Source organism: Mesocricetus auratus, unplaced genomic scaffold (genome assembly GCF_017639785.1).
Source record: "Mesocricetus auratus isolate SY011 unplaced genomic scaffold, BCM_Maur_2.0 Super-Scaffold_100025, whole genome shotgun sequence".
Taxonomy (NCBI): Eukaryota; Metazoa; Chordata; class Mammalia; order Rodentia; family Cricetidae; genus Mesocricetus; species Mesocricetus auratus.
In genome coordinates this window covers 533,960-605,470 of record NW_024429206.1, presented here as the reverse complement: position 1 = coordinate 605,470, position 71,511 = coordinate 533,960, and the positions used below count along the sequence as shown (strand labels likewise).

The window sequence follows — 71,511 nt, the reverse complement described above, 5'->3', positions numbered from 1 at the left end:
CTTTGTTTCCTAGCTTCTCTGGGCCTGTGGATTGTAGGCTACTCCTGAAAATCAGTGGTAGACAGGGAGAAGTATTGAGCAAAGGGGTCAAGACCATGCTGGGGAAACCCACAGAAACTCACAGACCCCAATATGACACCTAGGGAACCAGCATAGGACTGAACCAGGTCCCCGGAATGTGGGTGTCAATTCGGGGGCTTGGGCAGGCTATGGGGCCTCTGGCAGTGGAACCAATATTTATTGCTAGTGCACAAATGAACTTTAGGAGCCCATTCCCTATGGAGGGTTACTCTCTCAGCCTAGATACATAGGGGAGGGTCTAGGTCCTGTCCCAAATGACGAACTTTGATGATTCCCCCATGGGAGGCCTCACCCTGAAGAGTGTATGGGGGTGGGATGGGGGTTGTGGGGATAATGGGACAACAGGAGGGAGAGGGAACTGGAATCAGTATGTAAAATAACATTGCTTTTAATTTAAATAAAAATAATTAAAAAAGAATAATTTGATCATGACAGTCCTTCATTGAGACTCTTCCTATGGAATTCTAGAATGGGTCAATTTGACTATTAAAACTATCCTTTGCAGTCCTAAGTGCAGCACAGTGCTCAAGTGGGGGGAATTATGAGGTTTTTACCTTCATTAGGTTCATCCACTGATGTGATCATACTGGAATATATTATTTGGGACTTAAACCCATTTGAGGAAGTAGGTCATTGGGGACATACATGGATTTTGGTTCTCTCTCTCTCTCCTTCCCTCCAAATCATGGTAGGTAAAAGGACATGGAAGAAGGAAATTCCTTCCTCCCCCCTTTATTCTCGATTGGCATTTACAACCCTGTTGCTGCTTCTGTTGACTCCTTTACTGAACCATCTTTTTCAGTCTTCAAAGTGAACTAAAAACCAGTGACTTTCCAAGGATCTTCCAGGCCTTTGGTACCAGGCACGGACAGATGAGACACCCAGGCTTACCAACTGAGTATCTCTGGGGTTGTCGGTCACTCCCTTGTGAGATGGCCAGTGTTTGACTACCCATGCCCACCGTGTAAGCCAATCTAAGAAATCATTCTGTTGCTTCTGGTCCTCTAGAGAGGCCCAAATAATACTTCTCCATTCTGGTTCCTGTGAGGGCATCAGCAAACTCTCTGCCATGGCCTTAAATGTATAGACATATTTTATGTCACTTAATATGGCCAATCTTGCTGAATGATGCATATCCTCTTAAGAAGACTGTGTTGTGTGTTCAATAGTAGAGAGGAAATTGTGTTTCTTTCTGCACATATGTGTATAAAGCAGACAACCCATGTCAGCCATTCCTCTCTTCCCTCCCTTCTTCAGAACTGACTCCTACCACATCACAAAAGCTGTTCCCCCTCTCTTTCTCTCCATTTCGCCATCATATAATAGCTTCAGCCAGCCTAGACTGTGTCATTTCTACTTTTTCTATTTCTCCGCTATTATGCAATGATCTCTTTAACATGATGATATCCACCTCCAACTTAAATTTCTGAAAAGTACATAATTTCAATCCTCTTTGTGATGAAGTGATACACACACACACACACATACACACACACGCATGCATACATAAACATACATGTGCTCCCACATGAGAACCTATTTTTAAATCTTTTAATCTCTTGATAGATGTAATCAGACTCTGGTTATGAGTGCTTCATGAAGTGTGTGCAGATCTCTGGCATGCGCTCAGGTCTATCCCTGGCTGGTTGCCTTTCTTGAGCAATTTTTATCGCATCAGTAGAAATAAACTAGGGAGTCACTGCTGTTGTCAGACATTGGGGGTTTTGCTATACATATATACTCTTGTTTATTTAGTCTCCATAAGCATGGTAGATGATCTGCTATCCGCACAGGAATCGATTCCTGGATGTTCTATGATGGCATTCTCGGAGGATAACAACTGCTATCTTTATCAAACAGGTGTGACTACTTAAAGAGACCCTCAGGTTCAAGTCCATTGGCTCGCTCACACCTGGGATTCATGAGCTTCTAACACACATCTGGGGCAAGTGCAAGTTCTGCTGTCCTATCTGCATGCGGTCTCGAGGCGTCAGCAGATGCTAGACAGTAGACGATTAGCTGAAGAGAGAAGTCTGTCTATGCAGCGGTGGGGAAGCCATCAGCCATGATGGGGTGAGACTTCCCAGTGGTTCAGCTGCTTTTAAGATGGCCCACACTTCTGTGGACAACCCTTTACCCACGCTAAGACCAAGCAACTTACTGATTCCCAATTACACTTTTGTGGAGCTGTCTCCTTCAGCTTGTCATTGGTGTCCCATGAGGATCAGTGGACATTTTTTATACTGTACAACAGGAATTCTGGGGACACTGGTCCCCAGGTAGAGCCTCTTACCAGGGGCAGTGGGATTTCTGAACACAGAGAACCACAGGAGACTGTGAACCAAGGGGAGTCAAGTCATCTGAAAGAGAAACCAAAAGGCTCCTGGGCATTTTATTCCTAATGTGACATTAACTCAAGGCCTAAGTGGTTAAGAGGCTCACTACTAAATAATCCCTCTCCAGACCTTCAGAGCCTAAAACATCCGGAGGCTTCCTCCCACCTCCCTTCCTATTCATGTGTAAGCATGTGTGCCAACTTGAATTTATGAGCACCACAAGCACACAGATGCCTGCAGCCATCAGAGGAGGTGTTAAATCTCCTGCCACTGGAGTCACAGGTTACTTGGGGCCACCCAATATGAGTGCTTGCAACAGATCCTAGGCCCCCTTCAAGAGGAATGAGAGCTCTTAACCACTTAACCACTTAACTCTTAACCACTGAGTCATCTCTCAAGTCCCTGGTGGTTTTCTTTTGCAACTGTTAATTAAATTTGCTCTCAAGCAATCCCCCACATGTATAAAGTGCATACTGTCCCCTCTCATTCTCAGTCTCTTCTATGTCCCTACCACCTCTGTCTACTCCCTACCCTCCCACAAATCTCATTCATGCCCATATCTGTTTGTGTTTGTGACCTCCTGAATTTAGTCAGGATCATGTGTGTGACACTGGGTCTGGTGTTCTCCATGGTACCTGGTGGGCTCAGCAGTGGGAACACAACCAGAGACAATGATTTTTCTCTATCAGAATCTATAATGGCTGTTCTGAGATAATGGATAGTTCCCTATTAGCACCTGGCCATTAATTGACTGATAGGGCAAGTCTTGCATGGGTCCAGTGTAGGAACTGCTGTTGTGAGTTAATGATTACAATAGTTGTATGGATTCTAGAGAATGACACTGTGTAGCCATTTGCCACACCCACTGTCTCTTACATATTTTCTGTACCCTCTTCTGAAATGTTCCCTGAGCCTTAGAGAGTGATGGCCATATATATTCTTAGGGATGAGCCCACAGCTATCACTTATTCCTAACATCTTGGGCAGTCATCAGCTTCTGAATTCTCTGCTATTCATTGTAAGAATACCTTCCTAATGCCCTCCCTAGTCTATTCCTAGATATCACCTATGAGAAGCTTATAAGTACCTGCCAGGTTCAACTTTCTGAGAAGTTATGAGACAACTAAAGCAACTTGGTACATAGGTCAGGGTAATCTTCAACGCTCCGGTTAGGATGGTAATGGAGACATATGCTGTAGATAAGAAAGGTTCACTCATCAGATAGCCTTACTGCTTATGCTCTCCCTGTACTTCTTTCCTCTCCCAATGAAATACATTAGCATACTTGGGCTCCCCAAGATGAACCTCAGGTGGTGATAGCGCTTCCTGTTCCACGATGGCAAATGTTCAAAACACCTGACTTCTTGGTACCAATTCTCGTCTCTTAACCATTGGATCTGATTGACATTCTTTTTGTTGCTATGATAAAATACCCAGACAGAAAACTATATAGGGATGGAAGGGTTTATTTTGTCTTATGGTTCCAAAAGAGATAGGGTTCACAGTGTTTGCAGAGGCATAATAAGAGGCAGGGAAAGGGAAATCATGTCACAGGAACAGGAAGCTGGCTGAACATACTATCATCTGCACACAGGACACAGTGAGAACAGCAAGTGAGGTGAGAATATAAACTCCAAAACCCATCCCTACTGATGGTCTCTCTAGCAAGGGTCCAGCTGCTAAAGATTCCATAGACTCGTCAAACAGCACCACCTACTGGAGAACAAGGGTTTGACTCTCAAACCTCTGGGGAACAGGCTCAGTCAAACTACCACAAAGGGTGATCCATGCAGTACTTTATCCAGGAAGAAAGTTGAAAATATGGTTCCAAACAACAACCTCAAGCAAAGCAAACTGCAGGCACAGGAGCGGGCGGACAGTGGTCCAAGCCTTTGGGGACAAGGTGTTTGCAAAGTGGAGCCAGGGCTGTTGTTGGAAGCCCAATGCCTACAGAAAGGCAGAAGGAACGGAAATGAATGCACTTGAGCTTTGACTAAGTGATAAATATGTTCAACAAACAATGGCCACGAGGAGGACAGATTTCACCTAGGGCAAGGAGATGCAGGCTTCTTGCAGATCCAGAATTGCTCTAAGGAACATAAGTTATCATTCCATCCATTATCTGAAAAGCCTGTGCAGTCTTCGTTACCCAGGTTATTTGGCTCCCTCGGAGACCAATATTTCCTGAAATTGAAAACCCCCAAATAACATGAGCTTCTGTCCCAGCCCTATGCTGTCAATATTTCTAACTGCTGGCACTAGGATGCTTTCCCATCTACCCCATGTGCATGAGGCAGCCATACCTCACCCAGAACCTGGTGGCATGCCTAAGTTATTTCTGTGAGACTCCTTATTCTACAATTTGGAATTCGAGAGACTTCAAATTGTGAAAGGGAGGCAGTTTTATTTTTGATTTTGCAGAATCAGGTGGCAGCCTGGAAAAGAGACAAAAAATGGCTGCCATGCAGATTTGATGCAGAGCAGTGGTTTTTACATTCCTTGCTGAATTTTTCTGTCCCCCTTTATTCCTCATTGGCTAAGTTGTTCAGCAAGGAACAATTTAGCTTAGCCTCCTTTCCAAATTTCCATCCTATTGAGCCAGGACTCAAAGCCTGGTCTAGAGATTCCAACCCCACCACCCCTGATACATGGGCTCTTCACATAGCAGCTTCTCTGTAACCTTCTAACCCTAATGTAAACTGAGATATCCTGACAAGCCAGCACCAGCTGGGGAAATCAGGGGCCCAGAGCCTCCTGCTTATCTATGATTGTCTGATGATCTCTAAGCAGGCCTCATACTGGAAATGCAACATTGTGACATCTTGCTGCACACCGACATTCCAGAGTAGCCTGGTTTACAACTGTCCCTGTTTCTTCCATGGACATCAAAAGAAAGGCTTGGACCTTCGTCCTTTCAACTGTTTCTTTTTCATGTTTGCCATGGTATGGACAATTAATTCCTTTGTATCTGCCACAGTATCTTGTGTCTTTAAGTGTGACCAGCTGTGTTTTGAAGGCAACCATACCCCCGCCTTTCAGGTTCTCTAAGTACTCTGCGTTGCATCATTGGTTGCCTCAGAACTGAACCTTTTAAGCAAAAACAATCTCCATTTCATGGGATGGGGTGTCTCTGCTTGTAAAACCCATCTCGACTGGCCTTGTGGACAGTTTGCATTTCCTATTAGGAGGTGTTGGGAGGGTCATTGACTCCTCACCGTAGGGAAAAACGCCTCCAATATCAACCACGCTGCTAACTCCTCCTGCAGATCAGGTGGTGGAACTGCTAACTCACATCTGAACTCAACTCAACATGTATCCCAACAAGCAGACTGTCTGCCTAGCAGACCAAGGAGCAGGTAGCAGCCACAAGTGTGTCTTGGGAAATAGTTTCACCCCCAGAATGCTGTATTACCCCCATTTTAGCGGTGAACCATCCACCCACAGCCATGTGCCTTCCTGTTTTAAGTCCGACAGCCCCATCCAGGTATTGCCTTTCTTCTTAGAAGTCTGCTGCAGGAAGCTCTGGAGGAGAAAGGAGAAGCCATGACGGGGCTCTGCTGTCATTCTCTATGTCTGTCCTCCCAGTATCTAGGCCCATAGTTCCGCTTGCAGTCAGACCCTCAGCTCTCTAGTGCTACAGCAAACCCACACGTGTGCTAAGACACCCCACACACGCTTTACACACATGCATTCAGGAGCACAGATATGAAGATCAGGCCAGACCTCACAAAGCTCTCTCTGAGACAGATAATTTAGAAACAGTGGGTGTTGTGACTTGACAGATAATAATTTTTGGCCTCTGGCTCCTTTTTGTCTCATATGTTTGTTAAATTAAATAATGTGATGTGAAATTTGCTAGCAAATTCCTAAACTTATAAAAGTCTGGTGTTTTCTAGGCTGTAAACATTTCTCTAGGGATTGCCTCTTCAGAGTAATAAACTTCATATCTCTCTCTCTCTCCCCCCCCCCACCTCCCGTGTGTGTGTGTGTGTGTGTGTGTGTGTGTGTGTGTGTGTGTGTGTGTGTGTGCATGCGCACATGTTAAGGTATGTAGGTAGGTTAGGGGATAACTTGTAGGAGTTGGTTCTGTTTCTATCATGTAGGTCTCAGAGATTCAATTCAGATCCCTGTGCTTGGTAAAATGCATTTTTGCTCACTGAGTCACCTCACAGGCCCCAGATCGGGACTTTGAACACCAATGAAAGTACTTGTTAAACTGGCCAGCATGTGCCCCCTTCATATTAGGCGTTCCCTAGAGTGTGCGTCCAAGGTACCACTTTGTATTTATCGGGTGCACACTCTGGAACCAGCCCCTCCCTATCCAGAGCTGTGCTCTCTCCACTTTTCATGTGTACTAAAGAATACTGATCTGGAAAAATTTAATCCAGCCAGGTCCATGCCCTCACAAGTGCAAAGCCCCAACTCAGCATACCTGCTCCTCATCACTCTTGATGACAACGAGTTGGGCACCTACTTCCTTGCAGGCAGTGACAGAGTCCTTCCAGGTCTGTTGGAATGTGGAGAAGAAGTAACAGTTTCCTTGGAAGAGGGTCCAGTCCCAGGGGCAGGGGCGGCACAGGCGGTCTGTTGGGGGAATGGGGTTCAAGTTGGACACATAAAGGTATACATGTATCAGCCTTCAGGTCCCAGAGAGCTGGCAACCTCAATTGAAACTGCATATAGGGGTCCATGTTCCTCTATCTTTTGTTATGTGTGTTGTATTCAAGCATGTGCACGTGTGTGAGTGCATTGTTCTGTGTATGTGAAAGTGGAGGCCGGAGTGGATGTTGGAAATCTTTCATTGCTCTATTTTTTAAAAGACCATATATATATATATATATATATATATATATATATATGAAAGAAAAAGACCATCAGTTTCAGAAAGAAGGATGGATGGGAGGGGTTACAAACAAGGGATAGAAATTATGTAACTGTAGCTTAGCTAAAAATTTCAATAAAAACACATATTATATATTTATTTTTGCACGTGTAATACATACAGACATTATCTTTTCTGTATTGCTTTTTAAATTATATAATTCAATTAGAATATTTCTCCCTTCTGTTTCATCCCTCCAAACCTTCCAATGAGTCACTCTCCACTCTTCTTGGAATTTATGACCTTAAAAACTGTTATTGCATGCCTATCTATATGCAGTCAAAATCTTTTCATCAAGCCCACCCATTCCCTCCCTTCAGCCTCCTATCAGAATCACCCAGCCACATATCCCTGCTGACTTCATGCACTGTTGTTTTAGTTCACTGAGTCCAACTAGCTGCCAGCCAGCGTCTCTCCTTCCTTCCTCCGTCTTTCCCTCTTCTTTTTTCCTTCCTTTCTTTTTTCTTTCTTTCTCCCTTCTTTCCTTCCTTTCCCTCTCTCTTACTTTCTTGCTTTCTTTCTATATTTCTGCCTTTCTGTCTCTTTCTCTCTTTCTTTCTTTCCTGTCATACCTTTGAGACCAGTTCTCTTACTGAACATGGAGCTCCCTGTTTTGGTCAGATATCAAGAGAGCCCTGGAATCTTCCTGCCTGCCCAATATCCCTGAGTCACAGGCATGTGTGGCCATGCACAGCTTCTATGTGGGTGTGAGGGACCCGAACTTGGGTCCACATGCTTGTCTAGTGAGTGCCAACGTCAATGTTACCCTGTGTTCCCACTCCACAGGTAGAGAAACCTTTTCACGTTATGGAGATCCATCCTGTGGTCACTTACCTAGTCCAGCCTTCAGCTGGTCCAGGTCCTGGTGGATACGTTGTTTTTCCTTCTCCTGCTCCTGGGAACTGGGAACCTTAGAGCCTAAGTCAAGAAAGTGAAGACAGAAACATTAAGTGTTGATACATGTAGGAAGAAAGGAAGCCATTGGTTCAGGAGAGCAGTTGACACAAAGTCCCCTTCAGGTATTACCTCTGTTGGAAGGACTTCAAGCCTGTAACCAGGCCTCTAGGTTGGAGAGCATTAGAAAAAAACACATCACTAAATGACAAACATTGTAACAGTTCCTTGAAGCAAAAGAGAGGCTTCCCTTTAACACCTGGAAAGAGCTTCAAGTAAGAGTGAGAGAGACTCAAGTAAGAGTGAGACAGACTTCACCGCAGGATGACGGGGAAAGAGGGAAAGATCACAGCAGCCTTCAGAGAAATTTCCCAAGCACTGGAAACACCTGACTTTTCAGGGAGTCACAGGAAGTTTCACCACGTGATTTGTTCAGCCTGGCATAGGTGACAGAGCACAGAGCAGCCGGGTACCAGACCCTGGAAGCTATAAGCCACACACACATGCTTTTCATCTTTTTGACCTGGAGAAGGAGAGCTGCTGGGAGTTAGGTCTGATTGCTCCAGGCTGTGGGATCCAGCCTTTAGAGCAACCAGAAGTTTTCAACACTTGCCAGGGGAGCTCCTGCCAGTAATTGTGATCCACATAGAGACTCCATGGCTCAGTGTGAAAGAATAAGATCCTATGGAGATCGCATCGCACACAGGACATCTCTAACACAAACCCTCCCCAGAAGCTCGGGAATCATCATGGGAGGAAGCAGGAAGCCTGTAATAGGCAGGGGGAGTAGAGGACTGCTGCAAACTGTGTTCTCTGGACCTGACAGGCATGCTGCTCACATGGACAAAGAGTGCTGTGCCTGCAGCTCCAACCTACACATGCTAAACCAGAAACCATCCACAAATAGATGGAGATGAATCCCCAACTCTAGGTGAGTAACTGTCAGCAACTGATGGCTGCTGTGGGAAGGACAGTCAGTTCTCTTCAGCCATGAGACTACTCATAATACAGAGGTTGATCTCGCACCCATGTGTATGGATAGCAGGAAGTGGGTTCAGTGAATTATAAAAATGAAGGAGCACAGGAAGTTGGGAGGGAAAAGTGATGGGGGACAAGGGAGGACCTGGAGTGCAGGCAGGGAGGAGGTAGTGGACTTGATCGAAATATTATATTCATGTGTGAAATTCTCAAATAACATTTAATGGCAGAGCAGAGCAGACCATGGTCTAACTACCATGTGTTGGGCCCACAGGAGCATCATATCCAAGTCCCAGCATCTTATTTGAATTTGTCTCCTTTGAAGATGAGGAATCCTGGTACTCAGGAAGCTCTAACCACAGGAAAAATGGAGTCAGACCATGCCCCTGAAACTACTTCCTTCCTGCCGCACAGGAGTCTTGAGAAGACCGTGACTAGTTCCCAGAAGGCATGGAAGATCACCGTCACAACTTCAGTGTCACCTCCACACCCAAGCTGAAAGGTTAGAGCAAGAAGCCCCAACCTTGAAGTTTCTGACCTTTGACGAGGACAGCCACGAGGAGAGCAGCCAAGAGCACAAGGGAGAGGAGCCGCAGTGCAGTGATGAAGCCATCATGGTCCTGACACCCTGGGGAGAGAAGGTGGAGTGCCCAGCAGGCCACTGTCCCTACCACACCCGGAAGCCAGGACGGCCCAGCCCCACTGTCCCTCTCCGAACACAAATGATGGACTCTCAGTCATCATCCTCCCGCTGCCTGCGTCTTTCTGTCCCTCGTCTGCCGCATGAGCATCAGCAGTCTGTTGCCCGTCTCAGCTATCCCAGGGCCCTGCAGTTCAACCCTCCAGGTTCGAACTCTCAGGCAATAATAGCGAAGATCCTCAGTCCCTACCACTCCATGAACCAGGAGATCAGTTTCCAGGTGCCACTTCCACACAGTCAGGGCTCCAGACCCCAGCTGTGCGTCTTATGATTGGGCCATTTAGTACTCTTGCTTGCCCCACAGGATTGAGAATTCCTGTTTCCCAGCATGCACCTCACCTACACGGTGATCCACCTCCTAGACTCCACTTCCCCAGGACACAGGAGGTCAGACTTGCCCTTCACCTCTCTAAGACCCAGGAATGAAGTATTCCCCCTCCTCTTAAGAAATTAGCAGTGCGGCCTCCAGCCCTCACTTCTTCAGGACATAAGAGTCTAGACCATCAGCTCTACCTTCACAGGTCCCAGGATTCCAGGTTTACAGAATCAGTGTTCTTAGGACTCAGGACTCTAGACCCCAGCCTCCACCTCTGCAGAGTCCAGGACTCAAGCCCTCAAGTGTTCATCTCCTCAAGACCCAGCTTTCCAACTTCACACCCTCTGTTCCCCAGACATGAGAATATAGACCTGCTTCCCAATCATCCCAGGACCCAGGAATCCACAAACCCAGTCTCCCTGCCCCCAGGACTGAAGACTGCATGTTCTGTCCTCTCCTCAGCACCTCCTAAAGCCTTGTCTACTTCACAAACTCTTGAAGCCATGGGGAGGCTGTGGTCCAAAGCTTCTTAGGAATAGCTGGTGCTCCTGGTCACAAGCCCCATCACTGAACGTTGTATCATCTGTCAGAGCCTGGGCAGGCTGAGACCTGAGTTGCCCCTCTCCACTCTCCCCTGAGCTCCCTGAATCCTGCTCAGCCTCACCCAAGGGGCACAGATGTTTCTCCCTCTCTTCCTTGGAGTCGCCCATGGTCACTGCTGTCCACCGTGTGGAAATTCTCGGGAGCACGGTTTCTCTTTGCCACTCCCTTTCCTCACCCCTCTGACCCATTCTCAACCAGGAAGAGAAAAAGAGAAGTGGTGACTGTCACCAGATGAGCGACAGGAAGGAGGCTGAGAATTAAACATAGGATGAAATGGACCAGTTCCAGGGTTTTCAGGGAGATGAGGCACTTTAGAAGCACAGAGTAGAAAGAATTGGTCCATTCTCAGCATGACCAATCTGTTTGATGCCTTTAACAAAAATATCACCATCCGGCTATGGTACTGCTGAGATCTACACAAAGGTCTCTATATCGTACTACAGAGGTATCTAACCACTCATGTCCATTGCTGATGTCTACTCACAATAGCCAGGAAACAGAAGCAGCCAAGATGCTATTGACTAATGGTAATGGTTTTACATGTCCCCATACATGTAGTTATTCCCGTTGAACTTCGTGTTTATTTTAATGTGAGCATAGATGCCTGTGTGTAATTATGTGACTGGAAAATAGAGACAGGAGATCCCTAGAGAAAGCTGCCTAGAAATGCTGGCCATCGTGGTGAGTTTTGGTTTTGATTGAAAGAGCCTCCCTCAGGGAATACAGTGCAAGAGCAGTCAAGGATGATCCCCGACACCAACCTCAGGTGTCCACATGTACCCGGTCCTCACATACCACCACTCAGACGCATGCAAACATCATACACATTCATGCACACCCTCCTTGCCAGCACATACTAAAATGAAAAGAAAAAGTTTAAACTTACATAATCAGGCTGCTTTGCTTTGTTTCCGGAACTGTAGTGATGATTAGCAAGCACTTACCCCAGTGTCTATGTATTTCTACATGGCTTTATCTTATCAGAGAACACCTGGCATATCTTATCCTCCCAGTCTCTACATGGCGTCCCTTCCGGTGCCTCTCTGCCTACCTTTCCCAGAATTCTCCTTGTCTCCTAGCCCTGCCTATCTTTCTGCTTCTATTGGCCAAACAGTGTTTTATTCATCAATCAACAAGAGAAACTTATATGCAGAAGGACATCCCTCATCACTTCTGTATGCTGTGACTATATGATGAATAAAGCTGTTTCAGCCAATGACCAGGCAGGATTTAGCCAGGCAGGAAATCAAAACAGGGATAGAGAAAGGTGGTAGGTGGAGTCAGGGAGATGGCATGTAGCTGCCAAGGAAGCAAGAGACCCGGGCATCACTGGTAAGCCAAGACCATGTGGAGATACATAGATTAATAGAAATAGGTTATTAAGAGAGAGATAGCCAATAAGAAACCTGAGCAATAGATCCAACAGTTCATAATTAGTATAAGCCTTTGAGTGTTTATTTGAATCTGAATGGCTGCAGGACTTGTTGGGACAGAAACTTCTGTCAACAGTCAAGAACTGAAAGAGAATGAGCACATGTGTGATTACTCAGGCACATAGGGAATGGTGTCACTCACAGTGGACTGGGTCTTCCCTCATTGGTTAATGCCTCTAATCAAGACAATCCGCATGAATATAGACAGGCTAATCTGACCAAGATATCGTTAAGACTCTCTCCTAAGGTGATTGTAGATTGGCTCAAGTTGAAAATTAAAAGTAGCCATTCCTATGTCATTGCTTACTGGGAGACAGAGTTCATGTATAAAGAACTATAAACTTCTTTAATGTTTTATGGCAACAAGAATCATGTTAGTAAATAGACTTTCACATCTCTCAGAATTTTACCAGATAATCAAAGATATAAGAGAGGATGCTTATATATTTGGGAAGATTACAAATGGGTGACTCCTACAGTAGGACAATAACTGTAGTCAAATAGCTGTTCTTTGTTGGAAACCAAGAAATCATTCCTTTATTGATTGTAGAAATTTCATTTAAGCTAGGAAGATAGCTCAGTATATAAGAGTGCTTGATATCCAAGCATAGGGACCTAATTAAGGATCCCTAGCACCCACTTACAAAGCCAGGAATGACTATATGTGCCTGTGACCACAACATTCTAGAGGGAGGAAGAGACAGAAAAATCTTGAAAGCATGATGGCCACACAGACCAGTTCAAATGCTGAGCTTGTAGTTCAGTGAGAGACCCTGCCTCAGGACAAAAAAGCAGGAAGCAATAGCAGAGGAGACATGAGGTCTTCTTCTGACCCCTGCATATGTGCATGTAGTGCACACACTTGCACACTCATGTGCATGTATCACACAATCAAATAAAAGTACCTTAATTAATGATTAGATGCTAATCATTCCCCATGATCCAATTCTCCCCATTATGAAACCTACTTGATCATGGTGGATGACTTTTCTGATGTGTTTTTGGATCTGACTTGCCATTATTTTATTGAGTATTTTTGCATATGTTCTTGATTTAATTTTAGCAAGTGATATCTACCCAGAAAATTGTCTATTTCCTTTAAATTTTCAGATTTTGTGGAGTACAGGTTTTCAAAGTATGGCTTGATAGTTCTCTGGATTTACTCAGTGTCCGTCGTTATGTTCCTGTTGTCCCCCTTTTCATTTCTAATTTTGTTAGTTTGCATGCTCACACTCTGCTGTTTGGCAAGTTTGGATAAAGATTTGTCTATCTTGTTGATTTTCTCAAAGAACCAACTCTTTGTTACATTGATTCTTTGTATTTTTTTCTGGTTTCTACTTTATTGATTTCAGCCCTCAATATGATAATTTCCTGGTATCTACTCCTCCCGGGTGTGTTTTCTTCTTTTTGTTCTAGAGCTTCAGTTGTGCTGCTAATTCTCTAGTGTGACTATTCTCTAGTTTCTTCATGTGGACCCTTAGTGCTATGAATTTTCCTTTTAGCACTGCTTTCAAAGTGTTCTATAAGTTTGGGTATGTGTGTCTTCATTCTCATTGAATTCTAGGAAGCCTGTAATTTCTTTATTTATTCCTTCCTTGACCCAGGAATGGTACAATTGCACATTATTAGATTTCCATGAGTTCGTAGAGTTTTTGCAATTTGTGTTATTGTTGAATTCTAAGTTAAAAGCTTGGTGGTCTGATAAGATTCATGGAATTATTCCAAGTTTTTTTGTACCTGTTAATGTTTGCTATGTTGTCAAGTATGTGGTTGATTTTTAAGAATGTTCCATGTGGCGCTGAGAAGAAGGTATATTTTTTTGTGTTTGGATGCAATGTTCTATAGATGTCTGTTCAATCCAGTTGGGTCATAACTTCTATTAGTTCCTTTGTTTCTTTGTTAGGTTTCTGTCTGGTAGTCCTGTCTAGTGGTGAGAGTGGGGTACAGAAGTCTCCCACTATAAGTGTGTGAGGTTTGATGTATGATTTTAGTTTTAGTAATGTTTCTTTTATGAACATGGATACCTTTGTATTTGGGGCATAGAAGTTCAGAATTACGACTTCATCTTAGTGAATTTCTCCTATTATGAGTATGAGATGACCCTTTTCATCTCTTTTGATTAAAGTCTAATTTGTTAGATATTAGGATTGCTATACCAGCTTTTGGGTTCATTTGAATGGAAAATCTTTTCCCAATCATTAACTCTGAGGCAATGTCTGTGTTTGAAGCTGAGGTGTGTTTCTTGTATGCAGCAAAAGGATGGATTCTATCTTTGAATCCATGCTGCTAGCCTGTGTCTTTTTATGGGCGAGTTAAGATCTTTAATATTGAGGGATATTAATGACCATTGATTGCTCGTTCTTGTTTGTTTTGGAATGGCTGTTGTTGGTGGAATTGTGTGTCGATTCCCACACCTTTTTTTTCCTTTGGCTGTTGGTAACCCAGTCACAAAAAGACAAACATGGTATGTACCCACTCATTTATGTATTTTAGACATGGATCAGGGGAGTGCCAGACTACAATCCCTCTGCCAGACAGTCTGGGAAACAGGAAAGATCCTAAGAGAGATATGCATGGTATCCCAGAGAAAGGGAATGGGGTAAGATCTCCTGAGCAGATTTGGAGCATGCTGGGAGGGGAGAGGGAATCTGGAAAAAAATAGATGGGGAGAGGAGGACATGGGGGAGCAGGAAGGTTGAGTCGGGGGAAGAATAGAGGAGAGCAGGATGAGAGATACCACAATAGAGGGAGTCATTATAGGTTTGAGGAGAGATCTGGCACTAGTGAGATTTCCAGAGATCTACAAGGATGACACCAACTGTCAATTTTAGCAATAGTGGGGAGGGTACCATAAATGCCCTTCCCTGATAGTGAGCTTGACCACTATCTTATATGCCATCCTAGAATCTCCATCCAGTAGCTAATGGAAGCAGAGGCAGACACTCACAGCTAAACACTGAACTGAACTCCTGGAACCCAATGGCAGAGAGGGAGGAGTGATGAGAAAAGGGCTCAAGACTGGGTTGGTGAAACCCCCTGAACACGGGGGAGCTCTTGGACCCCTGACTGATGGCTGAGAGACCAGCATGGGACTGATCCAGACCTCCTGAATGTGGGTGTCAGTGAGGAGGCCTAGGCAATCTATGGGGCCTTGAGTAGTAAATCAGTATTTATTCCTGGCACACAAATGGACTCTGGGTGCCCATCCCACAATGAGGGATGCTCTCTCAGCCTGGACTCTTGGGGGAGGACCTAGGCCGTGCCCTGAATGAAATGACAGTCTCCAGACATTCCCCATGTAGGGCCTCTTGCCCCTGGGTTGTGGAATGGGGATTGGAGTGACTGGGGTGATTAGTGAGGAGGTGGGGGAGGAGGGGAGGGATAGGGAGCTGGGATTGACATGTGAAGCAAGCATGTTTCTAATTTAAATAAAGAAATGAAAAAACTGATTTTTGACATACACTATATTCTGGTTATAAGTTTCTGCTCCCTCTGCTCCTCCCATTTCCTCTTCACTATCCCTCCATATGGATCCACACCCTTTCTGTCTCTCATTAGAAAACAAACACAATTCTAGGGTATAATAATAAGATAAAACATAAAATAAGGCGAAAAAACAAAACCTAACACACCAGAGCTGCACAATTAACTTGTGTCTGTCACCTGTATAATGCCACCATGCATTACACTACCTTACTTTAGATCCTTCCTACTTTGCAAATTGACCTTTGAAAATTATTCTTTGTCCTTCCCTTTCAACAAGATTGTAAATTCTAAAGAAACTTGCCTGTGAGTGACAGACATTCTAACTTCTGGTGTGCAGTATTACAGGAAAGGGAAGTAGATAAGCTCTGGTCATAGGACTGCATAGTCACACATGGTTCTTGAGATTTTCAGATCTCAGGACCTGTGATGGTGTTCAGATCACATCAGAAAAACAGGTCAGGGACCTGCTATCTTGATCCTTCCAAGCCCTGTTATAGGGGTTGGGGAGTTGCTCCAGTAGGTAAGGGTGGATCTGAGTTTCCATGAAGGGTGGGACCACATCTATAATCCAGGCACTGTGTGTGTGTGTGTGTGTGTGTGTGTGTGTAATGACAGGAGGATGGACTGGAGCTTATTCAATGCCAAAACACCTTTAAGTTTAGTTAGAGACCCAGTCTCTAGGGAATCAGTGAAAAGTGACAGGACGTGATACCTGACATCCTCTGTTTGCCACCCTGAGCAAGCACTGGTACATGTGTGCATATATTGAACTGCACACACATAGAGTAGAACAATGAAGAACTGTAGGTAATGACCAAGGAAATAAAGGTCAGTTTTGTTAGTCTTAATCGTCAACTTGGCACAATCAGAATCATCAGGGGAGAGTCTCAATGAGGGAGAGTTTAGATCAGGCTGACTTGTGTCTGTGTCTTGACTGTCCCAGTTGCTTTACTTGATGTGGGAAGACCCACCCACTGTGAGTGACACCATTCCCTAAGCAGAGGATTCTGAACTGTGAAAGTAGAAAAACAAGCTGACTATTACCATCCATGTGTTCACTATCCTGTTCCTGATTATGGAACAGATGTGATGAGACCAACCTCTGACAGCTCATGCACTGTAACTTCCCTGCTCTGATGGAATGTGACATGGAACTGTGATCCAAAAGGACCCCTTCTCCCAGGAAGTAGCTTTTGGAGGGTATTTTCCCCCAGGAAGCCAAACTAGGATAAGTTGTTCCAAGAATATTAAAGTAGAAGGGAAAACTAACATAGGAAATGGTGGTAAAGGCATTGAGCAGCGGGTGGGCATCCTACCCACTGTCCCCAGAAGCTCCATTTCTTCCTCCATCTGCCCACCTTAGTTCCCTTAGAAAACCTTTGTCTGAGCATTTATTTTTCAGATAAACAACATCCTCCAAAGAAGCCTATATTGAAGGCTGGTACTCGATGCAGCTGCAGTGATAAGAGGTGCTTCTTAAATTGGTGATTAAATAATAGGGGCTTCAATTTGATAAATACATTGATGCATTGGTTCATTTCTCGATGGATGTTTTGTTATGAGGTGGGACTGACTTGGAGAAAGTGGAACATTGGACACATACGTAGAAGTTATTTGTCACTCCCTTTTCTCTTAATTTGTCTCTTTCTCTTTCTTCTTTTCATCTTCCTCTGTTTCTACTCTACTCCTCCTCTTGCTCATCCTTTAGGTAAACACATGCATGTACTGTGTTTTAATCAAGTCCGTCATTCCTTCCCCTCTAATTCCCCTCTTTCCCTCCCACCGCTTTTCCCTTCCTGCTTCATTTGCTCTCTTTACCTTTTAAAACAAATAGACTCCATTGAGTGCTTGGCTGTATATGCACGGGTTTAGAACCATCTATCAGAACCTAGGTAGCTTCTCAGGGACTACATGAAGAAAAAAGACTCTCCTGCTGTGGGAATTCTTTCAGCCAATAGTCTTTGAGGGACCCGCCTCTCTAGGGCGGGGCTCGGAGGCTGCATGTGGGCCGGGAGCATGTACTGGGTCTCTTTGGTTGTGGTGAGAAGGCATCTAGATGGCAGCATCTGGTAGCTAAGGGCAGAAGACCTTGCTTTGTCATTTGTGAGTGATTCCCCAATAAATGCCTGACTTCCCTTTATTCTGGACTCCTGTGGACTCCCTAAATACATCCTCACTCTTCTTCCCTGGCAGCCATCAATTGCACACACATTCTCAGGTAGCTTTGGGACTTCATGATACACGCCTCGGTCCAAGATGGGGTTTTGGCTGATTCAGTCCTTGCATGCAGTCACAGTTGTTCGAGTTCATATGTGGAACAGTTTTCTCATGTTGAGCAAATGATGTTTGGCTGCAGACATTCGCCGCCTTTCTGCTCCTTCCTTGCTGATGATCCCTGAGCCTTCGGTGGGGGGATGATATAGATGCTCCATTTAGATCTGAGAACAACAGACTCTCACTCTCTGCATGTTTACCTGTTGTGTTTCTCTGTATTAACACAATCTATATGCCATCAAACCTGTTCCCTAGACATGAAGCTTCCAGGGAGTATAAGCTTGATTTCTCCAAGTTGTATGTCTCATAAATGTGGTATCTTCAATAATAGGGTCTTATTTTGGCTGGCTGCTGGTGGTAACTGTAGGCATTACAGCTCAGATGGAAAGGGATCTTGGCAGCTGGGAGCCAAGGAATACCACCAAGTCACACTGTACAAGAAACTTCACACAGAGATTTATATTGGGAGGGAAAAAACCAGAAGGGTGACTGCCTCTGCCCAGGCAAGAAACAGCAGAGAACTGAACAGGATAGAGGGCTTATATAAAGTTTCTTGGGAAGAGGGTGGAACTTTTCAGGGTGGAGTTTTCCCAGGTGGAGATTGGTGAGATTTCACATCCAGAGATTGGGCTTTCTATTCTGTAGAGTAGGGGACCGATCTAGCAGTTAGGGTGGTTATAGTATTTTGTGGGAGAAACCTGGCAGTTAGTTAGAGGTCCTCAAGGGAGGGGCCTGGTCACTGGTGTGGCTCAAGGGGCTTACAGTAACCAAGAACATTGCAAATAGCCTGTGATATTTAGGGACTCTATGAGATTGTGCAGGCCAACAACTCCAACAAAGTTAGTCCATTACTAGAAGGGCTTGTTGCCCCATTATAGAGTAACTCAATTTAAACTTGTTTTGTATGTTCATATGTATGTATTTTAGAATGTCTCTACAGTAGTAGATTCCATTCTAAGAAGAATTGCAACAGAATTTTGGTGGGGATTACACTGAATTTATCCTACCAATCCAGGAGCATCAGAGGTCTTTCCCTCTTTTGGTATCTTCTTCAATTTCTTTCTACAGTGTTAAAGTTTTCATTGTACATGTAGTTTGCTTTTTTGGTTAGATTTATTCTAAGATTTTTTCAAAGTGGTTGTAAATGAAGTTGACTTCTTGATTTGTTTTTCTGTAAGCTTGAATATAAGAAGGTACTGATTTTTGTGCCATGTTTGTATATTGCTGTGTACATAAATGTGTTTAGCAGTTTTGGGGTGTTTTCTATGGAGTCTTTAGGGTTCTTATGTATAGAATCATATCATCTCAAGTATGGGTACTACTACTCTTTCCTTTTTATTTGCATCCAATTTTTCTCCTCTTGTCTTCGTACTCTAGCTGAGAGATGAAACACTATCTGAAACAGGAGTATAGAAAGTGGCATCCTTGTCCTGTTATCTGATTTTAGTGGAAATGCTTTTAAGTTTTTATCCATTATAGGGTTCTATTTACTGTGGGTTTGTTGCATACTGACTATATTATGTTGAGATATATTGCCTCCATTCCTAATCTCTTCAGGGTTTTTATCATGGATGCTGAATTTTGTCAAAGACTTTTTCTGCATCTAACGAGGTGATTGTATGGTATCTATCCTTGAGTATATCTATGTGGTGGATTATGTTTAATGATTTTTTTCATTCCTTTGTTCTTTATTATTCTTTAAATTAAAAAGTTTGTTACATTTCGTTGCTTTAAAAATTATTATACAACATACTGTGATTGTATTCTTTCTCCTTCCTCAAATCACCCAACTTCATAGTCTTTCTATTTCTTTTTTTCTTTATTCTGGAAGAGCAAATCAAGTTCATATTTATATAAACATGAGATTACAAAGTACAGCAACAAGGGGAAGAGAACAACACTATATAAACCTACTACCACTGTCTCCCTAAACACAACAACATGTCCTGTATTCAGTTACTTACACAACAATCTACTCTGGATGATACACTGATACTTTTTGATGGCAGAGAAAAGACCAGCACTTGGCATAGGAGGCTTTATTATTTTGGGAGATCCTCTCAGTCATTATAGATATTTCTTCACTGTTAATATAAATTATAAGTTCCTCTGCAAGGCATTTTTTAAAGTCCAAGGATGGGTTAGTTGAGGACTTAGCTCGAGTATCTCCAAATATACTTCATCCCTCCAAGAGTGGAATGGGTTCCCAAAGTCCATTTGTATGCCAGGGATAAATACTGATCTACTACCCGAGGCCCCATAGATTACCAAGGCCTCCTCACTGACACCCAAATTTAGGAGTCTGTATCTGTCCCTTGCTGGCCTCTCAGCCATCAGTCTGAGGTCCTTGAATTCCCCCTTGTTTAGGTCAGCTGTTTCTGTGGGTTTCACCAGTCCAGTCTTGACCCCTTTGCTCATTACTCGTTCCTCTCTGTCACTGGGTTCCAGCAGTTCAGTTCAGTGCTTAGCTGTGGGTTCTGTCTCTGCTTACATCAGTCACTGGATGAAGGCTCTAGGATGGCATATAAGGTAGTGGTCAAGCTCACTATCAGGGAAGGGCATTTAAGGTACCCTCTCCACTATTTCTTAGATTGCCAGTTGGTATCATCTTTGCAGATCTCTGGAAATCTCACTAGTGCCAGGTCTCTCCTCAAGCCTATAATGACCCCCTCTATTATGGTATCTCTAATCCTGCTCTCCTCTATTCTTCCCCCGACTCAACCTTCCTGCTCCCCCATATCCTCCTCTCCCCTCCTCTTCTCTCCCTCCCTGTCTTTCCCCCAGCTTCCTCTCCCCTCTTCCTATGCTCCCAATCTGCTCAGGAGATCCTGTCTCATTCCCCTTCTCTGGAGTACCATGCATATCTCTCTTAGGGTACTCCTTGTTTCACAGACTCTCTGGCAGTGGGACTGTAGGCTGGTACTCCCTTGATCCATGTCTAAAATCCATAAATGAGTGAGTATATACCATGTTTGTATTTTTGTGACTGGGTTACCACACTCAGGATGGTTTCTTCTAGCGCCATCCATTTGCCTGAAAATTTTGGGATCCCATTGTTTTTTTTTTTTCTGCTGAATAGTATTCCATTGTGTAAATGTACCACATTTTCTCTATCTACTCTTCAGTTGAGGGGCATCTAGGTTGCTTCCAGGTTCTGGCTATTACAATTAATGCTGCTATGAACATGGTAGAACAGACGTCCTTATTGTATGAATATGCATCTTTTTGGTATATGCCTAAGAGAGGAATTGCTGTATCTTTTGGTAGACCGATTCCCATTTTCCTGAGAAATGTCCATACTAATTTCCAAAGTTGCTATATGAGTTGGCACTCCCACCAGCAGTGGAGAAGTATTCCCCTTTCTCCACATCCTCTCCAGTGTAAATTGTCATTGCTGTTTTTGATTTTAGCCATTCTGATAGGAGTAAGATGGTGTCTCAGAGTTGTTTTTATTTGCATTTCCCTAATGGCTAAGGGTGTTGAGCACTTTTTTTTGGTTTTTATGAGACAGGGTTTCTCTGTATTGTTTTGGAGGCTGTCCTGGAACTTCCTCTGTAGACCAGGCTGGCCTCGAACTCACAGAGATCCGCCTGCCTCTCTACCTCCCAAGTGCTGGGATTAAAGGTGTGTACCACCAATGCCTGGTTTGTTGAGCGCTTTCTTAAGTGTCTGTCAGCCATTTTAGACTCCTCTACTGAGAATTCTCTATTTAGTTCTGTACACCACTTTTTAATTGGATTTTTTGGTGTCTTGAAGAGATCAGAAATAACAGGAACATACCTAAACATCATAAAAGCAATATACAGCAAGCCATCAGTCAACATCAAACTAAATGGACAGAAACTCAATGCAATTCCTCTAAAATCAGGAACAAGACAAGGCTGCTCACTCTCTCCTTATCTCTTCGATATTGTATTTGAAGTTTTAGCTAGAGCAATAAGACAACGAAAGGAGATCAAGGGGATACAAATTGGAAAGGAAGAGGTCAAACTTTCACTATTTGCAGATGATATGATAGTTTACATAAGTGACCTGAAAAAGTCTACCAGGGAACTCCTTCAGCTTATAAACACCTTCAACAAAGTGGCAGGATACAAGATTAACTAAAAAAAATCAGTAGCCCTAATATACAGATGATAAATGGGCTGAGAAAGAAACCAAGAATTTGTATTCTTGTGTTGGGTAATTTTATAACAAATTGACATAAGCTAGAGTTATCTGAAAGGAGGGACCATCAACTGAGAAAATGCCTCACTAAGAAGGTAGGCATTTTCATAATTAGTGATTGATGGGGAGAGCCCAGCCCATTGTGGATGCTGCCATCCCTGGACTGATGGTCCTAGGCAAAATGGAAAGATCTCCCATACTCTTGGATTGGTAGGATCAACATAATAAAAATGGCAATCTTGCCAAAAGCAGTCTACAGATTCAATGCAATCCCTATCAAAATTCCATCACAATTCTTCAAGGACCTGGAAAGAACATTAATCAACTTTATATGGAAAAACAAAAGGCCCAGGATAGCTAAAACAACCCTATACAATAAAGGAACTTCAGGAGGCATCACCATACCTGACTTCAAGCTCTATTATAGAGCTATAGTCCTGAAAACAGCTTGGTATTGGCACAAAAATAGGCAGGTAGACCAATGGAACCGAATCAAAAGCTCTAATTTTAACCCACACACCTATGAACACTTGATTTTTGACAAAGAAGCTAAAACTGTACAATGGAAAAAAGAAAGCATCTTCAACAAATGGTGCTGGCATAACTGGGTACTGGTATGCAGAAGACTGCAGATAGGTCCATGTTTATTGCCTTGTACAAAACTTAAGTCCAAATGGATCAAAGATCTCAACATAAATCCAGCCACACTGAAACTTTTAGAAGAGAAAGTGGGAGATACTCTTCAACGAGTTGGTACGGGAGACCACTTCCTAAACATAACAACAGTGGCACAGGCACTGAGATCGACAATTAACAAATGGGACCTTCTGAAACTAAAAAGCTCTGTAAGGCAAAGGACACAGTCAAAAAGACAAAAAGGCAGGCCACAGAATGGGAAAAGATATTCACTAACCCTACATCTGACAGAGGGCTAATCTCCAAAATTTACAAAGAACTCAAGAAACAAGTCTCCAAAACACCAAAGGATCCAATTAAAAGGTGGGGTACAGAGCTAAATAGAGAATTCTCAGTAGAGGAGGCTAAAATGGCCAAGAGACACTTAAGAAAGTGCTCAACATCCTTAGCCATCAGGGAAATGCAAATCAAAACAACTCTGAGATACCATCTTACTCCTGTCAGAATGGCTAAAATCAAAAACACCGAAGACAATTTATGCTGGAGAGGATGTGGAGAGAGAGGAACACTCCTCCACTGCTGGTGGGAGTGCCGATTCATACAGCCTCTTTGGAAATCAGTATGGAGATTCCTCAGGAAAATGGGAATTAATATACCACTAGACCCAGCAATTCCACTCTTAGGCATATATCCAAATGAGGCAAGTTCATACAACAAGGGCATCTGCTCCACTATGTTCATAGCAGCATTATTTGCAATAGCCAGAACCTGGAAGCAACCTAGATGCCCCTCAACTGAAGAGTGGATAGAGAAAATGTGGTACATTTACACAATGGAGTATTACTCAGCAGAAAAAAAACAATGGAATCTTGAAATTCGCAGGGAAATGGATAGCACTGGAAGAAATCATCCTGAGTGAGGTAACCCAGTCGCAAAAAGACAAACATGGTATGTACTCACTCATATATGGATTTTAGACATGGATAGTGCCAGTTTGCACTTCCACTGATAGAGAGTCTGGGAAACAGGAAAGAACCTAAAAGATATGCATATATGCATAGTACCCAAGAGAAGAGGATGGAGACAAGATCCCCTGAATGGATGGGGAACACGGTGAGGGGTGGGGAGGAGTGGGACCTGGGAAGAAGAGAGGGGGTGAAGAGGAAGAGAGTTGGTCATGGGGGAACAGGAAGTTGAGGGGGTGGGGGTAGGATAGGGGGAAGAGGGAATCATAGGATCGAAGACAGATCAGGCACCAGAGTGACCTCGAGTGATCTAAAGGGATAACACCAATTGGCAAGCTAAGCAATAGTGGAGAGACCACCTCGAATGCCCATTCCTGATAATGAACTTGATGTCTATAACCATCCGGGAGCCTTCATCCTGTGACTGATGGGAGCAGAGGCAAACACACAATTAATCACTGAACTGAACCCAAGGAACCCAGTGACAGAGAGAGAGGAGTGATGAGCAAATTGGCAAAGAATGGGCTGGCAAAACCAGCAGAGACAGCTGATCTGAACAGGGGAGAGCTCTTGGACTCCAGACTGACAGTGGGGAGGCCAGCATGGGACTGATCTGGACCCCCCAAATGTGAGTGTCAGCGAGAAGGCCTGGGCAACCTATGGGGCCCTGAGCTGTGGATCAGTGTCTATCCCTGATATACAAACAGTCTTCGTGTGCCTATAGCACAAAGAGGGATGCTCTCTCAGCCTGGACTCTTAGGGGAGTGCCTGGACCCTACCCAGAGTAAAATGACAGACTCTGAAATCCCCTATGTGGAAGGATTTGGCAATAGGGTGGGAGGGTGGGGGGGGAAGGGGAGTGCGGGAGGAGGGGAGGGAGAGGGAACTGGGATTGACATGTAAAACAAGCTATTTAAAATTAAAAAATGATAAAATAAAATAAAAAAGTGAAAAAAAAGAAAGCAGGGTGAGCAAGTCATGATGAACAAACCAGTAATCAGTATTCCTCCATGGCCTCTGCATCAGCTCCTGCCTCCAGGTTCCTGTACTACATGTATTCCCACCTTCACTGCTTCTCATGATGAACTGTGATAAAATAAACCCTTTCCTCTCCAAGTTTCTTTTGGTCATGGTATTTTATTACAGCAATAGTAACCATACCTAAGACTGTTTTTGGTGTTTGGGTAGAATGCTATGCAGATATCAATTATGTCCATTTGATTTATGATTGTTGTGCCAGCTTGGATTTCACTCCATGGTGGGGAAATGAGATCCCAACCAGCCAAAAAGAAAAGCTTTTAAAGGGGCAGACCATAAGGTTGAAGGTCACAAATTTCAGAGCTTCCATGGTTACTTATGGTTATACAAAGTACAGAGTAACTATATATCTTAAGCAAGATATATTTGAGTAAGTTAAGACAGGGCACCGGGTTGCAGGGTTACAGGGACACAGGGTCTGTCAATTATCCTCTGGGCCAAGGGATCTTTCCAACCTTAGGACCAGCAATTAGCAGACATAGGAATGCTGACACGAGTGGTGGACAGTTAATTCCCTTTCTCTGAGAATGGGATGGGGCTCAGGCACCAGCCATGACATTCCCAGTCATTAGAAGTTCCCTTTTCAGGACCCAAATTTTAAAACTTTTATTAATTTTTGATCCTTCAATGATATCATGGAATTCTGTTTCTGTTACATTTAAGCTCTATCTTGAATGTTCCTATTAGATATCGTCCTATGTCAGCTTGTGCCTCCTTCCTTGGTCACAGCTTTTTCTATGTGCTGTGAAACACCCAGCCACCTCCCCCCCACACTGGAGGACCTCACTCATGGTGAGATCCTGTTCCCACCACATGTCTACAGCTTAGGTTGAGGATGCTACAGAATGTGGAATTTCCTACACACCTGTTGGACTAACCCAAAGTCAGATCTGACCCTCCCCTGGGTCCACAGCTTTTAGTGAAGCCTCAGGAAGATTTAAAATTTCTTATGTTCTTGAGAATTTAACTTGGAATCAAATTGGGCCCTCATCTGGGACTGCATCATCCCCCAAAGCTGTTGAGACAGGTGGCACTTCCTGAGTGCCTTGGTCCTATCTTGAGGTAAAATCCAGTCTTCACCTTGTGTCTAGCTCCTCCTCTTCTTCCTCCTCCTCCTCCTCATTATCAGTGTTGTGGTCATCATCATCATCATCATCATCATCATCATCATCATCAGGCACAGCAGCAGCACCACCACCATCACCACCACCACCTCCACCACCACCAGCAGCATTTTCCTTGTAGGCTGACATGAGTTGAGCATCTGTGCTCCACCACATGTTCCTAGTCATAAGGTTTTCCCTCACCACAAGCCAAAAACCATAGCATCACTGGACCATGGACTGAAACTTCTCAAACAACAAGCCAAAATAAAATGTTTCCTCTGCAAGTTGATTTTCTCAGACAGTCAGTCCCATTATCAAAAAGCTAACAAACGTAGAGAACAAACACTTCTCAGATGATTGTTCATTGAACAATTTTTGACTGTTCTACCTAATTTTTTTATTTTACCATGTTTGAGTGAACAATAGCTACATTTCTTTCTTTCTTGTTTCTGAGTCTTTAAATTAGAAATTGTCTTATTTTACACATCAATCCCAGTTCCCTCTCCCTTCCATCCTCCCATGGCCCCCACCCATCCGCCCCACCCTATCCCACCTCCATCCACTCCCCAGGAGGGTGAGGCCTTCTATGAGTGATCATCAAAGTCTGTCATATCATTTGGGACAGGGCCTAGGTCCTCCCCCATGTATCTAGACTGAGAGAGTATCCCTCCATGGGGGAATGGGCCCTCAAAGTCCATTTGTGCACTAGGGATACATCCTGGTTCCACTGCCAGAGGCCCCATAGGCTACCCAGGCCTCCTAATTGTCACCCATGTTCAGGGGGCCTGGTTTGGTACTATGTTGGCTCCCCAGCTGTCTGACTGGGGTCTATGAGCTCCCACTTACTCAGGTCAGCTGTTTCTGTGGGTTTCCCTAATGTGGTCTCGACCCCTTTGCTCATTACTCCTCCCTCTCTACAACTGGATTTCAGGAGTTCAGTTCAGTGCTTAGCTGTGGATCTCTGCTTCTGCTTCCATCAGCTACTGGATGAAGGCTCTAGGATAGCATTTAAGGTAGTCATCAATCTCTTTGTAGGGGAAGGGTTTTTAAGGTAACCTCTCCACTATTGCTTAGATTCTTAGTTGGGGGTCATCCTTGAGAATCTCTGGACATTTCTCTAGTGCCAGATTTCTCTTTAAACCTATAATGGCTCCCTCTATTAAGGTATCTCTTTTCTTGCTCTCCTCATATTCTTCCCCGACTCAATCTTCCTGAACCTTCATGTTCTCCTTCCTCCTCCTTTTTTCCGCTCCTCTTTCTCCTACCTTCCTCCCCCCTCTCCTGTGCTCCCAATTTGTTCAGGATCTCTTATCCCTTTCCCCTTCTCTGGGGACTATGCGTGTCTTTCTTAGGGTCCTCCTTGTTTCCTAGTTTCTCTGGGAGTGTTGATTGTAGATGATAATTCTTTTTCTCTATGTCTAATAGCCATATGTGAATGAGTACACACCATGTTTGTCTTTCTGTGACTGCGTTACTCAGGATGATTTATTCTAGTTCCATCATTTACCGTTGAATTTCAGGATTTCATTGTTTCTTCCCAGTGATGAATTTTTAACCAATTCTCATCTTCCAAGTATTGTTTTAGGAGGAGAGCGCAGCAAACAGACTTGGATGTAATAGTATCATCGTTAAAATTGGGAAATTTCGTTTTCATTTTATAGGCTCACAGTTGGACATTGGGGCTTTTGAGTTGGGGCTGGAACAGCAAGTCCTTGTGTATCCTTGGAATAGAATAATTGCACTTGTGGGAAAGACATGAATTTGAGGGGGTGAATTATAAAAGTGCTGTGGTTTGAATATGGCTTGTGTGCCTCCCTGAAATTCATATTGAAATTTGATCTCCACTTTGGCAGCATTGAAGATAGGTCTTTTAAGGAAAATGCTATACATACTGCTCTTGTCTCTTGGCATTAATTACATTATCCATGTACACCACAATATTCATGATATTTTGTCACTAGTGCATTAGTGTCAGGAAGCTTGCAGGAATAATCAACTGCTTTCTGGCTGGGTCTGAGGCCATCTCTATAGTAGACAATTCACCCATGGCATTGTAAACTTGGTCAAAAGCCCATGTCCCAGGAGGTCATATTCCCAAGCAGGGGAACCTACTACGGTTGATTTGCTAAGGCACCTTTTAAATATCCATGTTTATATACATGGGTCTGTGCTGTTCTCATCCTTGGACAAAAATCCTCTTTGTGTGGTGGGTAGCAATGGCAAAACTCATAACTGGTCAATTTGCTGGGAATAAACTCCTGAGAGTTCAGTTCTAAATGGACCATCTATATCAACTATCCCACAGCCCAGGGAATGTCATATGAGGAAGAGGGGGAGGAGCAGATGTAAGAGCCAGAGTCTGTAGAGGGGCTGTGAATGCTGTCTTCTGGACACAGCATGGCCATGGCACTCAGGAACTCATACAGCATCTGTAGCTTTGTACGTAAGTTGTCGGGGCCCATAGAAATGGCTCCAATTCATCTTGACTTAAAGTCAGAGAATTCAAACCCACTATTGCTCTCTCAAGGTTAAATAACAAGAAGTAACTAACAGATGTCTTACTTTAACAACAGGATGTTTAACATAAGGTATGACTATTGTCTATCTTTTTATTTTTTTAGTATAGAAATAATCTTATTTTAAATATCAATCCTCCATTCCCTCATCCTCCCATCCTCCCATGCTCCCACTGATCCCCCAACCTACCCCACACCCACACCCCAAAGATAGTGAGGCCTTCCACAAAAGATCATCAAAGTCTGTCACATCATTTTGGGGAGGGCCCAGGCCCTCTTGCATGTATCTGGGCTGCAATAGTATCCCTCTCTAGGGAATGGGTTCCCAAAATCCATTTGTGCACTAGGGATGAACACTGCTTCCACTGTTAGAGGTTCCATAGACTGCCCAGACCTCCTAGCTAGCACTCACATTCAGAGGGCTTGGTTCAGTCCATTGCTTTATGACTAGGGTATCTGTGCTCTCACTAGGTCAGGTTAGCTATTTCTGTGGGTTTCTCCAACATAGTCTTGTCTCCTTTGCTCATCCCTCCTAAAATAAGGAACAAGAAAAGGCTGTCCACTCTCTCCATATCTCTTCAATATTGTACTTGAAGTTCTATCTAGAGCAATAAGACAACAAAAGGAGATCAAGGGAATACAAATTGGAAATGAAGAAGTCAAATGTTCACTATTTGCAGATGATATATTAGTTTACATAAATGACCCAAAAAACTCTACCAGGGAACTCCTACAGCTGATAAAAACCTTCAGCAAAGTGGCAGGATACAAGATTAACTCAAAAAATCAGTAGTCCTAATATATAAACAATAAATAATAAATGGGCTGAGAAGGAAATCAGAGAGGCATCACTCTTTGCAGTAAATAAAAACAACATAAAATAGTTTGGAGTAACTCTATCCAAACAAGTGAAAGACCTATATGACAAGAACTTTAACTCTTTAAAGAAAGAAATCTTTAAAGAAGATATCCGAAAATGGAGAGATCTCCCATGCACTTAGATAGGTATGATCAACATAGTAAGCTTACCGAAAGCCTGCAGATTCAATGCAATCCCCTCAAAATCCCAGTAAAACTCTTCACAGACCCCAAAAGGACAATTCTAAATTTCATATGGAAAAATAAAAACCCCAGGATAGCCAAAACAATCCTGTACAATGCAGGAACTTTCCAAGGCATCACCATCCCTGATTTCAGACTCTACTGTAGAGCTATAGTAATGAAAACAGCTTGGTATTGACATAAAAACAGACAGGTGGACCAATGGAATCAAACTGAACACCCTGATATTAATCTACACACCTATGAACACCTGATTTTTGACAAAGAAACTAGAGTTATACAGTGGAAAAAAGAAAGCATCTTCAACAAATGTGCTGGCATAACTGGGTGCTGACATGTAGAAGATTGCAGATAGATCCATATCTATCACCATGCACAAAACTTACGTCCAAATGGATCAAAGACCTCAACATACATCCAAACATACTGAATTCTTAGAAGAGAAAGTGGGAGATACCCTTGGACTATTGTCTATCTTGCCTTGACAACAGGACACTTGTTTTAAGCTGTGGTTACTTCATGTTTTGTGTATTGAGAAGGTAGTTTATGCTTGCATGTTCTTTGCAGCTTGGTAATGCTTTCTTCCACTGTTGATTGGGGTACACGAAGACTGTGGGTAATAAACTTGGGGCTTCCCCCACCCAGTACTCACTGGAGTGCCCTCCCTGCATTCTATCCTGTATCTCTGTCTTTTCTTTCATATCTGTAATTTTTTACCTGCCATTTCTTAATCCACACTCCCCCTCTCAGTCACAACCCCTGGCAGTGATAATAAGTCCCCGACAAGTTCACGCCAGCAGCATCAGTGTTTTCAACAGGTGGAAGCACTAGCTGGAATCAATATGTCATGAGAAAGGAAGAGAAGAACACATGAAAGTTGGAGGGAGGTGTGTTGGGGTGTATCCTGGGGAAGTAAAGAGGGAAGTCAGAGGTGGATATGATAAAGACACATTGTATACATGTATGGAATTGTCAAAGAATGAATAAAAGTTTTCTTTTTCAAAGGGGAGAAACCAAATAAATTCTGAATTTCCCATGAAGGAGCTGTAGACTTGAGAGCCTGAATTCTAACCTACCCTGCTTTGGTTTTCCTTACATGCTAAATAGACAGTGGATTAACTCTCGGTGTGGGGAAATTAAATGAATGAGCAGAGGAAATTGGAATAGCTGGCATTTATGGAAGACTTGGAGAATTGCTTGACCCCCTGCAACAAAGGCTCTTATTTCAGAAGTCATTGAAAATATTATAGGCAACTCACAGTTTGATCATACCATAAGTGCAGTTGTTCTTTCTGTTAGAGATGTCAAATTATCTCAAATAATTTTTCTAGAATATTCAGTAAGGGCCATGCCACGTGAGAAGCTCCCCCTCCACTCTGTCTCTCTCAGTGGAGAGCCCACTTCCTTATCCGTCTTCCTGAGAGCAGATCTGGGGACTCAGCAACAGGGTGTGACAATTGAAAGCTGCTGTCCTGAGTTCTGAACACTATGGGTGAGGGTGGGGTGAAGTGATGGGAACTCCACGGGGCCAGTTAAGATCTCATTCTGGCTCTTACTGACGCTTCTTCCCAATCAAAGCAGGGGCGGAAGACCAGAGGCATCAGACCTTCCTCTAAAGGCTCTGAGCTCCAGCCAGCGTCTGGACTATATAGCTTTCCAGGTACAGAAGGGATAAGAGGCTGAAAAATGGGCAGTTTCTCCCATACGCTTGTTTTCTGTAGGAGTTTTTATAGAGGTTGTTCCTCTAAACCCCTGGGTCTAGGGAGGTAGCATTTGGGACTATGGGCTTCTAATTCCTGGATGGTGAAAGCTTACCCCACCTGACTGAAATTGACTCTGGGTGGAAACAGATGGGTGGGAGGCTGTCTTTGAATTTTATGCACTTAGAAGTGTGTGTGTGTGTGTGTGTGTGTGTGTGTGTGTGTGTGTGTGTGTGTACATGTGAGCATGCACGTGTGTGCTGCACATGGGTGCTATGGTGTATTTGTGCAAACACAGGTACAAACAGGCTGTAGTGCGACTGTGGAAGTCACGGGATAATGTTGTTTGTCAGTGCTCGCCTTCCACCTTGAGACAGGATCTCACTCATTGCTGCATACGACAGGCTAACATACGACAGGCTAGCATATGACAGGATAGCATATGACAGGATAGCATATGACAGGATAGCTGGCCCCGAGCTTTGGAGGATTCTCACGTCTCTACTTCCTCTCTCTTTCATGGAACACTTGCACTGCAGATGTGCATTAGTGTTTCAGGACTGACAGGGGTTCTGGGGATCTAAACCCAATCCCCAATGCTTTCTCAGCAAATGCTTTACCTACTGAAGCTTGTCAGCATCCTATGCATCCATGGGGAGAATGGATGACAGGTCACCCATGAGCTACGTAGAGGCTGTGACTCGGGTGAACCAGAGTGCCGAATCCTTCTCTCCTGAAGGTTAAGTGTTCTGCGGCTGCTCTCCTTTGCCACTTGCTGTATTTATGTTGGACTTCCTTCTTTGAGGTTGGAGTTGACCCACCACAGGGCTGGCTTCTAATCTGTGGCATCTAGTTCAGAAGGAAGGTGGATCTGAAACTAGAATTCAGTCTTAAAGTAGATGTTGGGGGTTAATCATGGCTGATGTAGAAGGCCAGAGGAAGAAGAAACAATACGGAGTGAGAGCTTGATTTAGCCCGTGTTAAAGCCTTTTGTAAAATCAGGCTTTCTCCTGTTTAAAAGGTATTAAACAAGATGTTATCTCAGAAGTCAGGTTCCAGGCACTCAGTGCAGATATGGCTACACACTAGTTGTTTCATAATAGTAATTTCTTTAAAATTAACGTACAAGGCACTGGATATCATTGTGGCATTTTCTGAACAAACGGTATGCTCTTGCTTAATTTCTGTGGCTGTGATAACTACCCAGACAAAAAGCACCGGAAGCAGGAAAGGTTTGATTCAGGTTACAGCCCACTGCTGCATTTAAGTCACAGCGGCAGAACATGAGCCGGCTTACCGAGAGCAGAGAGAAATGGACGCTCCCTCTCTGTGGTCCGGCTTATGCTCCCAGAGCTTTCTTTACTCTTAAAGCCCAGAGCCCAGCTGTGGAGTGGTGCAGCCCACCATAGGCAGGGCCCTCCCTGGTCATTTAACAATCACATTGATTCCCTGTAGGCATGGTCATAGGCCAACCCAATCTGGACAACCCCTCACTGAGACTCTTTTCCCAGGCAGTTGGAGTTGTGTCAAACTGTCAGTTAAAAACTAACATTGCACCATCGTCTCCCTGGCCCGCTCTCCCTGGTTCCCATTCCCTCCTGTAGCCTCCCCTCTCCGTCTTTTTTTCTTCTTTTCTATCATTGCCATCTTGTTATAGGCTAGGGTCCTCTTATGCAGGCTTTGTCTTCCGAGTCTAGATTACCTTATTAAGTATATTTTCCAGATTCATTCATTTCTTACAAATTTCATCCTTCTGTTTTGTTTTCTATTTATTTTTATAATTTTCCAAACAATCGTATTTTATATACCAATCCCAGTTCCCTCTCCCTCTCTTCCTCCCACTTCCCCCCACTATCTCCCCACCCCAGCCCTATCCGCTCCTCAGAGAGGGTGAGGCCTCCCAAGGGGAATCTTCAAAGTGTGTCACAAAACTTGAAGCATGTCCAAGGCTCTCCCCACTGTATCTAGACTGAGAAAGGCGTCCCTCCATAGTGAATGGACTCTAAAAAGCTAGTTTATGCACTAGGGATAAATACTGATTCTACTGCCAGTGGCCCCATGAACTGCCCAAGGACCCCAACTGTCATCCACATTCAGGGACCTAGTTTGTTTTTTTGCAGGTTCCCCAGCTGTCAGTCTGGAATCCGTTGAGTTCCCACTTGCTAGGGTCAGATGTTTCTGTGGGTTTCCCCAACAAGGTCTTGACCCCTCTGCTCATTACTCCTCCCTCCCTCTTTACAATTAGATTCCAGGAGTTTGGCCCAGTGCTTAGCTGTGAATCTTTTTTTTTTTTTACGAGACAGGGTTTCTCTGTATTGTTTGGGAGGCTGTCGGTCCAGCCTGGCCTCGAACTCACAGAGATCCACCTGCCTCTGCCTCCCAAGTGCTGGGATTAAAGGCATGCACCACCACCTCCCGGCTAGCAGTGAATCTTTTCATCTGCTTCCATCAGTTACTGGATGAAGGATCTATGGCAATTAAGGTAGTCATCAATCTGATTATTGGGGAAGGGCAGTTAAGGTACCCTCTCCACTATTGCTTAGATTCTTAACTGGGGTCATCTTTGTGGATCTCTGGACATTTCCCTGGTGCCAGATTTTTCCATAACCACATAATGGCTCCCCCTATCAGGGTATCTCTTTCTTTGTTCTCCTCTCGGTCCTATCCTCTACTCGACTATATATATACAATTTAACTTTTTACACATATTGCTGTAAGTTCCCTTTCCCTCCCCTCTTGCTCTGGCTCCTCCTTTCCTCCCAAGCCCCCATCCCACTCCATCTCCCTTCTGCTCCCCAGGGAGGGTAAGGCCTTCCATGAGGGATTTTTGGGGTCTGTCATATAATCCCGGGCAGGGCCTAGGTCCTCCCTCATGTGTCCAGGCTGAGAGAGCATCCCTCCATGTGGAATGGGCTCCCAAAAGTCTATTTGTGTGCCAGGAATAAATACTGCTCTACTCTCCAAGGTCCCATAAATTGCAGAGGCCTCTTCTCTGACACCCAGGTTTTTGGGGTGTGTGTGTGCCTGGATCAGTCCCATGCTGGCCTTTCAGTCATCAGTCTGGGGTCCATGCATTCCCCCCTGTTTAGGTCAGCTGCCTCTGTGGGTTTTGCCAGCCTGATCTTGATTCCCTTGCTCATCACTCCTCTTTGCAACTTGTTTCCAGCAGTTCAATTTGGTTTTTAGCTGTGGGTGTCCGCCTCTGCTTCTGTCAGCCACTGGATGAGGCTTCTAGGATGGCATATGAGGTAGTCATCAATCTCATTATCATGGGAGGGCATTTAAGGTAGCCTTAATGCCAGTTGGTGTCATTCTTGTAGATCTGTGAAGATCTCACTAGTGCCAGATCTCTCCTCCAACTTATAATGGCTCCCTCTATTATGACATCTCTCATCCTTCTCTCCTCTATTCTTGCACTGGCTCAACCTTCCTGCTCCCCTGTGTCCTCCTCTCCCCTCCTCTTCTCCCCCTCTCTTTCTCCCATCTCCCTCTCCCCTCCACTCCCACCCTGCTCCCAATCCAATTAGGAGATCTCCTCACATAACCCTTCTCCAGTTACCATGCATATCTCTCTTAGAGTCCTCCCTGTTTCCCAGACTCTCTAGCGGTGGGATTGTAGGCTGGCAATTCCCTGCTCCATGTCTAAAATCCATATATGAGTGAGTACATACCATGTTTGTCTTTTGTGACTGGGTTACCTCACTCAGGATGGTTTCTTCTAATGCCATCCATTTGCCTGCAAATTTCAAGATTCTTTTTTTTTCTGCTGAGTAATACTCCATTGTGTAGATGTACCACATTTTCTCTATCCACTTTTCAGTTGAGGGGCATCTAGGTTGCTTCCAGATTCTGGCTATTACAAATAATGCTGCTATGAACATAGCTGAACAAATGTCCTTGTGGTATGAATGTGCATCCTTTGAGTTTATGCACAAGAGTGGTATTGCTGGATCTTGAGGTATTGATTCCCGATTTTCTGAGAAACCACCATACTGATATCCAAAGCAGCTGTACAAGTTTGTACTCCCACCAGCAATGGAGGAGTGTTCCCTTTTCTCCACATCCTTTCCAACATAAGCTTTCATTAGTGTTTTTAATCTTAGACATTCTGACAGGTGTAAGATGGTATCTCAGAGTTGTTTTGATTTGCATTTCCCTGATGGCTAATATGTTAAGCAATTCCATTAAGTGCCTTTCAACCATTTGAGATTCCTTTGTTGAGAATTCTGTTTAGACCTGTACATCATTTTTTAATTGGATCATTTGGTATTTTGGTATCTAGTTTCTTGGGTTCTTTATATATTATGGAGATCAGCCCTCTGTCAGATAAGGGATTGGTGAAGATCTGTTCCCATTCTGTAGGCTGCCATTTTGTTTATTGACTGTGTCCTTTCCATTACAGAAGCTTCTCAGTTTCGGGAGATCCCATTTATTGTCGACCTCAGTGTCTGTGCTACTGGTGTTATGTTCAGGAAGCAGGCTCTTGTGCTAATGCATTCAAGGGTACCTCCCACTTTCTCTTCTAAGAATTCAGTGTGGCTGGGTTTATGTTGAGGTCTTTGATCCATTTGGACTTAAGTTTTGTGCATGGTGATAGATATAGATCTATTTGCATTCTTCTACATGTCAGCATCCAGTTATGCCAGTATCATTAGCTGAAGATGTTTCCTTTTTTCATTGTATAATTTTAGCTTCTTTTTCAAAAATCAGGTGTTCATAGGTGTATGGATTAATAGCAGGGTCTTCAATTTGATTCCATTTGTCCACCCGTCTGTTTTTATGTCAATACCAAGATGTTTTTATTGTTATAGCTCTATAGTAGAGTTTGAAATCAGGGATGGTGATGCCTTGGGAAGTTCCTTTAATGTACAGGATTATTTTGGCTATCCTATTTTTTTATTTTTCCATATGAAATTGAGAATTGTCCTTTTGAGGTTTGTGAAAAGTTTTACTTGGATTTTGAGGGGATTGCATTGAATCTGTAGATTGCTTTTGGTAAGATTACTATGTTGATCCTACCTATCCAAGAGCATGGGGGATCTTTCCATTTTCAGATATCTTCTTTAAATATTTCTTTCTTTAAAGACTTAAAGTTCTTGTCATACAGGTCTTTAAGTTGTTTGGGTAGAGTTACCCTGAGCTATTTTATGTTGTCTGTGGCTATTGTAAAGGGTGATGCTTCTCTGATTTCTTTCTCAGCCCATTATTTATTTATACACAGAAGGACTACTGAATTTTTTGATTTAATCTTGTATCCTGCCACATTACTGAAGGTGTTCATCAGTTGTATGAGTTCCCTGATAGAATTTTTTGGGTCACTTATATATACTATCATATCTGCAAATAGTGAAGGTTTGACTTCTTTTCCAATTTGTATCCCCTTGATTTCCTTTTGTTGTCTTATTGCTCTAGCTAGAACTTCAAGTACTATATTGAATAGTTATGGAGAGGATGAACATCCTTGTCTTGTTTCTGATTTTAGTGGAATTGCTTTGAGTTTCTCTCTATTTAGTTTGATGCTGGCTGTTGGCTTGCTGTGTATTGCCTTTATTATATTTAGGTATGTTCCTTGAATCCCTGCTCTTTCCAAGACCTTTATCTTGAAGGGGAGTTGGATTTTTCAAAGGCTTTTTCAGCATCTAATGAGATGATCATGCGTTTTTTTCAGTTTGTTTTTATGGTGGATTACACTGACAGATTTTCATATGTTGAACCATCCTTGCATGTCTGGGATGAAGCCTACTTGATCATGGTGGTTGATTTTCCTAATATGTTCTTGGGATTCTGTTTGCCAGCATTTTATTGAATATTTTTGCATCAATGTTCATGAGGGAGATTGAACTGTAATTCTCTTTCTTACTTGCGTCTTTGTGTGGTTTGGGTACCAAGGTAATTGTAGTCTCATAAAAAGAATTTGGCAATGTCCCTTCTGTTTCTATTGTGGGGAACAATTTGAGGGTTATTGGTATTAACCCTTCTTTGAGTTTTATTATTCTGTCAAGTTTCTCTCTGGCAGTCGTATCCAGTGGTGAGAGTGGGGTGTTGAAGTTTCCCACTATTATTTTGTCTGGTTTGATGTGTGATTTAAACTTTACTAATGTTTCTTTTACAAATGAGGGTGCCTCAGGAGACCACTTTCTGAACATAACACCAGTAACACAGACACTTAGATTGACAATTAATAAATGGGACCTCCTGAAACTGAGAAGCTTCTGTAAGGCAAAAAGACATAGTCAACAAGACAAAATGGGAAAAGATCTTCACCAACCCCACATCAGACAGAGGGCTGATTTCCAAAATATACAAAGAACTCAAGAAACTAGTCACAAAATCACCAAATAATTCAATTAAAAAGTGGGGAACAGAGCTAAATATAGAATTCTTAATAGGGAAATCTAAAATGGCTGAAAGACACTTAAGAAATTCCTCAACATCCATAGCCATCAGGGAAATGCAAACCAAAACAACTCTGAGAGATCATCTTATACCCATCAGAATGGTTAAAATCAAAAGCACCAATGACAGTTTTTGCTGGAGAAGGTGTAGAGAAAGGGGATCGCTTCTCCATTGCTTGTAGGAGAGCAAACTTGTACAGCCACTTTGAAAATCAATATGGTGGTTTCTCTGGAAAACGGGAACCAGTGTACCTCAAGATCCAGCAATTCCACTCTTAGGCACATACCCAAAGGATGCACATTCATACAACAAGGACATCTGTTCAACTATGTTCATAGCAGCATTATTTGTAATAGCCAGAATCTGGAAGCAACCTAGATGCCCCTCAACTGAAAAATGGATACAGACAATGTGGTACATTTACACAATGGAGTACTAGTCGCGGAAAAAAACAATAGAATCTTGAAATTTGCAGGCAAATGGATGGAACTAAAGGAAACCATCCTAAATGAAGTAACCCAGTCATAGAAAGAGAAACATGGTATGTACTCTCTCATATATGGGTATTAGACATGGAACAAAGGATTACCAGCTTACAATCCACAGCTCCAGATAAACTAGAAAACAAGGAGGACCCTAAGAGAGACACATGCGTTCCCCAGGGAAGCAGAAAGGGACAAGAGCCCCTAAACAAATTTGGAGCATGGGGGAGGAAGGAGGGGAGGGAAGTAGGAGAAAGAGGGGGGGAGAAGAGGGGATGAGAAGAACATGAGGGATCAGGAAGATTGAGTGGGGAGAGTAATAGAGGAGAGCAAGAAAAGACACACATCAGTGGAGGGAGCCACTGTAGGTTTAAAGAGAAATCTGGTACTAGGGAATTCTACAGAGATCCACAAGGATGACTCCAACTAGGAACCTAAGCAATAGTGGAGAGGTTACCTTAAATGCCCTTCCCCTATAGTGAGAATGATGACTACCTTAAATGCTATCCTAGAACCTTCATCCAGTAGCTGATGGAAGCAGAAGCAGAGATCCACAGCTAAGCACTGAGCCAACCTCCTGGAATCCAGTTTCAGAGAGGGAGGAGTGACAAACAAAGGAGTCAAACCCACAGAAACAACTGAACTGAGAAAGTGGGAGCTCATGCACCCCAGTCTGACAGCTGGGAAGCCAACATGGGACCAAACCAGGCCCCCTGAATGTGGGTGTCAGAACACTAGGCTCTGGTAGTGAAACCAGGATGTATCCCTAGTGCACAAACAGACTTTGGGAGCCCATTTCCCAAGGAGAGATACTCTCTTAACTTAGATACATGGGGGGGGGACAGGGGGCTAGGCCCTTCCCCAAACAACTTGACAGATTTTGATGATCCTTCATGCTGGGGAGTGGATAGGGGATGGGATGGGAGGTCGGTGGGGGACATGGGAGGATGGGAGGGAGAGGGACCTGGGATTGATATGTAAAATAAAATTGTTTCTAATTTAAATAAAATTTATAAAAACCAAAAAATGAGAATGCCCTTGTATTTGGGGTGTAGATGTCTAGAATTGGGAATTCCTCTTGATGGAATTTTCCTGTGACAAATATGAAATATCCTTTATCTTTTAGTGTGAAGTCTATTTTGTTAGATACTAGGATAGCTACACCAGCTTGTTTCTTAGGTCCATTTGTGTGGAAAATCTTTTCCCAACCCTTTCCTCTGAAATAATGTCTGTCTTTGAAGTTAAGGTGTATTTCTTTTATTCAGCAGAAGGATGGCTTCTGTCTTTGTATCCATTTTGTTAGCCTCTGTCTTTTTATAGTTGAGTTGAGACCATTAATATTAAGAGATATTAATGACCAGCAATTATTTATTCCTGTTGTTTTGGTTTTGTTGGTGGTGGTGGTATTGTGTATGTGTTTCCCCTTTTTCGGGTTTTGTTAGTGTGGAATTATCTATTGCCTATGTTTTTGTGGGTGTAGTTAACTTCTTGGGACAGAGTTTTCCTTCCTACTTTCTTTCCAGTACTTTCTGGATTTGTAGACATTTATTGCTTAAATCTGGTTTTGCCATGGAATATCTTGTTTTCTCCATCTATAGTGATTGAAAACTTTGCTGGATATAGTAGTCTGGGCTGGCATCTGTGGTCCATTAGTGTCTGTAGAAGTTCTATCCAGGACCAGAGTCTCCATTGAGAAGTCAGGTATAATTCTGATAGGTCTGCCTCAACATGTTACTTGGCCTTTTTCCTTTGCTGCTCTTAATATTCTTTCTTTATTCTCTATATTTAGTGTTTTGATTTTTATGTGACAAGGGAACTTTTTTTGGTCCAGTCTATTTGGTGTTCTGTAAGTTTCTTATACTTTCATAGGCATGTCCTTCTTTAGGTTGGGAAAGTTTTCTTCTATGATTTTGTTTAATTTTTTATTTTTATTTGTTTTATTTTATTTATTTATTTTTCAGTTTAAATTTAGATAAGAAGCAAGGTTGCTTCACAAGTCAGTTCCAGGTCCCTCTCCCTTTCCCTCCCCTCCTCCCGTGCCCTCCCCCCAACCCCCCCAATTATCCCCTCATTTCCCCAGGGAGGGTGAGGCCCTCCATGCGGGTGTCCATAGTCTGTCATTTCATATAGGGCAGGGCCTAGACCCTTCCCCAAGAGTTCAGGGTGAGAGTGCACCTCACATTGTTCTATGGGAGTCCAAAGTCCATGTGTATACTCGGGATGGGTACTGATCTGCTGCCCAAGGCTCAATAGATTACCTAGGCCTCCTCACTGACACTCACATTCAGGGGGGTCTTGATCAGTCCCATGCTGGATTCCCAGGCTGATGCCTGGGATTCAAGAGTTAACCTTTGTCAGGTCAGCTGTTTCTGGGGGTTAAACCAGCCCAGTCTTAATCCCTTTGGTCATCAGTCCTCCCTCTCTGTTACTGGCTATATGGTTTCTGTGACTTAGAGCTGGGCTTCTTCACCTTCTTCTATGCCTAGTTTTCTTAGGTTTGGTATTTTCATTGTGTCCCTGATTTCCTGGATATTTTGTGTTAAGAATGTATTGAATTTACTATTTTCTTTGATCAATGACTCTATTTCCTCTATTGTATCTTCAACACCGGAGATTCTCTCTTCTATGTCTTTTATTCTGTTGGTTATGCTTGCATCTGTAGTTTCTGATCATTTACCCAGATTTTCCATTTCAAGTATTTCCTCCGTTTGTGCTTTCTTTATTGCCTCTATTTCAGTTTTCAAGTCTTGAAATGTGTGAACTGTTTCCTTTACCTGTTTGATTGTTTGTTCTTGGGCTTCCTTGCTTTCTTTAAGGGATTTGTTGACATCTGGTTTTTTATTTGTTTGTTTGTCTTTTCCTCCATTTCTTTAAGGGTGTTTATCATTTCTTCTTTAAGGGCCTCAATCTTCTTAATAAAGTTATTTTAAGGTTGTTTTCTTCTGCTTCATCTGCATTGGGATGTTCAGGACTTGCTCGTGTGGAACCCCTAGTCTCTGGTAATGTTATGTTGCTCTTTGAGTTGTTGAATGTATTCTTACACTGTTGTCTACCCATCTCTTCCTCTAGTGAGTGCTGGTCAGTCTGTGATTCGAGGGTCCCTCTTCCTCCAATTAGTGTAGGTAGGGCATGTGACTTACATGATCACTTTTCCTACAGGTTCAAACGCAGTTCAGTGCCTCTGCTGGATGATGATACAGCTCTGAGGCTCTTCCAGGTGTGGGCAATGCCAAGACTCCAGTGGTCACAGATACCATGGAGATACTTCTAGCTTCTTTGGGTGGAGATATGTCTCTGGGAGTTAGGGCCTTCAGTGGGCAGGGGTGGGACATGGGATGTGCCCCATGTGATTATGGCCTGGAGAGCTGGGTCCTCCAGCTGGATACCCAGACACTCACCTCTTCAAGTGGGTGTGGGACCGAGGCCCTAATGGTCGCAGATGCCATGGGGGATGGTATGGGGTATCAGGAGGCTGCTTCCATGCCTCTGGGGCTTCATCTGGGTATGTGGGAGATGCAGGATGCGTCTCTAGGAGCTAGGGCCTAAATAGTAGGGTCTTCCAGCTGGGGACCCAGACACTCACCTCTACATATGGGGGTGGAGCCAAGGTCATAGATGCCCTGGGGCATGGCCTGGGGTGTGGAAGGCTGCTCCTGGGTCTCTGGGGACATTGGAGGGTGGGTGTGGGGTATGTTCCATGGCCCAAATGATTAGAAAGCAAAGTCCTCTAGCTGGGGACCCTAACATTCACCTCAACTTCATCTTTCTTTACAACTGAATAAAATTCTACTGTGTATTCATTGTATTTTCATTGCCAGTTCTCCAGAGATAAGCATAACTTCTTCATTTCTTGGCATAGTTGTTGATATGTCCTGTTCCCAAGATAACCAGCACATCTATAATGAAATAACAGAAGTGAAAGCTGAAATTGGTAAGTGACTGAAAACCAATTCAGTGCCTGTTGATGTCTCTGTGGTGTGGTCACTTGTGTCCCTGGCCTCCAGTGCAGACAACTCTGTGGTGTGGTCACTTTCACCTCTGGCCTCCAATGTGCTTTACTTGTTTCAACTGTGAGATAGAGACACTGGGTAACATTGAGGATGACGCATGTTCACAGGCATCCATACACAGGGAAAATCTTCTGGATTTCTTCAGAGTTATAAAGCCTTTGCTTTCCCCATTTGTAATAGATGGAACCAAGATTCTTGTATTCTCCTTGAGGTGGGGAGTGGCTGGTAGTAGTGCAGTTTTCTATGGGTTCCCTGTCAAGGGAGGGTCTTAACTCTGAAGTTCTTTTCACTTTTTATAAATTGTTTTATAAAATGTATAATATAGGGAATTTCTTTATGGCTTTTTCTATAGGTATGGTATTGGATTTTTTCTAATATTTGCCATCTTGTCACTCTCTCTGTTTCCCTACATACTAAAGAATATATGCCTCCACAATAGCTTCATTTCTGTTTTATATTATGTACATTTATATATTCCATGTAGAAGAACATACCGTGCGAAATTTTCCTTTCTTGTGTTCTTTGTCGTTGTTTCCATCATCCTTTCTTGTCATCCTCTTCCTCCAATATTTTTTTTTGTTTTTTGAGACCAGGCTAGCCTTGAACTCAGAGATCTACCTGCTTCTGCCTCCTGAATACTGGGACTAAAGGCATATAATTTCCCCTCCTACTATCAGATTTTCAGATAGATAGATAATATACAGGCAGGTAACAGAACATATAGACAGATAGATTGACTAACAGACAGATGGACAGATAGATAAATAGGTAGACAGATAGCACACAGATGGATAGATATATGAGAGAAAATCTAAAATTCTTATTTCTCTCAGTCTGCCTTATTTTGCTTAAAATGATAATTTCCAATTATTCCCATTTCCCTGAAAATCTGCATGGTTGAATAAAACATATATATTCTTTATCCCTTCATGTAAATACAAATCAAAACTATATTTAAATATTTCAAAATGTCTCACTAGAAATCCCCAAACATCTAGTACATGGTTTTCTAAAGCATACTTGAGTCTCTTTTGTAACATTGGTCCAGTATTTGTGTTACCTATTGCCTAGACTGATTTTTTTCCTTTTTTGTTTTGTTTTGGTTTGGTTTGATTTTCAAGACAGAGTTTCTTTGTATGGTCCTGGCTGTCCTGGAACTCACTCTGTAGACCAGGCTAGCCTTGAACTCACAGAGACCCACTGCCTCTGCCTCCTGAGTTCTGGGATTAAAGGTGCATGCCACCACCACTGGACTTAGACTGGATCTAACCTAGGTCCTAGGCATCTTGTTGAAAGTATTGAAGAATTGCATGCAAAAAGCAGTAAAAAAAAAACTATTCGGAAAGGGAAGTACAAGGAAAATACAGTACAAAAGATTGGTGAGCTTCAGGGAGATTACTCAAAACCCCTGGGTTACATCTCTGGGTTTCCATTTATGCATCCTGGCTGAGAAGGAGATAGATCCCAAGGTGTTGTGAGAACTCCTTCCCTGGGATACAAAAACTCCATCCTCATAAGGTCATAACTAAAACCCAAAGAACAGTTCCACTAAAACTTACTCTTGGAATCCAGAGTTTGTTGGTCTTACTTACAGAGCATGCGTGACCCCAGCCAAATACATTGATAGTCTTCCTATAGCCTGGTTGGCAGCTTTTCCATAGCAGCATAGATGGAGCCCTCCTCAATCAACCTCACTCAGTCTAGACACCCAAGAAAGTCCTGAGCCCCCAAGGCTGTGTGAAATTGGGTTAGAATTTCATGGCTGGCTGGGAGGAGCTGCTGGAATCTTGGGTGAGAGTCCAATGACCTGTCTTATCTCCCATGAGAGAATGTCAGTGGTCAACAACCCCCATCTTGATAGAATCTTATAATAGGTACAACTGATTTGATGAAGATGGTGACAGTGGTTTGTTGTGGGTGTGTTTTGTTTGCTTTGTTTTTTTTTTAAACAAGGTCTCTCTATGTTGCCCTGGTTATCCTGGAACTCACTATACAGACCAGACTGGTCTTGCAGTCACAGAGCTTTACCTGCCTCTGCCTCCCGAGGGGACTTACTAGCATGGTTGCTGTTTTGCTCAGTGAACTGCGTTCTACAATATAGGGACAGGGTTTGAATTTGTTCCTGATTTGTTAAACTCCCAATTGGCCAATGGAAATGGGCCTTTTGCACAAGCATGGGTCATATATAAAATGACTGTAGATTCATAGATGCTATGGTCTAAGCCCTCTCATGCCTAGGAATAAAGTGAAAAATAGAATTTTCTCCTAAAAGTGTGCTCAGAGGGCAGAGGTTGCCTTACTGTACATGCATCTAAAAGGGGCTCAGGCTGAATTGTCTTACTTCTTGCTAGTTCCAATGTGTATTCTAGAATGTGTTTAACCACAAGCCAACCATAAGTGGGCAGCTGCTAAAGCAGAGAAAAGTGCTGCTTTGTCTGACAATGGGTGTGTGTAGCTCAAACCACGCAGGGTCCAGGACGGTTAAACTAGCCCTACACTTGCCCACCCCAGCCATGCCGCTTCCCCCTTACCCTTTCTGAGTGGGAGTGAATTCAGGAAGTGAGGGATACAGGGAGGAAAATAAACACATGGCTCTAACAGGAATTGGGATCATGATGTCACAACGAGGGCTCCAAGGAAGTGAGGCTGAAGCAGTTTAGGTCCCTAGGTGAAGCTTCACTGGAACTTTCAAAGCTCAAGAGGGAATTATCTCTGTTTTAGCATGCCAAGGCTCTTTTTAAAAAAACATATTTTTATCAGTTCTTTGATAATTTCATACATGTGCAGAATTTTGATCGTATCCATCCCTCCATCCCCCTCCACTTCTTCTGGATCCTCTAATAACCCCTCCACTTTCATGTCCCTTTTAAAAAACACCCACAGGGAACAATTAGTGGTAGTTTGAGGCCATATACTGGACCCTGAAGAAAACTAACTCTCCATGCCCCAGCAGCCATCAACTGTCCATAGCTCCTCAGCTAAGGGTGTAGGCTCCTGAGTGCCTCCCCTATTCATGCTGGAATGTTGACTGGCTTGATCTTGTGTCCATCTTGTGAAGGAGACCTCAGCTTCTGTGAGTTCATGAGTTCGGGTCCTGTCACATCCAGAAGATTCTATCTCACCCAGTCCCCTGATCTCTCTCTGCCTTGTGGGGAGGATTGTGATATAGACGCCCCATTTATAGCTGAGCACTCCATAGACTCGCATTTTCTGCACTTTAACTAGTTATGAGTCTGTCACCCAAAGAAATCCCTCTGATGAGGACTGGTAGATACACTAATCTATTGAGTACAGAGTATTTAGAAGACAGTTTGATACTATGTCCATTTGGTCACCCCTAGGGCCTCAGATTACTGAGGTACACAGTCTTGGCTAGATTTGCATGGCCAGTCATAAATTCCATTTTGTGGCATAGGCCTTAAATTTAACTAGAAAGTGATTGGTTACCTGTAAAATATTCCTGTCACTTTTGCAGCAGTGGCCATATCCTGCCACATTGGTCATCACTGTACTTCTCAGGGTTCATAGCTGAATGAGACTGTTGGTGACTTTTCTACCCCAGAAGTCTATACAGCACCTTCCAGGACTATAGAAACTAGTCAGCAGGGAAGAGCTTTCCAGACCACTGTCAATTTGATTTTTCCATGTCCTGTGACTAAACTGTGTGGTCTCTTCAGTCATTGGTCTTACCATCAATTTCTAGTGAGCAATCAAAAGCAACCTGACAAGGCTGTTATTTTTTCTCCATGATTTGAGCAGATGAGAAGCTAATGATTATAGCATGAGCCCAGTGTCATGCTCTGGGTTCCAAGTTGCTTCTGGGTCAAATAGTTCTGTAGTCACTGCACAGAGAGGGCCTGAGGAGCCATGGATGCTTCCTAGATATTTGTTCCTGTGAAATGGAAGATGGAATTCTGTACTCATGGGTCCTGGAAAGTTGAGGCCTAGACTTGTGGCTATGGAAACCCAGAAGCTTGAGCCCTAACGTGTGTCTGGGCAGGAGTATGCTGGTGGCTTGTGTGTCCCTGGGCCCAGCTGATGCAGGGCACCTGTGTGCTGAAACCCCATCCTTATCTTCCACAGGGTGTTCAAGACATGGCCTGGTCCCCCTGGTGCTGCAGCTGCTTTTCCTCATCCTCTTCTCTGCGGTCTTTGTGGCATTTCTTCTCCAAGGTCAGATGACTCTGAGTACTTGGGATCTTATTGCTGGTCTCTTGGCCAGTGCAACCAGATCTAGGAGGGAGATAAGACCAAAGCTAGAACCTGATCATTCTGTGACTTCTAAGCATAACTCAGGACTCCTCTAACCTACACAGCAGGGAAAATTGGAGGAGGAATAGGAGAGGGTCTTCACTCTACTTGACCTTGCAATTCAGTCTTTTCTGAGTGGTGAGACACTCTCCCTCTCTCTGGTGTGTGTGTGTGTGTGTGTGTGTGTGTGTGTTTGTGGTGTATTGTGTTTGTCTGTGATGTGTGTGTATGTTTACATGTACATGTATCTCCCTGGATGAACATACACATGTATATGCATGTATGTAGTTGCTGAGGGACAACCTCAGTGGCCATTCCTCAGACTCTGCTCACCTTGTTTTATGAGAAACAGCCTATTATTGGTTCTAAGGTCATCAAATAAGCTGGTCTGTCTGGCCAGTGAACCCAAGGCATCTGCCTGTTCTTGAATCTCCAGAACTGTGACTACCAATGCATACCAACAAATATGCCTGGATTTTAGAATGTGGGTTCTGAACAACTGGGGAGGCTGCATGGGACTGACCTAGGCCCTCTCGACATGTGTGACAGTTGTGTAGCTTGGTCTCCCAGAATCGAGATCAGGACCTGTTCCTGGCACTTAGCTGACTTTTGGGAACCTGTTTCCCATGCTGGCTCAGCGTTTATGCAGTGGGAGGAGTTCAGTCCTACCTAAACTTGATGAGTCATGCTTTGTTCAAGCCCATGGGAGGCCTGCCCCTATCTGAATGGAGATGAAAGGGGAGTAGATAGGGAGGGGGATAGATGGGAGTTGGGAGGAGGGAAAAGGAGGAGAGGAGGGATGGGAAACTGTGGTTGGTGTGTAAAATAAACAAGTAAAACATTAATTAACCAAAAAAATTTAGAAAAAGAACAGGGTTCTGGGAGATTGCATTCAGACCCCCAAGCTTATAGGACAAGCATGTTACCAACTAAGTCATCTCTCCAGCCCAGTATTCCTCATCCTCAAGTGTTATATAACAATAGATGGCTCTCAGACACTGTTCCTACATAAGCAGTGTAGACCATGGCACACTGTAGGTATTTAATGGTTGTAGTTTCTTCTTTTTTTTCTTGACCACAGCTCCAAAGGTTCCTTGCACCCAGGATCAGGCGGAGATCTACCAGGAGCTCATGCAGCTGAAGCTTAGAGTCGGTGTGTGATCAGGAGCTGGCTGTCCACGGGTCTTAATGGGTATCCATATGGGGACACTTTGGTTGAGTTTGACCCTTTTAAGCCTTAATATTCTTGTCAATTGGGAACACAGATAACACCAAAACTGGTTTCTAGTGCACACAAGAAAGTATATATAATAAGGATCCAATTATGCCAGTTTCCTGGGGTCTGTTCTGAGATCTTAGCTCCTACTTCTCATACTGTGAATGAGATAGGACCAGGACTCCTGGGTTCTTTTAGGATGAGGAAGAATTTGGGCAGTGGAGAGGGTGGTGTCTCTCTACTGTGATACTTGGGAGTTCCTGACTCCAGAGGGCTGGAAGGCTAAGCAGATAGGGGATAGGCAACCAAGTATGGGTTTATTCTAACTGGCCTCCCCCAACAGACCTCCTGTGCCGACCCTGCTCCTGGGACTGGATCTTCTTCCGTGGAAACTGCTACTTCTTCTCCATAACTAAACGTAACTGGACTGATTCCCTCATTGCTTGCCAGGAAGTAGGGGCACAACTAATCATAATTGAAAGTTATGAGGAACAGGTATGCCTGATTCTCAAGTGGGATATACATCTTTTTGTTGTTACAGATTTCATTCATCATATCATGTTTCTGACTAAACCTATTCTTATTATTCCCCCTCCAATTCTTTTCTTATTGTCCCAATAATTTTTCCTTCCAACTTCACAGACTTTCTCTTTCTAAACTCATGGAGTCCCCTTAGTACTGCCTACATGTGCGTGTGTATAAGACTATCTACTGGTACGTGAGTAACCAGCCACTCAGGAGCTACATGTCTGAAAACACGGACTTTCTCTCCTTAAAAGCCATCAGCTTTCAATATTCTTCAGCTAAGGGTGGGACTCCATGAGCCCCTCTCATGTCTAGGTCGAAAGTTTGGCTGGCTTGATCTTGTGCAGCCACTGTGAGTTCAAGTGTGCAATTGCCCTGTTCATTTCACCTCAGATGTCCACTTCCTCTGGCTCTAACAATCTTTTTCCCTCTTCTTGATGATTCCTGAGCCTTGGAGGGAGGGAATGTAACACAGATGGGGAGCCTGCATTTTATTACATGATAAGCAGTTGAAGGTACACGGACATATAAGTTTTCAAGGGAAAATGGAAGAGGAGAGGGTTAGGAATTGGGGTGCCACAAATAACATACACACACACACACACACAAAACAAGTTTAAATCATGTGTGTAAGATTTGGGAGAAGACTTGAAAATATAAAGAATGCCTAGTGATAGGTTGCTTTCTGAAGAGAAAAGTCTGCTTTGTGCCATTGACCAATTGCTAGAACAGTTCACACATTCAGTTAGTCATGATTAAATCAAAGTGGGCATGCCCGGAACTCACAAGCCAGAGGAACGTGCAATAAAATAAGTGTGCGCCAACTGTTCCAACTGTGCACTTCTCTGTGCAAGTCATTTACTTATAGGGCACAGAGATTGGAGGACTCAGATCTCCTGAGCATAGTGTGGTGCCCTAGAGGGTCTGACTGCAAACGGGTCTTCCCGTCTAGACTTTATAGGGACACTGGGTGGAAAATCAAATACTCAGCTGTATCTCAACTACTCTTCTCCCTTTTCAGGACTTCCTACTGAAGATGTATAAGATTAAAGGCCGACTCTGGATTGGGCTGTCAGACATGAAACATGAAGGTTCATGGCAGTGGGTTAATGGTTCTTCTTTGTCACCAAGGTAGATTAAAAATCATAGGGCAAAATGAGGGTGAATGGGCTGGTGTCTGAAACACTACTGTGAATTATCTTTGCCTGGGGTTTTTATCCCCTAGACATAAAAAAATGTCACTTACTAAGTGGAAAGGGGGATTCATGTCTGAGTTCAGGTAAGATGGCAAATGCTTTGAAATTCCAGTAGTACAAATGCAGGAGGAGCTTAGAGTCTGGGAAACTGAAATATAGTATATAGTTACAAAGAATCTAAAGGGTTGGAGAGATGGCTCAGTAATTAAGAGCATGCATGTTTCCTGCAAAGGAATGAGTTATGTTCCCAGTAGCCAAGTCAGGCAGTTCACCGCCACCTTCATGCCAACTATAGGGGATTCAAATAATGCTCACACACACACACACACACACACACTCTCTCTCTCTCTCTCTCTCTCTCTCTCTCTCTCTCTCTCTCTCTAAAACAAGCATATGCTATATGATTAAGCCAATAGCTCTGGAGATGCTTGCTACTGAAAAGATTTTACATGCCCAGTTTCCCAGGAAAGGGTACACACCACACCTTGAGTGACCACTGTGTAATGGCTAGGCTCAACCATGACATGAGTAGAGGGAGGGGAGATGTGGCCAAGAGCCTTTGTCATGGTCTGTACAGGCGGGATTCGATTGATTCAGTGAAACAGGGTTTGGTGGCCCATTTAATCATTTCAGTGGGTTCTATTGCCAGCTATCTGCCGCCTGCCCGGTGTGGTTAGAGTGGATGCATTGCAGCCAGAGTACAAAAGCCTGATAATCCGGTTGGGAGGTGAAGTCTCAACTAGCTAATTGGTGTCTAAACGCCACGCCTTCAGCAGGACTTCTCTCTAGGCAGAAGACTCTGGGGTCAAGGACGAGGCACTAAGCAAGTTACCAGACTAAAACAAAAATATGTCTGCCATAAGTGCTCAGGGAAAATATGAAGATATCTAGTTTCCAGGAGCTTGAAACTGTTTATAGATGAGGGGAGGGACACATGTTCACAGTGTGCATGGGCTTTGCAGCTTTAAAAAATATTGGACCTTATGGAAAAATGAAGGCCATTCAGAGAAGGACTGTGCAGAACTGACAGACCATGGCTGGAGTGAAGACAACTGCAAAACGAAGAAATTCTGGGTTTGCAAGAAGTCCTCAGTATCCTGCCCCAACAACTGATGTTCAGGTTCTCCCATGAGCCCTCGAAGCTTCAACCTCCCTGACAGGTGACCAGACTTTATCTACTCTCATGCCGATTCATTTTTCCTGTTAACAATATTGTCTTTGGTAAGGTCCCTCATCTTCTCAGGGGCTGGTCCACTACTGCTGTCCCTCGAATTATCTCCAGACCCCACTTGGTTGTTGTTCCGGCATTTGTTTGTACTTAATACAATGACTAAGTGTGAGACATCCTCAGAGGTGTGTGCTTATCTTTAAAATTCTGTCTTCTTTGCTGATATTAGAGGGCCTGCACTGCCATGTTTAGCTCCACAGTACCAGAGGCTCTACACTATCCCATCCCTGCATGTTTTCCTTCCATCCATTCATCTTCCATCTGTCTCCCCTGTACAAATTTGTTGCTAGCATCAGGGAATTAATCCACCAGTCAATCAATGGTTTGGGGATGGACTTTCTCTTCCACTGGTGGTGGTGTGGAATTCATAATAGTGGAATTCACACTGGTGACCAACAAAGGAAGAATAAAGAAGGGTTTCTATTGCTGTAATAAATACCATGACCAAAGGTAATTCGGGGAGGTCAGGGTTGATTCCATCTTACAACTTTAAAGGAAGTAAGGGCAAGAACTCAAGGCAGGAATTGATACAAAGTCCGTGGGGGAATGCTCTTTACTGGATTGCTATCCATGGCCTACTCACCCTGCTTTCTTATACATCCCAAGATGTATAGCATAAATAGCATTATGGGCTCTCCCACATCAACCACAATAAAAATGTCCTACAGACTTGCCTACAAGCCAATCCGATGGAAGCATTTTCTCAGTTAAGATTCTTTCTTTCCAAATTACCCTAGCTTGTGTCAAATTGACATAAAAAAATCTGGCCAAAACAACAAAATAGAATTTTTCTCAGTCACAAAGAAGAATAAAGTCAACACAATTCGAAGGAAAATGGATACAATTAGAGATAATCACATTAAACTAGCCAGTCTCAGAAAGACAAATACCAGGTATGTTACCCCATCTGTGGTTCCTATATAGTCACATAAATCATGTATGCATATGTTAAGTGAAAGTAGAAATAAAGTTGTCTAGGGGAACAAAGGGAGAAAGTGGGGGGAGAGGGGTAAGGTGGGCAGGATACACTCAACACATGTAAGAAAGTTAAAACTTTTATTAAATTGATTTATTTGTGTGTGGGTATGTGCAGAGGTCAGAGAACAACTTACTGGAGTCAGTCTCTCCTTCGACTATACGAGTCCCAAAGATCAAATGCAGGTCATCAGGTTAACAATGAGTGCCTTTATCCACTAAGCCATCTCATTAAAAGATTGATCTATTTTGGGTGAGAATGTCAATTCCATGACATTTTATCTTTGGAGTGTGTAAACTTTTAAATTCTATTTTACACAGGCTAAATGATTTCCTTGAGTCTAAAGAGACTTTGAACTTTGACCTTTAGAAAGTGTGAACACTTGATGAACATGAAATATATTTGCATTACAAAATGACCATAAGACATTTAGGACGCTTAGATAGTACTTTAATATGCAACTCACCTCCCCCACATTCTCATGTGTTGTGGGATAATCTTTTTATACACTATGAAGATGTGTTACCGGAGATTCTTCACCTGGCAGGCTTCTGCCACCCTTGAACCACAAATAAACATGCAGAGACTTATATTAAGTATAGAACTGTTGGCCAATGACTAGGCCTTCTTATTGGCTAGCTCTGTCTTAATTATTAACCTATTTCTATTAATCTAAGTATTTCTACATGGCCGTATTTTATCGGAGAAGGGTCTGGACCTCTAACTCCTTTGGCAGCTCACATGGCGACTGTTCTCTGCCTATCTTTCCCAGAAATCTCCTCTTCTCCTTGATGGGAAATGTCATTTGGTAAATCTGTCTGTCTTATTGGTTGTTGAATAAAGCACTGTTGGCCAATGGGAAAGCAAGATAGGTAGGACTAGGAATCAAGGAGGATTCTGGGAAAGAGAGGCAGAGTCAGACACAATGTAGGCCGCCAGAGGAGTAAGAGGTCTGGACCCTTTTCTCTGGTAAGAGAAATACTTAGATTAACAATTATGGGTTAAATACTTAAGTCAGAGCTAGCCAGCAAGAAACCAAGCAAACGGCCAACAGCTTCATAGTTAATATAGTGTCTTGTGTGTTATTTGGGGACTGGAACTGTGGCAGGGCCCAGGAGGCTGGCGAAAAACTACATGTTACATCTCCTAGTCTTGCCTATCTTCCTGCTTTCTTGGCCAACAATGTTTAATTCGTTAACCAATAGGAGAAGCATATTTACAGAAGGACAACCCCCATTAAAGATGTGACTTTGCCAAGGTGCTTTCTGATTGGTTTAATAAAGAGCTGGATGACCAATAGCTAGGCAGGAAGAGGTTAGGCAGGACTTCTGGGCAGAGATAAAAGAAGAGGAGATGAATCTAGGCATAGGGGAGACTCCAGAGGAGGCAGAGAGAAGGCAGAACTTGCAGGAGGAGAGGTAAAAGTCATGAGCCATGTGACAGCATGTAGATGAATAGAAATGGGTTAATCCAAGTTAGAAAGATTAATTAGAAACAAGCCTATGCTAAGACCAAGCTTTCATAATTAATATGAAGTCTCAGTGCCATTTTTGTGAGCTGGAAGCCCAAAGGAAAGTCTGATTACATATGGTATCCAATGTGAGAATTCAAATATCCAAACAAAGGGCCTGAGAAAGCTAAGAAAAGATCCAGAGAAGGAGCCAGATGTGGCTTTCTAGTCTTGCAGTCTCTCAGGTGGGCCAGGGCTTGGCACACACAGGCAAGGCTACCAGCCGCTGCCTGTGGGTTTGAGCCAGCCACTAGTGTCATGCGCCAGTTCCATGCACTAATATGAGCCATGTGGCAGCTGACATGGCAGTTTAAGATTTGTTTCATGCAGTCAGAGAATGCTGTAGGTACTCAGTAAAGACAGATCCAGATGGAAAAAAACATCTAAATAGGTCACAGTGTGTTTTTTAAAAATGTGCATAGGCTTAAAACAGAAAAGAAAATGGGTATTGACAATCATAAAAAGTTTATAAAACATAAAATAAAGTCATTAAAGAAAGAATAAAATAATATAAAAGAGACAAGCTGTGTAAAGATGGAAACTGCACAGGGAGTGTGGATCCTGTAAGGTGCCTTGCTGATTTTGAAATTTTTGAATGCCGATCAATGAATGACAACTGCTGAGAGACATGGGGTTATAAAGGGGACTGCTGAATTAAACCAGCCTAGCTACTTTAGGAATGCCTTAAGTGGAAGTTAGAAAATGTATTGGGTTAGGGGCAGAGGTTTTGCTTTTGTTTCCATAGAAAACAAAAGGTTGTGGATCCATTCAAGGTTGATAGAGATCTGGTTTGATTGGGGAAGACCCCTTGAAAATCCTGGCTACAAACATAAAGAAATAAACCTAGAAAAACTGCAAGACAGGTGACATATATTTTACCTGCTTAAACATAAAACAAAAAAATCATCATTGGCTACTGTGCAATACTGTGTCCATACTGTACCGTGTTGATAAAGATATGTATGTTACCTTTGAAACATTGTGTGTTTTCAAGCAAGGAAACCAGACACTGAAAATGGAAGCCCCATGTAATCCAGCCTCTCAGAGTTCCTCTACTGCAGTTTCCTTAGAGTTCTGCATCCAGAACAGTTTCAAGGTTACAAACTCACAGACTATTCTAGACAGGACTGCAGATAAGCCTTGTGCTTTCCCATTGCACAGAAACTGAACAACAAATGTTATGGCTAGCTCTCCCAGGACTTGACAATCATCCTAATTTCTCAGGGTCCCCCAAAGCTGCCATCATCCTCAGACAAGGGAAGCAGTCTAGAGAACATGATGCCCATATTCACAAAATGTGTGATGGGTGATTTTGGTCATTTGATGGGATATGGATGTTTTCACCATTTAAGGTGGTTGGTTACAAATTGTTACTGGTCATGGTCAGGGAGAAAGCTAAACAAAGGAGATTAGAATCAGGGATCTAATTCTGAGGGGAGAAAGGGGAGATATAGTATAGACATGATGGGATAAAGGGGTGGATTATTGACTCTACTTTTGAACAACCACGAGTCTCAAATATTTTAGATTGGTATGGATTTTTGTATATTGATACAAATCTAAGGTTATTTTTGTTTGCGATGAGCAAATTGGCAAAGAATGGACTGGCAAAAGCAGTAGACACAGCTGATCTGAACAAGGGGGAGCTCTTGGACCCCAGACCGACAACTGGGAGGCCAGCATGGGACTGATCCAGACCACCTGAGTGTGAGAGTCAGTGAGGAGGCCTGAGCAACCTATGGGGTCCTGGACAGTGGATCAGTGTTTATCCCTGGCATACAAATGGACTTCGTGTGTCCATAACACAAAGAGGGATGATCTCTCAGCCTGGACTCTTAGGGGAGTGCCTGGACTCTGCCCTGAGCGAAGTGACAGACTCTGGATATCCCTATGTGGAAGGAAGTGGGGATAGGGTGGGAGACTGGGGGGGGATGGTGGGGGGTGAAGCTGGGGGAGGGAGAGGGAACTGGGATTGGCATGTAAAGCAAACTATTTATTTTTTTTCCAGTTTAAATTTAGATAAGAAACAAGGTTGCTTCACAAGTCAGTTCCAGGTCCCTCTCCCTTTCCCTCCCCTCCTCCCGTGCCCTCCCCCCCAACCCCCACCCCGTTATCCCCTCATTCCCCCAGGGAGGGTGAGGCCCTCCATGCGGGTGTCCATAGTCTGTCATTTCATATAGGGCAGGGCCTAGACCCTTCCCCAAGAGTTCAGGGTGAGAGTGCACCTCACATTGTTCTATTGGAGTCCAAAGTCCATGTGTATACTCGGGATGGGTACTGATCTGCTGCCCAAGGCTCAATAGATTCCCTAGGCCTCCTCACTGACACTCACATTCAGGGTGTCTTGATCAGTCCCATGCTGGATTCCCAGGCTGATGCCTGGGATTCAAGAGTAAACCTTTGTCTGGTCAGCTGTTTCTGGGGGTTAAACCAGCCCAGTCTTAATCTCTTTGATCATCAGTCCTCCCTCTCTGTTACTGGCTTTCTTGAGTTCAGCTCAGTACTTAAGCAAGGGAGTCTGCCTCTTCTTCGATCAGCCACTAAATGAAGTTTCTGTTTCCCAGACTCTCTGGCCATAGGATTGTAGGCTGGCACTCCCCAGATCTATGTCTAAAATCCATATATGAGAGAGTACATGCCATGTTTCTCTTTTTGTGACTGGGTTACCTCACTCAGGATGGTTTCTTCTAGTGTCATCCATTTGCCTGCGAATCTCATGATTCAATTATTTTTTTCTGCTGAGTAGTACTCAATTGTGTAGATGTACCACATTTTGTCTATCCACTCTTCGGTTGAGGGACATCTAGGTTGCTTCCAAGTTCTGGCTATTACAAATAAAGCTGCTAGAACATAGTGGAACAGACATCTTTGTTGTATGAATGGGCATCTTTTGGATATATGCCTAAGAGTGGAGTTGCTGGGTCTTGTGGTATGTTTATTCCCATTTTTCTGAGGAATCTCCATACTGATTTCCAAAGTGGCTGAACCAGTTGGCACTCCCACCAGCAATGGAGGAGTGTCCCCCTTTCACCACATCCTCTCCAGCGTAAATTGTCATTGGTGTTTTTGATTTTAGCCATTCTGACAGGAGTGAGATGGTATCTCAGAGTTGTTTTAATTTGCATTTCCCGGATGGCTAAGGATGTTGAGCACTTTCTCAAGTGCCTCTCAGCCATTTTAGACTCCTCTATTGAAAACTCTCTATTTAGTTCTGCAGCCCACTTTTTAATTGGGTCCTTTGATGTTTTGGAGACTTGCTTCTTGAGTTCTTTGTAAATTTTGGAGATCAACCCTCTGTCAGATGTGGGATTAGTGAATATTTTTCCCATTCTGTGGGCTGCCTTTTTGTCTTGCTGACTGTGTCCTTTGCCTTACAGAAGCTTCTCAGTTTCAGTAGGTCCCATTTATTAATTGTTGATCTCACTGTCTGTGCTACTGGTGTTATGTTCAGGAAGCTGTCTCCTGTACCAATTCTTTCAAGGGTACCACCCACTTTCTCTTCTAAGAGGTTCAGTGTGGCTGGATTTATGTTGAGGTCTTTGATCCATTTGGACTTAAGTTTTGTGCATGGCGATAAACATGGATCGATCCGCATTCTTCTACATGCCAGTCTCCATTTATGCCAGCACCATTTGTTGAAGATGCTTTCTTTATTCCATTGTATATTTTTAGCTTCTTTATCAAAGATCAGATGTTCGTACGTGTGTGGGTTAATACCCAGGTTTTCAATTCGATTCCATTGGTCTACCTGTCTATTTTTGTGCCAATACCAAGCTGTTTTCAGGACTATAGCTCTATAATAGAGCTTGGGGTCAGGGATGGTGATGCCTCCAGACGTTGCCTTGTTGAACAGGGTTATTTTGGCTATCCTGGGTCTTTTGTTTTTCCATACAAAATTGATTATTGTTCTTTCAAGGTCTGTGAAGAATTGTGCTAGGATTTTAATGGGGATTGCATTGAATCTGTAGATTGCTTTTGGCAGGATTGCCATTTTTATTACATTGATCCTACCTATCCAAGAGCATGGGAGATCTTTCCATTTTCTGAGGGCTTCTTTAATTTCTTTCTTTAAAGATTCAAAGTTCTTATGATACAGGTCTTTCACTTGTTTGGTTAGCGTTACCCCAAGGTATTTTATGTTGTTTGTGGCAATTGTAAAGGGTGATGTTTCTCTGATTTCTTTTTCAGCCCTTTTATCATCTGTATATAGTAGGGCTACTGATTTTCTTGAGTTGATCTTGTAGCCTGCCACTTTGCTGAAGGTGTTAATCAGCTGTAAGAGTTCCCTGGTAGAGTTCTTTGGGTCATTGATGTAAACTATCATATCGTCTGCAAACAGTGAAAGTTTGACCTCTTCCTTCTCAATTTGTATCCCCTTGATCCCCCTTTGTTGTCCTATGGCAATAGCTAGAACTTCAAGTACCATGTTGAAAAGGTATGGAGAGAGTGGACAGCCTTGTTTTGTTCCTGATTTTAGAGGAATTGCGTTGAGTTTCTGTCCATTTAGTTTGATGTTGGCTGTTGGTTTACTGTATATAGCTTTTATTATGTTTAAGTATGTCCCTGTTATCCCAGATCTCTCCAAGACCTTTATCATGAAGGGGTGTTGGATTTTGTCAAAGGCTTTTTCAGCATCTAGTGAGACGATCATGTGATTTTTGTTTTTCAGCTTGTTTATATGGTGGATTACGTTGATGGATTTTCGTATGTTGAACCATCCCTGCATCCCTGGGATGAAACCTACTTGATCGTGGTGAATGATTGTTTTGATGTGTTCTTGGATCCGATTTGCCAGTATTTTATTGAGTATTTTTGCATCAATGTTCATGAGGGATATTGGTCTGAAGTTCTCTTTCTTAGTTGTATCTTTGTGTGGCTTGGGGATCAAGGTTATTGAAGCCTCATAGAAAGAGTTTGGCAAAGACCCTTCTGCTTCTATTGTGTGGAACACTTTGAGAAGAATTGGTATAAGCTGTTCTTTGAATTTCTGGTAAAATTCTGCACTGAGGCCATCTGGACCTGGACTTTTTTTGGTTGGGAGACTTTTGATGACTGCTTCTATTTCCATAGGGGTTATAGATCTATTTAAATTGCTTATCTGTTCTTGATTTAGTTTTGGCAAGTGAAAGCTATCCAGGAAGTCATCCATTTCCTTTAAATTTTCGATTTTGTGGAGTACAGGTTTTCAAAGTATGACCTAATGATTCTCTGGATTTCTTCAGTGTCTGTTGTTATGTCCCCCTTTTCATTTCTGATTTTGTTAATTTGCGTGTTCACTCTCTGCTGTTTGGTAAGTTTGGACAAAGGTTTGTCTATCTTGTTGATTTTCTCAAAGAACCAACTCTTCGTTGCATTGATTCTTTGTATTGGTTTCCTGGTTTCTACTTTATTGATTTCAGCCCTCAATTTGATTATTTCCTGGTGTCTACTCCTCCTGGGGGAGTTTGCTTCTTTGTGTTCTAGAGCTTTCAGCTGTGATGTTAATTCTCTGGTATAACTGTTCTCCTGTTTTTTCATGCGAGCACTTAGTGCTATGAACTTCCCCCGTAGCACTGCTTTCAAAGTGTTCCATAGGTTTGGGTATGTTGTGTCTTCATTCTCATTGAATTCGAGGAAGTCTTTAATTTCTTTTTTTATTTCCTCTTTGACCCAGGGATGGTGCAGTTGAGCATTATTCAAGTTCCATGAGTTTGTAGGTTTTCTGCAATTTGTGTTGTTGTTGAATTCTAATTTTAAAGCATGGTGGTCTGATAAGATGCATGGAATTATTCCAATTTTTTTGTAGCTGCTGAGGTTTGATATGTTGCCAAGTATGTGGTCGATTTTTGAGAAGGTTCCATGTGGGTAGTGAGAAGAAGGTATATTCTTTTTTATGTGGATGAAATGTTCTATAGATATCTGTTAATCCCAGTTGGGTCATTACTTCTATTAGACCCTTTGCTTCTTTGTTGAGTTTCCGTCTGGTATTCCTGTCTAGTGGTGAGAGTGGTGTATTGAAATCTCCCACTATAACTGTGTGGGGCTTTAGATGAGATTTAAGTTCTAATAATGTTTCTTTAACGAATGTGGATGCCTTTGTATTTGGGGCATAGATGTTCAGGATAGACACTTCATCTTGGTGGGTTTCACCTGTGATGAGTATGTAATGACCTCCTTCATCTCTTTTGATTGATTTTATTTTAAAGTCCAGTTTGTTAGATATTAGGATTGCTACCCCTGCTTGTTTCTTGGGTCCATTTGATTGAAAAATTTTTTCCCAACCTTTAACTCTCAGGTAATGTCTGTCTTTGAGGGTGAGGTGTGTTTCTTGTATGCAGCAGAAGGAAGGGTTCTGTCTTCGAATCCATTCTGCTAGTCTGTGTCTTTTTATGGATGAGTTAAGGCCATTAATATTGAGGGATATTAATGACCATTGATTGCTCATCCTTCTTCGATTTGCAATGGTTGTTGTTGGTGGAATTATGTGTGGAATTTCACCCCTTTGTTATTTTGGCTGTTGGTAGAGAGGGATTCTCTAATGCCTATGTTTTTCTGGTTGTAGTTAGCTTCCTTGGGTTGGAGTTTTCCTTCCAAAATTTTCTGTAGGGCTGGGTTAGTGGACACATATTGCTTGAATCTAGTTTTGTCATGGAATATCTTGTTTTCTCAGTCTATAGTGATTGAGAGCTTTGCCGGGTATAGTAGTCTGGGCTGGCATCCATGGTCTCTTAGTGTAGGTAGAATATCTATCCAGGACCTTCTGGCTTTCAGAGTTTCCATGGAGAAATCAGGTGTAATTCTGATAGGTCTGCCTTTATATGTTACTTGACCTTTTTCCTTAGCTGCTCTTAATATTCTTTCTTTATTCTGTATGTTTGGGGTCTTGATTATTATGTGGCGAGGGGATTTTTTTTTTGTGGTCCACTCTATTTGGTGTTCTGTAGGCTTCTTTTACCTTCATTAGCATGTCTTTCTTAAGGTTGGGAAAGTTTTCTTCTATGATTTTGTTGAATATGCCTTCTGCCCCTTTGAGGTGGATTTCTTCTCCTTCTATACCTATTATTCTTAGGTTTGGTCTTTTCATGGTGTCTCATATTTCCTGGATGTTTTGTGTTAAGGATTTGTTGGATTTAAGGTTTTCTTTGGTTGATAAATCCATTTCTCCTAGTGTATCTTCAACACTTGAGATTCTCTCTTCCATCTCTTCTATTCTGTTGGTAATGCTTGTATCGGTAGTGCCTGACTGTTTGTTCAGCTTTTCTATTTTCTGCCTTTCTTCAGATTGTGTTTTTTTAATGTCTCTATTTCAGTTTTCAACCCTTGCAGTGTTTGCATTGCTTCTTGCAATTTCCTGTTTATCTTTTTGTCCATTTGTTGCCTTTTATAAATTTTTTGGTTTGTTCTTTCTTCCATTTCTTGCATTTTTTGGTTTGCTTTTTGTTCCATTTCTCGCATTTTGTGCTTTGTTTCTTCTTCCATTTCCTGCCTTTTTTGATTTGTTTCTTCTTCCATTTTTTTTATTTTTTGCTTTGTTTTTTCTACCATTTCTTGCATTTTTTGCTTTGTTTCTTCTTCCATTTCCTGCCTTTTTTGGTTTGTTTCTACTTCCAATTCTTGCATTTTGTGCTTTGTTTCTTCTTCCATTTCCTGCCTTTTTTGATTTGTTTCTTCTTCCATTTCTTTGAGGGATTTTCCTATATCCTTTTTTAGGGCCTCTATCATTTTCATGAAAGTGCTTTTAAGGTCGTTCTCTTCTGCTTCGTTCGCATTGGAATGTTGGGGTCTTGCTGGTGTGGAGTCTCTAGAATCTGGCGGTGTCATATTTGTTTTTCTGTTGCTGAGTGTGTTTTTGTATTGTCTCTTTCCCATCTCTTCTTCTAGTGGGTGCAGAGAGAGCCCCTTACTGGTCTGGGGACCAGAGTTCCCTTTTGGTGGGTGCTAGCAAGTCCAATAATCTGGTGGTTCTTCTATTCCTTGTCCAAATGCTGGTCCCGTGGGTGGGGAAGAAGAACAGGAATCTGGGGCTCTTAGCCTCCTACCTGGTCCCTGGACCCTATGCTGGGTCCTGTTGTACCTGATCCGGAACAGCTACTCCCCTGGTCTCCCTGGTTCCTCTAGTTTCCTGGTCTTGTTGGCGGGAGAGAAGATCTGGAGTCTGGGGTGCTTGGCTCCCGCCGGGATTGGGAGCTCTGTGCAGTTCCCAGGCAATCTGCAGGCACTGGAACACAGGCTGGGAAGCCGGCCTGTTTACCGGATGCTGCTAGAGGAACAGCTGCTTCCCTGGACTCTCAGCCTCCTCTGGTTTCCTGGTCTCCTTGGTGGGAGAGAAGATCTGGAGTCTGGGGTGCTTGGCTCCCGCCGGGATTGGGAGCTCTGTGCAGTTCCCAGGTGATCCGCAGGCACTGGAACACAGGCCGGAAGCCGGCCTGTTTACCTGATGCTGCCAGAGGAACAGCTGCTTCCCTGGACTCCCAGCCTCCTCTGGTAAAGCAATCTATTTAAAATTAAAGTAATTTTTAAAAGTTAAAAAACAAAACAAGGCTAAGCTGAGGCTAAGCTTTCATAATTAATAAAATGTCTCCATCTTATTATTTGTGAGCTGGTGAGACAAAAAAAAGACTTGCTACACTCGGGTGTTGCATAGTTAGTCTCCAGACAGTGGCAGTATTTTGGAAGGTTCTAGAAAGTAAGACATGGAGCATAATTAAAGAACAAAAATAACTGGTCAAATGTCCTTGAAGGTTATGCCTGATTTTCACTGAATTCTTTCCTTGCTGTCTGATTCCTGCCCATCATTAAAGTGTTTCCCTGTACTAACTTTAGACACCATGATATTATGACTCACCACTGACCTAGACACAGACAGATCCAAGTGTCCTTGTACTGATCCATCTGAAACAATGAAGCAAAATAAATATTTCCTTCTTTTAATTTGTTCTTTCAGGTATTTTTGTTCACAGTGACAGAAAAATATCTGAATAACATATTTCGTTACCATAAATTCAAACAGGATGAAATTAAAGATAAATATGATGAATAATAAAGGACATTAACAACACTAAGAAACCCACAAAAGACCAAATAACTTATTTTTAAATCAAAATAAAATGTGTGTGTGTGTGTGTGTGTGTATATGCAAGTATCAGAAGAGTGTGTTGGATCTCATGGAGCTAGAGTTACAGGTTGTGAGGTGCTTGAAGTGGGTGCTGGGAACAGAATTCAGGTCCACTGTAAGAGCAACAGGAGCTCCGAGTTCCTGAGCCATCTCTCCAGTTCAAATATATGTATTTCTAAAACATTTTTATTTTTGTTTTTATCTTTTGCTTTCCCATTCAACCCTTCCCGTGTACTCATGCTTTGCTGTGTCTCAAAGTCTCAAAATCTAGTTCCTAGGTTGTTGCTAAATATATGTCAGTGTGTGTGTGCACGTGCGCACATGCGGGTGCATACAATTTGTTCAGTCCGTAAAAGGTTATTTGTGTGTATGTGTTTTCAGTAATGATCAGTTTGGTTATAACCAATTTGGGATCTTCCCTGGGAAAGATTGTCTCACTCACCCTCAGCATTCCTTAGTTGCCTGTAGTTCTTTGTTTAGTCAAGACCTGAGCAAGGGTGATGCCAATAGATGTGCTGAAATGAGAGGGGGAAATTCCAGGTGGCCTCAACCCTAGACAAAGAATAAATGTATTTTTGACATCACAATGAGGAAACACAAACAGAAAGAATGATAGGCATAGCACAGACGTCTGACAGTAGCCGTCACTGACTTCGCGGGATGATCTCAAGCCAAGGCAAAGTATCACAGACTGTCCAGCAGAAACAGGAAGCCAGGCGGTGGTGGCACACACCTTTAATTCCAGAGGCAGAGGTGGAGGATCTCTGTGAGTTCGAGGCCAGCCTGATCTATAGAGTGAGTGCCAGGATAGACTCCAAAGCTACACAGAGAAACCCTGTCTCAAAAAAACAAAAAACAGAAAACAGCAGAAATAGGTGTGACTAACTACACAAGTGTTCTGGAGGTGGTGAATGACTGTAGTAGAGTCTTAACTCTGGGGTCTCATCCTGGAGATAGGATGTAAGTCCAAAGCCTTAACTCTGGGCGTCTGGTCCTGGAGGGGCTGCATGACTGTAGTAGAGTCTTAATTCTGGGCATCTGGTCCCGAAGGTAGGATATGACTCTAGTGTCTTAACTCTGGGGGTCTGGTCCTGGAGGTAGTCCATGACTGAATTAGAGGCTTAACTCTGGGGGTCTGGTCCTGGAGGTGGTACATGACTGTAGAGTTAATTTTGGAGTTCTGATATATTGCCTTTTGGACTTTCTTTCAGACTGTGAATTTGAAAAATAAATCTTTGAAAACTTCATACATGCCTGCAATATATCCTTAATTTTTTAGTATTATTTTAAATATGTGTATGTGTGCAGGGGCTTGTGTGTATGACTACTGTGCCTTTGGAAGCTAGAAGACAACATGTGGTCTCCTGGAGTCGGAGTTACAGGTAATGAGTCCCTAGGTGGGGGCACAGCAAGCACTCTTAGCCCCAGAGGCAGCCCTCCAGCCTCCTGCCCATTTTGGAGTGGGGGTGTTTATCTTGTGCCTGTTTCACTGTAATGTGGATAACGGTGTAGCATTCCCGACACCACCCACCCATCCATTCTAGAACAGTTCTGCTTTAAGAATTTGTCTCTTGTAACACTTTTCTTTACTTTGGCAGCATTGCAAACTTGAAAGCAAATCACTTTGAATGACTGACATACTGTTGTTAGTATATCAGGAAAAGGGAAGTAGATAGCACTGGTCCCATGATGCCTTATCAGCACCACTAGCTTATAGAGCTCAACGTATGTGGTCTTCAGATAACAATATCAGTGCTGATGAATTCCAAGCTCAAAGTATGTGATGATCTATATGTGAAGTTCCATACATGATAGTATACGTGTAGCTGTCTATTTGTAACTGTCTGTGTGTAACTATCTATATGTGACGATCTGTATGTGGCCCTATGTTTGACAGTCTACATGTGATAGTCTATGTGTGACTGTCTATATGTGATGGTCTCAGATAACAACACAGTACCAGAAGGCTTACTAATGTTGTGCTGTAAAAGCAGGAAATGGCTAAGCCTTTTTGTCATTTGTCTTTGTCAGGTTATTTTGTCACAGTAATGAGACAAATTTGGTATAATGTTTGACAATGTGAGGACCTGAGTTTGGCTCCCCAGAACCCATATGAAAAACAGAGTGAAGTGTCCTGCGCCTGTAATTCCTGTAATAATGAGATGGGAAGCAATGATGAGTGGTTTCCTCGATGACCAGCTAGTCTGGCCTGCTAGGCAAAGCTCCAAGCCAGTGAGAGACCTTGTCTCAAATGAAAGCTGAAGGCAACAGGCCTGACACCCAAGGTTATCTTCTGACCACCACATGCACTGTACAACTGGACTCATGTGTGTCCCTGCACACAAACAAGCATAAACACAGACACGCACAAAGATAAATACAAGTAAAAGAGGAATAATGCTTTCTTTGAAGGAAATAATGTTTGAATTGTTACAAGGGCAGACCTAGATGGTGAAGTTTGCTTATTATCACAGATAGCAGAAGAGAAAAGAAACAGATGCAAAGGATGGGATAACCTGCCCCTACGCCCTGCGTCTCCTTTCCTCCTCAGTATCTTAGTTCCCTAAGACTGTCTCTCTTTGGGACATGTTTTATTTGTTTTTATTCTGGCCCTTCTCTTTCTTGTTTTTACAGCTAAATATAATACTGTCTTGAGATTTTCGCAGGTGCATGCAATGTATTCTGAGCATATTCTCTACTCATTCCATTCCTAACTTCCTGTCCTCCTTTTCTAATGACCATTCGCGTTCCCATGTATTCCTAAGTGTGGAGTCATTCATCCACTGGAGTATAGTCAATTCGCCAGGGATCACCCCCTTCAAGCAGCCATCAACTCTCAGTAGCTCCTTAGCTAGGAGTGGGACTCCCAGGCCGCTCCCCCATCCATGCTGGAGTGTTGCCTGCCTTGATCTTACACAAATCCTGGGGAGGCCACCACAACTGCTGTGCGTTCCTACAGCAACAGGCCTGTCATGACCAGAAGATACAGGACCAAAGTCCTCCCTGACCACTGATTCTTAAAATATTTCTTCCCCCCCGGCCCCCGCCACCTTTTCCTCAGCGGCCCCTGAGCCTTGGAGGGGTGTGTTCATGTGATAGATGTCCCATGTGGCTGAAATTGCCATAGTCACTTATTCTCTGCACTTTGATCACTTGTAAGATTCTGTATTAACTGCAATCCACTACACAAAGAAATTTCTGTGATAAGATCTGAGAGCTGCACAATTAATGGGCAAAAATACCCACATTTAGGGGGCAGTTTGATATTATGTCCATTTGGCAGAATAATGGTAGTAGTTTCACTTCTGGGACTCACAACCAATCACTGGTTTTTGGTCAGGTATACAATACCCAGCATGCATGTCTTCCTGTAGAGTGGACCTTAAATCTGACTAGGAAGTAAATGGTTACCCATTTGTGCATTTGTGCAGCTATTGTACCCATGGACATTTCTTGTTGTCATGTACCAGTAGCATAGGCTGAAAAAGTGAAGACAGAGGGATCACAATTTCTGTTGTTCTTTTCTTGTTAAGAGGGAATCTTATGTACCCCAGGCTGGCCTTGAACTCACTGTGTAGCAAAGGATGACACTGAACTTCTGATCCTCCTCCCTCCAATTCCCACATGCTGGAATTATAGGCTTGTGCCACAATGTCTAGTTCATGCTCTCCTGGGTATTGAAGCCAGGACCTCCTGCATGCTACATTCTGACAACTTGAACTATCCCCCAGTTCTTACTTTGCAACCTGAATATGAAATTTCCCACAAAGACCCATGTATTGAATGCCTGATACAAGGTTGGGCCTTAAAAGGTGATTGAATTATGAGGTCTCTAGTAACTTCGTGGAAGGGTTAGTCCCTGAATTCATAGCGAAATGTTAGAATGGGGACCTATTGAGGGACATAGGTCACTGGAAATGATGGGGATTCTCTCTCTCTCTCTCTCTCTCTCTCTCTCACACACACACACACACACACACACACACACACAAGAGCAGACTTAGCTCTAGTAGCACTACCAGTGTGTGTAGAAGTGAATTTTCATCTCACATGATCAGTGTTAGACTTTGTGCTTTGAATTTGGTACTAACAACTTTAGATTGTAAGGTTCCTTGGGATGGGATAATTTTTAAAATTTGAATTGTGGGAAGGACATGAGATTTTGGTAATAGGTCAGGGAGAGGAGGAGAGTGTCTTGGTTTAGATAAGGTTTGTCCCCTCTGAAATTCTTACTGACATTCAGTTTCTACCATGTCATTGATAGAAAGGGGGGTCAGCATTAAGGGGGAAATGCTTTCAATGTTCCTTGTGTCTCTGGCACTTATACCTTGACATCCATCAGAATTGTCCTGTGCCCTATGATAAGAAAATATTGGTGCCTAATGAGTCACTAGGCTGCCTGTCTCCCAGCATCCCTCCCCTGAACAATGAAAGTAAGAGGGAAAACAACCCAACACATAGTCATGCCATCATCTTCAGTTGAACTTATAGAATGAATAAATGTTACAAAGGGAATTTATTCATTGGCTGACATGATATGAATCAGTCCAATAATGGTAGTCTATGCCCTGGGAAGGTGGAGAATCTAGTCCATGAGACTGGATGCCTCAGTGTTCTGATCTGGTACATTCCTGAAGGACTGGCTGTTGGTCTTTAGTATGTGGGAAGGCTACGGAATCAAGTTCTGGTGTCAGGGAAGGATGCCAGCAGCTGTGACAGCAACAGTGTGGATGCACTCACCAGCAGGGACAAAGGCAGTGCCCCAGTCACACTTCTATTACTGTGATAAAATACCCTCTCCCAAAACAATCTGGGGAGAAAGGGTTTATGTGGCTTACAGTTTCAGGTTGGAGTCCATAACTGTAGGGACTTCATCACGCCGGGAGCTTGAGGCAACTGGTCTCGTATTCATAATGCAGAGTAGAAGTGAATGCCTGCACTTTGCCTACTTACTCACCTTCTCTCAGTCAACCCCCTTTGCTCTTTTCATGCCTAGGGAATGATGTCACCCATATGGCTGGGTCCTCTCCCATTAGTCAACACACAAAGCAATCCCTCATAGAATGCCCACAGGCCAATCTCATCTAGGAAATTCCTCACTGAGACACTCTTCCGGGCTGACCCTAGATTGTGTCGTATCGGCAGTTAAAACTAGTCAGCACAGGCAAGCAGGCAAAGGCTGCAGCTTGCACCTTCATTCTTCTTTATATCTGGGCTGCTCCTCACTCAGAGGCAGGGTCTGTCCTCGGGTAATCCTTCCAGGGAACACCCTCCCAGACCCTCCCAGAGACATGCCTCTTAGTTATTCCCAGACCCAGTAAAGTCTACAACCAGGATTAACCACCACACGTGAGTTCCATCACCAGCTTGGAGACAATATAATGGGGCTTGTAGCAGATCTTTCTTTGGACCTTCAGCTCCCAGATAACACCACAGAGACTCTTTATCAATTATGAAAGCTTGTCCTTAGGTTAGGCCTGTTCCCAACTAACTCTTAAAACTTAAATTAACTCTTATATAGTAATCTGTGTTCTGCTATGTAACTGGTTACCTCTCCTCAGTACCATCCATCCAACTTCCTCTGCATCTGGCTGGCAAATTTCCCATGCCTTTCCCAGAGTTTTCATCTCTCCCTGGAAGTCCTGCCTATCCTCTCCTGCCTAGCTATTGGCTGTTCAGATCATTATTAAACCAATCAGAAGGTGCCATAGGCAATGAGGTAAAACAGAGACACATCTTCACACAGTGTGAAAAAAATATTGTCCAAAGAGGGGTGAAATATGACCACACCCAGCCCCTCCCCCTTTGCCTGCTATCTAGTGTGTTAACCACTATGTGAAAAGCTTTCTGAGAAAGAATCTACTTTAGAAAATAATCTACTACTGCACTACTCAACTACATTCTAAATCATATCTTTTTTTTTTAGGTTAGAAACAATCTTGTTTCACATGTCAATCCCAGCTCCCTCTCCATCTCCTCCTCCCCTGCCCTCCCCATCAGGTCCCCCAGTCCCGCACCCAATCTCCAGTCCAAACCCAAGGAGGGTGAGGCACTCACCACATTTTCTCTATCCACTCTTCAGTTGAGGGGCATCTAGGTTGCTTCCAGGTTCTGGCTATTACAAATAATGCTGCTACGAACATAGTGGAACAGACATCCTTGTTGTATGAATGTGCATCTTTTGGGTATATGCCAAAGAGTGGAATTGCTGGGTCTTGTGGTTGACTGATTCCCATTTTCCTGAGGAATCTCCATACTGATTTCCAAAGTGGCTGCACAAGTCGGCACTCCCACCAGCAGTGGAGGAGTGTTCCCTTCTCCACATCCTCTCCAGCATAAACTGTCATTGGAGTTTTTGATTTTAGCCATTCTGACAGAAGTGAGATGGTATCTCAGAGTTGTTTTGTTTTGCATTTCCCAGATGGCTAGGGATGTTGAGCACTTTCTCAAGTGTCTCTCAGCCACTTTAGTCTCCTCTATTGAGAATTCTCTATTTAGTTTTGTACCCCATTTTTTGATTGGATTCTTTGGTGTTTTGGAGACTTGCTTCTTGAGTTCTTTGTAAATTTTGGAGAACAGCCTCTGTCAGATGTGGGGTTAGTGAAGATCTTTTCCCAATCTGTGGGGTGCCTTTTTGTCTTGCTGACTGTTTCCTTTGCCTTACAGAAGCTACTCAGTTTCAGGAGATCCCATTTATTAATTGTTGATCTTAGTTTCTGTGCTACTGGAATTATGTTCAGGAAGCGGTCTCCTGTCCCAATTCGTTCAAGCGTACCACCCACTTTCTCTTCTAACAGGCTCAGTGTGGCTGGATTTATGTTGAGGTCTTTGATCCATTTGGACTTAAGTTTTGGGCATGGCGATAGACATGGATCAATCCGAATTCTTCTACATGCCAGCATCCAGTTATGCCAGCACCGTTTGTTGAAGATGCTTTCTTTTTCCATTGTATATTTTTAGCTTCTTTGTCGAAAATCAGATGTTCATACATGTATGGGTTAATATCAGGGGGTGTTCAATTCGATTCTATTGGTCTACCTTTCTATTTTTGTGCCAATTCCAAGCTGTTTTCAGGACTACAGCTCTATAATAGAGCTTGAAGTCAGGGATGGTGATGCCTCCAGATGTTGCTTTGTTGAATAAGGTTGTTTGGTTATCCTGGGTCTTTTGTTTTTCCATTCAAAGTTGATTATTGTTCTTTCAAGGTCTGTGAAGAATTATGCTGGGATTTTAATGGGAATTGCGTAAATCTGTATATTGCTTTCGGTAAGATTACCATTTTTACTGTGTTGATCCTACCTATCCAAGAGCATGGGAGATCTTTCCACCTTCTGGTGTCTTCTTTGATTTCTTTCTTTAAAGACTCAAAGTTCTTGCTATATAGGTCTTTCACTTGTTTGGTTAGCATTACCCCAAGGTATTTTATGTTGTTTGTGGCTATTGTAAAGGGTGATGCTTCTCTGATTTCTTTTTCAGCCCTTTTATCGTCTGTATATAGTAGGGCTACTGATTTCCTTGAGTTGATCTTGTATCCTGCCACTTTGCTGAAAGTATTTATCAGCTGCAGGAGTTCCCTGGTGGAGTTTTTTGGGTCACTTACGTAAACTATCATATATCTGCAATTAGTGAAAGTTTGAACTCTTCCTTTCCAATTTGTATTCCCTTGATCTCCTTTTGTTGTCATATTGCTCTAGCTAGAACACAACTGAAAGCTCTAGAACACAAAGAAGCAAATTTACCCAGGAGGAGTAGATGCCAGGAAATAATCAAATTGAGGGCTGAAGTCAATAAAGCAGAGACTAGGAAAACAATACAAAAAAATCAATGTAATGAAGAGTTGGTTCTTTGAGAAAATCAACAAGATAGACAAACCTTTACCCAAGCTTACCAAAGGACAGAGTGTGAACATGCAAATTAACAAAATCAGAAACGAAAAGGGGGGCATAACAACAGACACTGAAGAAATCCAGAGAATCATCAGGTCGTACTTTGAAAACCTGTACTCCACACAATTTGAAAATATAAAGGAAATAGACAATTTTCTGGATAGATATCACTTGTCAAAATTAAATCAAGAATAGATAAGCAATTTAAATAGACCTATAACCTCTAAGGAAATAGAAGCAGTCATCAAAAGTCTCCCAACTAAAAAAAAGCCCAGGGCCAGAAGGCCTCAGTGCAGAATTTTACCAGAAATTCAAAGAACAGCTTATACCAATTCTTCTCAAAGTATTCCATGCAATAGAGGCAGAAGGGTCTTTGTCAAACTCTTTCTACAAGGCTTCAATAACCTTGATACCCAAGCCACACAAAGACACAACTAAGAAAGAGAACTTCAGACCAATATCCCTCATGAACATTGATACAAAAATACTCAATAAAATACTGGCAAATCGTATCCAAGAACACATCAGAATACTCATCCACCATGATCAAGCAGGCTTCATCCCAGGCATACAGGGGTGGTTCAACATATGAAAATCCATTAATGTAATCCACCATATAAACAAGCTGAGAAACAAAAATCCCATGATCATCTCACTGGATGCTGAAAAAGCCTTTGACAAAATCCAACACCCCTTCATGATAAAGGTCTTGGAGAGATCTGGGATAACAGGAACATACCTAAACATAATAAAAGCTATATATATAGCAAGCCAACAGCCAGCATCAAACTAAATTGACAGAAACTCAATGCAATTCCTCTAAGATCATGAACAAAACAAGGCTGTCCACTCTCTTCATACCTCTTCAATATTGTACTAAATCATATCCTTACACTCACAGACAAGCATATCCTTACACTCACAGACAAGTATAGCCGTCACTCCTCATCAAAGAATCCTCTCTTTACAGCAAGTGGAGACTCTCACAGAAAACCACAACTGGACACAATACAGAAACAACAGGTCACAGGGAACCCAACCAACAGATACAGTACATTATAGCTCCTGCACTGGTGGCCAAGGAAACATCTCAAGAGAGGAGAAATAAAGATTATAAAAGCCAGAATACCAGGAACTCTGTGGTGCAACAGTCTCTTCTATAAATGGATGCACTGAAAAGACCATAGCAATAGCAATATCATAGACATGGGAATGGGCTGGAGAGATGGCTCAGCCATTAAAGGCTCACAACCAAAAACATAGACATGCTAACGTGGGAGGGGAGGAAATTTAACTGGGTCTCACCCCTAGACAAAGAACTACAAGCAACCATTGACTGGTGGAAGAGGAAGAAATGGCCTCTCACAGAAATGACCCACTCTTTATTGATTGCTCAGTGCAGAGTGGTCAGCCCTGAAACGACATACACACAGCAAAAATGTGCTCATCAGGTTATATTTATATATTTGTGTACATATATACATATTTTTGTATGTAACAATAAAAAGGGAAACGAGACTATGGATTTTTTTGCCAGAAGGAGAGGCTTATGACACCCCACCGTACCT

The 71,511-nt window shown here is 43.0% G+C and overlaps 2 protein-coding genes across 3 annotated transcripts; one reads left to right on the top strand and one right to left on the bottom strand.

Annotated features, from left to right (window-relative positions):
* Positions 1-3,867: 3,867 nt before the first annotated feature.
* Positions 3,868-10,971, bottom strand: LOC101825620 (CD209 antigen-like protein C). The gene is made up of 7 exons (XM_040731589.1): positions 10,852-10,971; positions 9,710-9,799; positions 8,134-8,217; positions 6,850-7,001; positions 5,830-5,939; positions 4,464-4,601; positions 3,868-4,364 (listed from the first exon to the last, which is right to left on the bottom strand). The coding sequence occupies exons 1-7, from the start codon at positions 10,895-10,897 to the stop codon at positions 4,181-4,183; spliced, it is 804 nt and encodes a 267-aa protein (XP_040587523.1). The 5' UTR covers positions 10,898-10,971; the 3' UTR covers positions 3,868-4,180.
* Positions 10,972-30,938: 19,967 nt separating this feature from the next.
* Positions 30,939-50,599, top strand: LOC110343762 (CD209 antigen-like protein E). 2 transcript variants are annotated; one of them, XM_021236096.2, is made up of 7 exons: positions 30,939-31,133; positions 41,870-41,982; positions 46,145-46,234; positions 47,394-47,465; positions 47,872-48,023; positions 49,075-49,184; positions 50,212-50,599. In XM_021236096.2, the coding sequence occupies exons 2-7, from the start codon at positions 41,919-41,921 to the stop codon at positions 50,360-50,362; spliced, it is 639 nt and encodes a 212-aa protein (XP_021091755.1). In that variant the 5' UTR covers positions 30,939-31,133; positions 41,870-41,918; the 3' UTR covers positions 50,363-50,599. The 2 variants fall into 2 exon arrangements, with proteins under 2 accessions (XP_021091755.1, XP_021091754.1); XM_021236095.2 differs by having other exon boundaries at positions 30,941-31,133; positions 41,911-41,982.
* The last annotated feature ends 20,912 nt before the right edge of the window (positions 50,600-71,511 follow it).

What these genes read in the sequence shown, in the direction of transcription:
- LOC101825620 (XM_040731589.1), bottom strand. Translation starts at nt 10,897, where the DNA reads ATGGGCGACTCCAAGGAAGAGAGGGAGAAACATCTGTGCCCCTTGG. An exon ending in GAAACATCTGTGCCCCTTGG is followed by an intron (nt 9,800 to 10,851) that starts GTGAGGCTGAGC and finishes TTCTCTCCCCAG; the next exon opens with GGTGTCAGGACCATGATGGC. An exon ending in TCAAGAGTGATGAGGAGCAG is followed by an intron (nt 5,940 to 6,849) that starts GTATGCTGAGTT and finishes TTTCTCCTCCAG; the next exon opens with AGCTTCCTGCAGCAGACTTC.
- LOC110343762 (XM_021236096.2), top strand. Translation starts at nt 41,919, where the DNA reads ATGTCCTGTTCCCAAGATAACCAGCACATCTATAATGAAATAACAGAA. An exon ending in AGAAGTGAAAGCTGAAATTG is followed by an intron (nt 41,983 to 46,144) that starts GTAAGTGACTGA and finishes TATCTTCCACAG; the next exon opens with GGTGTTCAAGACATGGCCTG. An exon ending in TGTGGCATTTCTTCTCCAAG is followed by an intron (nt 46,235 to 47,393) that starts GTCAGATGACTC and finishes TCTTGACCACAG; the next exon opens with CTCCAAAGGTTCCTTGCACC.